Here is a 71692-nt window from a genome sequence, read left to right on the forward strand (position 1 = left end):
CTAGAACCAAGCATAATAGAGTTCAAAGCATCCGGCTTAGCCGCCAACAAGCGGTCCTCTTCCGGCTCAAGATGACGCATTGCATCCTCAAGGGTTTTGATATTTTCATTATGAGTCAGGTGCACCTTCATATGCTCCCAACTCTGAGGCAAGGAACGAATCACTGCTTGCACTTGCTGCTCATCTGTGAGGACATGGCCAGCATCTCTCAGCTCAGTTATCATGTTTGACATCTTTCTAAGATGTTGCTTCATGGTCTCGACCATGAGGCTTCTTATAAGAGTCAAACCTGATAGTGAGCTGCCTCAATCTAGTCACCGAAGTATGACCAAATCTAGCTGCCAATGCTTCCCACATTTCCTTAGCATTGTCAAAACGCCGAAACTCTCGCATGACGTCATTTTCCATGCTGCTCAGCAACGTGATGCGAGCTAGAGAGTTCATTCTTTTCCACGCAGAAAAAGCTTCTTTGTTTCTTTTGTCTTTGTGCGGTAGTTCCCTCTTCGGGTTCTACCATGGTCATGACAAGAGCCTCAAGTGCTTCTTGCTCTTCCAGCACATACTGGATTTTCATTTGCCAAATTTCATAGTTGTCTCCATTGAGCTTTTCACCTTTGTTCAGCTCGGCAACTATGCTCTTTGGGTCGGGCCATTGATCGAACAAATCGGACAAATATGCACGAATTATTAATGCCTATCATTTATGCATCCCTATTTACATAGACCCATCATATTAATAAATAATTTCAAGTAAGGTTTCAGAATCAAAAGGTCACTATGTTTCCAATCATCCTCCAAAATCCTAACTTAAAACTATCATCAATATAATTGTCTTATGCAAAGTCAATTCTATGAAGCTACATAAACTTCTAAAACTACCCACAACTAATTACCCACAAAGAACCAACAAAAGAATGAAAGCAATATATAATAGAACATCCAATAAAAACAATAATGCTTTCAATTAACACAATTATGTAGTAATCATTACATAATATGTCCACAAATCACACTTAACATATATCAAGAAATACAACTAACACCAAGTCGGCACACGAACCGAAAGATCCTCTTTTGTTCAATTTCTTGATCTTTTCCCTTGAAACAATACAATAATATTCATTTAACAAAATCCATCACAATTTTCTTATAGGAAGCGGACCGTTGACATCCCATATGCGATTCAACACATCTTGCCATTCGGGTAGAAGAGTATTTATGAAAAATCGCACCATCTCGATTGTGACATAGGACTGACCATTCCATATGACCTGTTGAATTTTCCCGTTGACTTCAAGGACGTGATCAATTAAGTCACCACTCTCCCATCGATGATCAGTCGACTCCTATCAACTTAGACAGCCTTTCCTTTTGTTCATCGCCACACGCGCGAATAGGTGTGCGCAACCTCGGAGGGAGGCATTGTTCCTGCAACAAATGCAGAACAAATAAGGGATTACATATAATCCACATAGACTTAATTGAAAAAGAAACACATTCTTTTCCTTTTTTTTTTTTTTGGTCAACGGTCAACGGTCAAAGTCAACGGTCGGTCAACGGTCAAGTCAACGGTCAACGGTCGTCGCCGGTCAACGGTCGTCGCCGGTCAACGGTCGTCGATCGTCGGACCGACGGACCGATCGGACCAGGATCGACCCAGACGGACCGGTCGGACCGTTGAGGCGAACCGCCGCACGTGCAGCGCGCGCGCGCTGGATGACGTCACGCAGACGTCAGCGGCACCTGCCACGCGCGTGCCATCGTCAGCCGGTCGGGTCGGGTCGGTTCGCGGGTCGGGTCGCCGCCCGGCCAACCGACGTCATCGATGACGTCAGCACGCGTCGGTCCGTGGACCGCGCGTGCGGCCGCCACGGCGGCGGCGCGCCGCGCCGATTCCGCGGCGACCGGGCGTGTGAGGCACGCGCCGGGCGATCGAGCGCCCGGCGCGTCGCGCCCACGCGCAGCGCCTTCCGCGCGCGTGTGGGTGCGTGCGGCGTCGCCCGGCCGCGCTCGAGACATCTCCAGACTCGTCTCGACGTCGCCTTTATCCCAGTGCTTTCAGAATTTGTTTTTGACATTCGAAAACTCATGAAAATGGCCGAAGAAGTCTCGGGTGTCGGGATTTTCGCCCGGTTCCGTACGGCCGAAAGTTTCTTCGCGAAAACTCAATCAAAAACATCAGAATTGATCGGGAAAAACGTGAAACAGGGCTCTGATACCAATGTTGGGAATGACTGATCCCCGAAAACCGGATTCGACACCGAATCGAATCACTAAATCAATGCGGAAGCGAAGCCCAAGAAAACGACACGCATCACCGATCGTAAAGCACACCACGGATTCGAGCATACCTTTTAGCCACAGATTAAACACCAACGTTGATGGAGGAAGAGAAACTGAGCAATTCGATCCGATGAAGCCTTGAAGGGAGGAACAACAAGCCGTATGCGTTCGTTTCTTGAGAATACGCGGGAGAAAGAAGACGTGAATTCCGATTTCAACCATCGTCTTCTCTCTCTCTCTCCTCCCTTTTATACCCCCTTCTTTCCACGGGCCCTATTCCCGTGGGCCGAGCTTTCTGGGCCCAACTTTGGCGGATGGGCCTTAAGCCCAAATCAAATAAAGCCTTCACAACCAAACATGTACACATGTACTTTTAAGCAATGACAATGAGTACATGAGCGGCTGCTCAAACATAGAAGCTGATGGAAGGCCTAATCACTCGCCATCTAAATCAACGCTGAGACCTCTATGCATTAGCTCGAGTCATCAGCGGTGAGTAACCTTACCAAACTCTTAGGCAATACAAATGAAAGGATCACACTAAAGAATTGTAAAATTACTTACTTGATAATGATCGGGTTTGAACTCAATTGACCGGAGCAGTTTTTCTCTGCAGCACTAGGTCATCTGTCTAATAAATTATTTGCTCTTAGCCGATATATATATATATATGATGGATTGTGTTCCCCTCTGGAAACATTTAAAAAAAAACGAAATAAAATTCAAAAGATAATATCACTAGATATTAATTTAGTGTATCCGTTCTGAAGATTATATGAAATCTCGAAGATTCCAAGTCAATTGTAAATCTGTCAAAGAGATGAGAAGTTTGAAGACTTTGTATTATCCACTATAGCTTTTGTCATAATTGCCATAACCTTCCACGTAATGCAACCGTAACTAAATTCATTTTCAAACTAGCATTTACATATAAGAAACAATGCTGACGAGATAGGCTTATGAGAGATGCGTATCTGTGAAATTCTAGTGAAGGCCCATGATCGATTTTGCTATGCGATTTGAATAATTTATAATTTTGGGCAAATATAAAAAAACGAAGTCAGTTTTCCGTCTTTCGTAAATCATAAAACGAACAATTCAACTCAAAATTTAACTCGTCGTCGTTTCTGGAAAAAAAAATTGAAGAGGAAAAAGCATCACATTCTATCTTCCAACGTCGTCCTCGTCGTTGTCTCCTTCCTCTTCCAAAGCAAGATGGCGGTTCGACGTCTTCCTCCGCTTCAGAGGCGAGGATGTCCGCACCGGCTTCCTCCCTTCACGGTGGCATTGACGCCTGCAGCGATGAGGGCTCGAGGCGCGAGATCCCGCCGGGCGGTCACGAAGGCTGTCGAGGAGTCGCGGATCGCCGTGCTCATCTTGTCTGAGGACCATGCTTCGTCTCGGTGGTGATTGAGTGAGCTCGGTGAAGGAAGGTGATGGAGTGGAAGAGGCTCAAGGGGACAGCTGGTGTTGCCCCTGTTCTACGGAGTGGAGCCGGGGGAGATTTGATGGCAGAGAGAGAGGGGGTTATGGCAAGGCATTGGCCAGTCACTGATTTGTCCGATTGGCATTATTATGACCATGGCTAATCACGGTATTCCTGTTCGACCTTATAAAAGAATATTGAATTCACTAATCTGTTGATACTTGATGAGATCGATTAGTGCGTTAAGAGTCATGTTTCGGAATGTTATAGAGTGATTGTTTTCTTCGTGCCATTTTTTATTTAGTTCAATGGATCGTATATTGCCATTTATTCCCACTCCCTTTGCTACTTTGTTTTGGTGTAGGTTGCTGGGTAGAGAATCTAAGATCGTTGTTAAGACAGGCTTGGATGAGGTTCGGATGATGGGAATATGGGGAGCGGGAGGTACAGGGAAGAGCGCTATCGCTAAAGTTGTCTATTAACAGTATCACTAGTCAGTTTGGTGGGTGTGGCTTTCCAGCAAACGTTAGAGAAACTTGCAGTAAACCTGACGACCTGGTTCATTTGTAGAAAGCACTCTTATATGAGATATTGTGGAAAGAAAATTTAGTGGTCTTCAGTGTGGATGGAGGCTTTAACCTGATACGAGATAGACTTTGCTGCAAGAAGATTCTGCTTGTGCCTGATGATGTGGATCATGGGGACCAGTTGAATGTATTAGCCAGAGAATGTGAATGGTTTGGAAAGGGGAGCACGATCATTATTATGACGAGATAAACATGTAGTGACTTCTCACGGGATAGATTGGGTATATGAAGTTAAAGCATTGATCAAGGTGAAGCTTTTGAAAGTTTTAGTTCATATGCTTTTCCAAGATTGAAGGGAAAAAAAAAAGAATAAGCAACCTTATCCAAAAAAAAAAAAAAAAAAAAAGAATAAGCAAGGAGATACCATAGATAATATACTGGGCTATGCTAATGGCCTTCCTTTAGCAATTGTGTTGTCGGGTCCATTTTTATGTGGTAGGAGCAAAAGGGAATGGGACACTATGTTGGGTTAACTTGCTGAAATTCCTAATAAAGATACAGACAGTGTTCTGAAGATAAGTTTTGATGCATTGGAGGACAATAACAAGGACATTTTTCTTGAGATTGCTTGCTTCTTTAAGGGGAGGAATAGTGATTATGTAACCAGAGTTTTTGATAGTTGTGGTTTAAAGACATTGATTTGGATTCAAAGTTTAATAGATAGATCTTTACCAACCGTTGAGAATCAGAGAACAATGCAAAAGCATGACTTGATTCAGCTGATGTAGGATATTGTGAAACAAGGGTGTCCAGATGACCCTGGCAAATAGAGTAGATTATGGTGCTACGATGATGTTTCTGAAGTGTTGTCGGAGGATACAGAGAATGTTTCTCATGAAACCATTGATAATCTTATCTTCTTTAATTTACACACTATTACCTAATTCGGTTTGGGTAATGATGATTATTTTCTTTTCCTTGATAGATAACCAATGTTGTTAAAGGCATAGTGCTGGACTTGCCAACACAGGAAGAGCTAGACATTAATCCCAGTGCTTTCACACATATGAGGAGACTCATATTGCTCCTAGTTCTGAATGCACAGTTCCGTGGAGGTCCCATATGTCTTCCCAACGACTTAAGGTGGCTTGAATGGAATATCCTTTATCAACTCTGAAGTTTAGTTCTGGTCCAAAGATACTTGTTAGGTTCGATGTGCATAACAGCTGGATTAAATAATTAGGAGACAACTTAAAGGTATGTCTTACATGCTCATAGTAATTATGACACGAGCATTCTCTTCGTTTAATTTGATAAAAGCATGGTATTTTTAATTGGCTGCTGCTGTATAGAAATTTGAAGTTCCTGAATTTCAACTGCTGTAAGTTGTTGATTAAAGTTCGAAACTTCTCAGAGGTGCCAAATTTGGAGACATTGAACTTAAGTAGGTGCTTGAAAATCAAGGAGCTTTCAAGCAAACTGAAGCTGGACAAAACAGTCAATGTAATTGGCTGCTCTTAGCTGATGAGTTTCCTGATATTAAGGATATGGAGAGCTTAACAAAACTTTATTTATCTCAGACCTCTATAAAATAACTTCCTGCATTAATTGAAAACCTAATCTCTATTAAGTTTTTGCTTTTGATTTCATGCAAAAGTCTTATCAGTCCTCCTATTAGCATTTACGAGATGCAATGTCTAGAGCACCTTTCTCTTGATGGTTGTTCATTATTTGGCTTGTTTCAAAGAGCAGTGAGAAATCAATCTCCCTAATGGTAGACTTGGATTTCCAAATCTGGTCTCCTTATGGGTGCAATCTGTCAAAGGCAGAATTCGTTCAGAGTCTCACCTGCTTCTCTTCCGTAAATATTTTGCATCTCTTAGGAAATAACTTTGTAAGACTTCCTGCATGCATTTGCAAGTTTGAGGAGTTGATGGTTCTCAAAAAATTAGATGATTGCAAGCAGCTATAGGAGATCCTAGAGCTCCCACCAAAACATTTGCAGCCTAGAAGCAAATGGCTGCAATGAACTGTCCAGATTTCCAAAGTTGCCTATTCAGTGCATTCAATACTCCATGTCAGTGTATGTTCACTTATATTCATGTCATGGATTGGTTCGCCGAAGGCATTAACCTGGCTAATATTACACGTGTGCATGAGCTGGTGGGATTCTGATTTAATAGATTTGCTATAGCAAGATGTTCGTGAGATGGTTCACTGCACGGATACTATACTTCCTGGAAGAGAGATAGCATGTTGGTTTATCTAAAGTCTTAAGAATGTTCTGTCTCTTTCTTGGTATCCCAAGATATGCATGGGAGTATCCTTGGATTAGATTTATGTGTTGCCTTGCGATTGGAGGAAGGAATTGGGGCTAGCATTTCGTGTTCATGTATTGGTGAATCATGTTCATAGTAATAATGATACAAGAACATTCTCTTCATTACAGTTTCATCACTTATGGTTTAACTATATTACATGCTGTTCATTTGATGAGCTGGATGAGATGCTAGAGATTGAGTAGAGTCTCTTTGATGTTTCATTCGAGGTATCAAAAGCAACACTAAGAAGGTGTAGGTTTCGCCTTATATGCATGCAAGCGGAGAATGATGTAAGGGTTCTATACCAACATGAATTGCCCTTGGGAAGCACCTCAAGTTGTTACAGATAATCTCAGTTATTGGAGATATTCCTGATCCATGGTAGAAAGGTCCACCTCTGGATTGCATTTAATTCGAGATATTTGATATAATGTGTAATGTAACCTGTCGCATTTGGTAAATGATTTTTGTACTTCGCTTTCAGCAACTTTAGTAGTTGTGCTGTTTCCTGGTGAGATCATTATGACCCTCTTGTCCATTTTCTAATGTGTTTCTATGGATATGTGACGATTACATTGGCTGTCACATGAAGCAACTTCATCTAGGTTAGTGACAAAAGATGGATGGGTGGGATATTTGTTGATTTGGCCAGTGCTAATTCTAAATTTTGAAATTGAACTGTAAGGGACTGATTTGCAAATGTCCCAAATTATACATGTGCCATTTCTATTATTTAGAAGCCGCAAATTCGAAAATTTGCAGCCAAATTTAGCTTTAGGCAATTGGGAGTTATCCAAATGCTGAAATATAAATGGATATTGAAAGAAGTTATGTAGATCTTGTTTTTGGCCTCAATGTAAGTATTGTTTGAGTCACTATGATCTTGTGCTCTAAAATTTGCTACATTTGTATTGCTTTTTTGTGCTTCACTCCTGTGGATCCTATTTTTTTTTTCCATATTGCTTATTGCATCACAATACGAAGTATCAGTGTCAATACACAAAGAGACTGAAGTTCTGGCTCTTTGCTCTCTCTCTTTCATGTTTATGTGTATATTAATCTCTTTAAGTTTCCCCCTTTTATGCTAGTTGGAATGCTTATCACACAAGATTGTAGTAGCAATACAATTTGATGTGAAGGTTAGCTTTTCAAAGTTCTCAGATGTAGCTCTGTTTCTGCCTTTAACCAAATTAAGCTGGCTGGTGTTAATTTTACTCTTCTGCAGAGCTTTTGGGCGTTACGTCTTTGTGGAAGTTTGAACAAGCAAGCAAGCAGCTCCATATGTTTTATGCCACAGGCATCAATTGGTTAAAATTTCTCTGGTTTTTAGCAAATTCATGGTGTATACCTTCATACGCTCAAAAATAAATTCAAATTCCTTCCTATTTTCAGAATGGTATTTCGCTGTGCATCCAAGCAATTACCCTTCTATGTGCCATTTTCTTGCCTTCGTGTCTGTTTCTGTGACAGAGTATGGCTATACTTATGTAAGAGGATATTCTATGGTTGAGTCACATTATCACAAAACTCCATTACTGCCACTTTCTTTAACCAACAATTTACTTTATATAGTTTTCGCTGTGAAGTGTACTCCCTTGTCTGTGCTAATTCTCAAGTTTCTAACAACAATTTTAAGCAACTAAAATATTCTACATTGAAAACTTCTATTCTTGACCCTTTAGCTGAAGCAGCAATGTTGCACACCAATCTCTCTAGTGAAATAGCTATTCTGTCTTATCTAACTGTAACTATGAGGATCTTCATTGTAGTTTACATCTAATCTCTCCTATATTTTTCTCTCTTCAACAATGCCATGGATCCAATCATATTCATTCCTATCGAAACAAAAGAGGGAGAGTTTTATGGATAATTACGAAGTATAGCCATTATCTAGCATGAAGTGAACAGCATAATCTAGGAAGAGGAGTTTTAAACGGGCCAAAAATTTCTGATCAAGTTTAGTCTTTTCTAGTCAATAATGGCTTTGGTAGCGATGAAATTTATGGTGGACACGCACAAAGCATATACTCTTATTGTGTAGAGCGAAGAATGCCAAGTTTCGATGTTTACTCTTCAATTCATATTAGACTTTACCATGTAACTTTACTATTTGCTGGATAATTTTACATATTGGTGCCGTTGAATTCAGATCATTTTATTCGATCAATATATCTTATGGATGGAATGCAAAAATTTCTGAAAGGCTGCGTTGGACTTGACTTTAGAGCATAGCTTTTTCATTTCAAGTTCTCTTTCCCACTTGAAGCATAGTCAGAAATGAGAATAGAACTTCCATACTTTAATATAGCTTCCATTTATTTGTACCTGACAAAAGCAAGGCAGAAATCGATGTCATAGGTTAGGTCGACTCGGTCGATTGGTGTAGGTGTTAAGCTAGTCAAGTCTCGACACTTCCTCTCCCAGGCAGTTAAAATTATTTTTGATAGCAGAAGATAAATGAGTTCGAAATTGGGGATTAACCATCATACAAATGCGTTCCCATCACATTGGTGGATTTAGAGAGAGCCTCCTTCCATTTAATGACCCCCTCTGAGCCTGTCCCATACTTGAGTTTGAAATTAGTTTTCTTTTTATTCTTTTTTTTCCTAATATATAGTAGTTTATTCGACACTAGATTGACCTTGAATTTGTTCTATATTGCCCAAGTAGATGTATAAGGATATTCCATGTTTACACAATTTTGTGTATAAATTTTTGGGAGGATCGGTGCTAACACTCCGTGTGATGCTGAATGTCTTGGAACTGTCATCCAAACCCATCCCTAGAAAAAACTATCATTTCTACTTTGCATCCAACAAAATAGTTATGACTTCGCCATCTCTAGTTTCAAGTCTGAGCTTTCTTGCATTTTCAATGAAATTTTGACGTTCTCTCTCACCAAATTTAAGATTTGCATAGTCTCCTGCCTCAACAACAGGCGATAAAAGAAATTCCTGTTGATTCTTATAGCAGCTCTGTCATTTCAATTCAAACCTTCTTCTCACATGAGCATGTAACTTCTTGGAGCATTTTGATCACGACCTTTCCCAGGATTCAAGTTACGGTTGTGGTCAAGTTGGGAAGATGGCATTATGTACTTTCCATCTAGACATAAAACAAGCACTAATCTTTGCTTTCACATTGCTCCTGACACAGGCCTTGGCTTAACAACATTAGCCAATCTACACATACTCTTTCCACAACGAGAACATGCAAAAGTCAAGCATTAGATCTTACCGTCATCTCCATTTTGCGAGCTCCTCCTTGGGACACCAAGTCCCACTTGTTTAGCCTATCTTTTGCAGTACCCTTAAGAGTTCCTCTACGGAATCGAGTACCATTCCTTGCCTCGGTTTTATTACAATATCTTCGTCAATTTGATTTCCTTTTGGCTCATCTATGGCAGCTTCTCTTTGACATTCTTCATCGTCATATAGCGTGACACCATTTTACACTTGTGGTGTTGACAGGAGTTCTTCTTGTGTTTGCTAAAATAACAAAAAACAAAAATTTTATTATGACAATTAACTAGTGATATTGGTACAATAAAGATTATGACCGGTTATTTTTCTAACTAAGAAAATGACACAATAGTTTGCTTATTTGTCTAACCATAAACAAACACCATAGCTAATCTATTAAAAACAATTTGTACCTTTTTTTCTTGAAACTAGGAAGCTACGGTCTCAATTGGGTAAGAAAGTTGTAATATTGACACAGAAGTTTAAGTTAATACAAAATCATGAAAGAAATAGACAAAGAATAATAAAGGACCTACAAAAATTTACCTAGCTTGATCAAATATTAGCACCTTTATTAGGGAGAGTAAAAAAATAATTTATTATAATAAGAGAATTATAATTTATAATTGCTAACGTATTTTCATACGAAGTGTTTATAAATAAAACTACTCAATTGCACGTAAAGTGTTCTTTGTTCTGCCGCCGACGAATAGGAGCTCTCTTTGCACGGCTTCTCGATTTCCTTTCTTCACGGCGCGGTTCTCTAGGTAGTCACTGTGCGGCTAAAACCACTCGAACCTTGCCGTGCGGTTATTCCTGACACTTCTGCTTTATTGCTCCTTCGTGCGGCTGGCTAAAATAGGCTAGAGAGGGGAAAGAAACAAAACCTTTCACAATGACCCTTTTACCCCCGCAATAAAAAAATATAATAATAAAATATGGGAGTCCCTCATTTTGTCTTCTAGTGCACGAGTTTTCTCCCTCTCGTTCTCACCGTAGCACAACGCTCTCCTTTTAGACCCCTTTTTGTCTTTTTGTGCAAAATGTTGTTCCCTCTCTTGACTTTTTTTTATCAATATGTCAGGGGGAGAGAGAGAGAGAGAGTCCAAGCTCTTCACTTTTTCTGTGAACACACTTCCTTTCTCTTCTCTCTTTTAATGCGGCCGAGCTCCTTTTCTTTTCTCAATTCTCCCGTAGAAAGCGACCAACCCCCACGAAGTCCCCAGGCCCTCTATTTATAGAGGTAGCTCCACCCTTATTGATAAGAATTTTTAGAGATAAAATCTTATTTTATTTGATCTCCAATCCATCACACGATCAGATTTTTCATTTGAAGCTCAAAAGATGAGGCATTGTTCGGCAATTATTTCTGAAATAACTGATTTTATTTTTTTGTTCCCTAGAACAAATAAAAAATAAAAAAACCGTTTGATGAGATTTTTGCTCTTGAAATAGATTTGGAATAAAATCAAAAAGTAGAAAAAAAGTTACTTATTGTTCTTGAGAATAATTTCAAGAATCAAACCTAACTTTTTTTTTTCTTTTCTTTATTTTCTTCTTCCCTCTTCTTCTTATTGTTCTTCTTCCTTCTAGTCCCAGCTAGTCATTTGGCCATTCTTGGACTTCGCCAGGTTAGGGTGATTTTCGACAAGCTCGTTAGAGGCTCACCTGGCCACAACAAGCCTTGACCTCACCGGTGGCCAAGCGATTCGACGATGCTCGGCTTCACCTGGCCATCGACAAGACTCGACCTTGCCCTAGCCTAGCTAGGCCGAGTCATGAGGTTGAGCGTTGCCTAACCACTAGCAAGGCTCAGCCTCCCCCAGATTTGATGAGGCCGAGGTTTGCAATGGCCGGTGAGCATCCGATAAGTTGATAAATGCCAATAATCACTAGAATTGAATTTCATCAATCATGAGTTGAGTGCAAATTTTAAACTTGCCACACGGACTATACCTTTGAGAAATTCCTTCTATTGCACATATGATGTGCTTATGGAACAGCAAAGAAATTCCTTCTATTGCACATATAATGTGCTTATGGAACAACAAGTATACCACCGCTTATGGAAACATTCCAAATGAATGTGCTTTTCTTTATCAATGTAGGTACCTTCAATCACCTTTCTAGGTGTTTTAAGGGCCCGTTTGGTTCGGCTTTTGGAGAATGTCTTTGGCCAAATGCAAATATCTTTAGGATAAAGGGATTTTCGGGAATGCTCGGCTGTTTGGCAAATTATGCATTGAAAAGTTGCTTGTGCGAAAATACCGTTTGGCAAATTTTATTCCAAATGGGCTTTTGCTTTTAATTTTCTTTTTTAAAAAATCTGAAAGAAAATGCGCGGCCGGCGTGCGGACGGCCAGGATCTGGCCGTCCGGCCGCTGAGGTCGCGGCGACGCCGTCGCCGCGACCTCGGCGCCTGGAGGCGAGAGCCAGATCTGCGGCCCGAGGTCGCGCGGACCCGAGCGGCGCGCGGCGCGCCTCAAGCGACATCGTCGGCTGCACAGGCGCGACCTCGGGCGCTGAGGTCGTAGAGCCGGAGATCTGGCCGCGGACCGCCGAGATCACGGCCTCCGGACCGCCCAGATCTGGCGGTGCGAGTCGCGCGGAACCGGCGACGCCGCCCGAGGTCCGCGCGACCTCGGGCGACCTCGGCAAGCGACGCGGACCTCGGGCGGCGTCGCCTGGTTCGCTCGAAACCGGGCGACGCTGCCGAGGTCCGCGCGACCTCCCGAGGCGACCTCGGGCGACGCGGACCTCGGGCGCGCCGCCCGAGGTCACGCCGCCCCAGGTCACGCGTCGCGGCACCCCCAGACGGTGGTCACTGGCGACGCGCGACCCTCAGGCGGCAGCTGCGGTGGCTACCGGAGAAGCTCGGTGGCCGGAAAGAAGAAGAAGAAGACACAGGAAAAAAAAAAAATGATGAACATAGGCATGGCATTTCCCAAATGCCGAATGCCCAATGCCCCCTCCCCAGCATTGAGCATTGAGCATTCCGAATGCTCATACTTGGGCAAAGGAGCTTCCAAAAAATTTGCCAAACACTCAAATTTTCCCCTAAGGGGCTTTGGGGTCCAAGGGGCTTTGGGAATGCCCAACCAAACGGGCCCTAAATCTTCTTTTCCCCCTTGCATTTCACACATTGTTGGATGAAAACTCATAAGATATTTTCCAATTTATTGATGGTGGTTGAGTTGCTGATCTTACCAAACCAAAGCTCGAGCTTGAGTTTTTGAAGGCGACAACAATAGTGAGCGCACCTTATTACTGGACTGAATTTGATAATCTACTCCGTATATCCAGCATTTCTCAAGAAGTCAACAAGAAATGTCCCTCCCCTTCTTTACAGCAGAGAAACGAAAAATGCATAATATTCTTAATATTGGGGGCATGTCATATTCCACGTCATCAACAAAACACTCAATTGTTTAGTCGATATGTGGCCCTTCCCTCTCACTCTCTCTCCTCCCCTTCGTTGTTACCGACCGTGGCACTCTCTCTGTCTTCCTCTCCATACGTCTCTTTTTTCCCTTCCTCTTCTGTCCGCCATGGCTCGAGCTCGAGTGCAAGGCTCATGCCCACTTCAGGTCGAGGAGGGGTGACGATTAGGGGGAGGCGATTTGGCACGAGGTCTCGAGGTTTAGGAGCGTGGAGACTTGATCGAGCTTAATTTGCAGTAAGACGGCGATCTTAGGGGATTCGCAGCGATTTTGCATAGACATCACGCCGTGGTTGGTCACCTTGTGCGTTTACCGTTGACTTTGCCAAGCTTGATAGCACCTGCATTTGTGCTCCACCGTCCCCGCTCAACAAGGGTGCACATGATAAAATTTCTGGAACAAAAATTAATTTCTAGCCAGAAATTGATTTTTCGATTTCTATTTCAGAAATTGAGAAGTTAACAATTTTTTAGCTTATGATTTCTTCTTCAAATCTATTTATGGAATAGAAATCTGTTCCAGAAATAGAAAAATCAAATTTCGTTACTAAACGGATTTCTGTTCCAGATCTATTTCGAGAAACAGAGAAATAGAGAAGTATAAATTTTATCATGCGCACCTTAAGACTTCAGCAAGAAGTTCCTCCATTCCTCCCTCTCTAATCTAGCGGCTATGGATGAGAGTTTAAAGCTCGGGCCACCATGGCCACGAGCTCGAAGCTCAAGTGGCCATTGCTATGAGCTTGAGGCCGAGCTCGAAACTCGAGCCGCCAAAGCTACCCCAAGCCCTAGGTTCAAGGTCGAGCTCCATGGCCAAAGCGGCTATGAGCTCAAAACTCGAGCCACGGCGGACACAGAGGAAAGAAAAGAAAAGTAGAGAGGAAGAGAGAGCGAGTCACGGGTCAGTAACGGAGGGGAGGAGAGTAACAGTGAGAGAGAAGGGAGGCAGTAATTGACAAGTGGGATCCATGTGCCACGTGTCAATCAATTAATTGAGTGTTTTGCCGATGACGTGGAATAGGAGATACGCCTAAGAGAAAATATTTTCTCATTCGACAAGCCCATCAAAGAGAGACCTCAAAAGAAACGAAGCCATACTTATTGATGCTCAATGAACAAAACAAAACTGTCTCGTACATGCTAAAAGAATCGAATCAATGATAAAAAATGGTATTCGCAAAATAAGTAAAATGTACATACCATGAATGAGATTATAGAGGCTGCCATTGGATTGATAATCGAAGACCACAGGCCTCTCCCCTTTGGCCTGAAAGAAAGCCCTCATGGGCACCAAATTCGGGTGCCTCGACCAGCCCACGGAGTCCATGTGCCCTTCGAATACCCCCTCGCTCGTGCCTGCCGTCTTACCGGCATCGAGCCGCTTCACGGTCACGATCAGCTGGTTGTTGAGCACGGCCTTGTACGTCATCCCGATCATGCCTCTGCCGAGCAACTCGGCGGACACTCTCATGAGCTGCTCCAACGTGTACAGTTGCGACTCTCCTGCGCAGAACACCAAGCACCCGCTCCTCTGAACTCTGTGCTAAGCCTCTTGAATCTTGCTGTTGTACTTCTCTCGCAGCTCCGTCATCAAGTTCGGAGCCGCAGAATTCACGGCCCTAGCTTGCACAACGGGCTCGTCGGGCTCCGCGGGCCCTTTCGGTCTCGCGTGGGTCTGGTGTTTCCGGGCCTTGCACAGGATGAAGACGATCAGCAATGCCGAAACCAGCAGTATGATCCCGAGCGCGAAACCCAGGATCACGCCGGTTCTCTTGGGCTTCCTCGGCGATGAAGACGCGGGCGACACGACGACGCCGTTCTGAGACTGCGCGCTCTGCGCCAGCAGAGCCGGCACGGAGCTGCTCCTGTTGCCACCGGAGGAGGTGGGCCCGAAGAACGGGGCGCCCGACGCGCACGCCTTGTTGATCACCTCGCCGCAGAGCCCGGGTTCCCGGCGAACGCCGACGGGTCGAACAGGGACAGGGTCGGCGTGGCGGGGATCGGGCCGGTGAGGTTGTTCTCGGAGACGTTGAAAGCTTTGAGCAGGGTTTGGTTGAGGGGCGGCAGCGCCCCGCCGAACCGGTTCCCGTCGAGGAGGAGGGTGTCGAGCCGGTCCAGGGCGGTGATCTGGGCCGGGATCAGGCCGGCGAAGGCGTTGAGGCCGAGGTCGATGACGCGGAGGCGGCGGAGGGAGAGGAGGGAGGAGGGGAAGGGGCCGGAGAAGGAGTTGATGCCGAGGGAGAGGGCGGAGGTTGGCGAGGTGGCCGGAGAGGGAGTTGTTGCGGAGGGAGAGGACGCGGAGCTGGTTGAGGCGGGAGAGAATGGCGGCGGCGAGGGAGCCGCGGAGGCCGGAGGACGGGAGGGCGAGGCGGACGACGCGGCCCTGGGCGCACTTCACGCCCCGCCACTGGCAGAAGTCGAAGCGCTCGTTGAGGGCGAAGAGGAGGCGGTTGTCGAGGTCGGCGCGGGACTTGAAGGAGAGGAGGGCGACGGCGTCGGACGGGAGGAGGGAGTCGAGGGCGGGTCGGCGGCGGCGGCGGCGGCGGCGGCGGCGGGGGGCGGCGGGAGGAGGAGGAGGAGGAGGAGGAGGAAAGGGCGGCGGTGCTGAGTGTCATTGCTTGGTTGGAGTGGAGTGGGAGTTCGGGGTCATGGGGGACTGAGAAAAGGTCACGTGAAAGTGGGGAATATGGTGGAAAATGTGAGTGCCTTTTTTTGAATTCGAACGTCACTGCTGGGAATGACTGTATTATGGAGTATTTTTGCAGGTGTTTAAAGACTATTTTTTTTTAATGCCACGAGAAAAAAAATCTCCAATTATTAAACTTATGACAAATTTCGCCCTATCAATTTTTACTAAATATTATTGTCAAATTGTTAAGTTGGATATCACATGTCAATCGATGGGTGAACCAATTGAGATTTTATTCTCCGTTTGTCATATATTTACTAATTTATGATTTTCTATAATATTAATATTAATTTAATATAAACTTATATAGAGAAAATTTATCACAAACATTTTTTGGTGGAAATTGAAATTTAGGATTTTTCATGATATCAATCCATTTTTTCTTTTTAGATAATGACATATGTTTACTCGATTTTCAATATGAGCGCATGGACTTTTATTAAGTCAAGTAACTTAATTTTTTAAAAACGTTATTAAAAAATATGGTTTGCTTTTACTAAAAATATACCAAAAGTGTTCTTTTGGTGTTTGCTTTCTTGAAAATAATTCATATAGCAGTAATAATGAGAAAAAAAAAAAATCTATTAATTGTTCCGTCCTCCAACTTAAAATTATTAACATACTATGACGTTGTGCAAGGAATAAAATAATCGCTCACATAAGTAGAATGTGCATGAGATTTAGTAATTAATATGAAAAAAATGTGCACATGAAAAGTGTATCTCATAAGTGTACATACTCAACTTTTCCGTAAGGAGGAGGCTTTCCCCCCGGAGAGGAGGGTCCCGGTTGACCCACGGTCAGCGGTGGTCGCCCCCCATCTCTGGTGCCGTCGATGATTTCACCACCCCATAACGACAGCGTTCTCGCAAACGTACCTGGGTACATATATATATATATATATATATATATATATATATATATATATATATATATATATAGTATGTATCTTTTTGTATCTATATATCTACCAACCCATGACATAGCTCAAAAAAGAAAAAAAAAACTTTTCCGTAAATGTTACATACGAGAAATACATACAGTGTACTTATAATGAACCGAATGCGATTCCATTTAAAGAAAGAGGGATGGAAAAAAGAAAGGGAAAAGGTCTGCAGACAACAACGCAATTGCACTCCTTTTTCGGGCTACTACTGTCTTTGCAGTATTGACACTGCTCCCCAGCAAGAGTTTTGATGTTGTCGATCGCTATGTGAGCATCGAGGTCGTTAAGAACAGTGGCTCGGCATTCTCGAACAATTGACCCGGTCGGTCCATAACTCGATGCTAATGAATTCAATTTTTGTCGAAGAAGTGAAGCAACCACCCGATTTTAGAGCCCGAATCTGACTGAAACTAGAATCAAATCTAGGCCCGATTGGCCAAATGGTTGATTTGAGTGGTATATGTGATTTGATGACATCGAGGTCATAAAAAAAAGCAAGTGACATCATTGGACATTTGATCCGATCTATCCAAAATTCAACACAAATTGAGTTCCATTTGTGAAAGAAGCAAAGCAACAACCAGATTTGAGCGCCCAATTCCGAGTGAAATCTGAAGCAAATGAATGCTTGATTGACTCAATGGTTAGTTCAAGAGGCATGCATGACACAATTACATTGAGTAATAGATTTTTTCACATCGAATTATGATTCATGTGAAATGATAAATATGAGGTTGTATAATCGTGATCATGAAAGGTTGAAGTGCACAATTATTTGCTATTATTATCACCTAACTTCTCTACTTGGTGATTAAGCTTTCATCTAATTTAGTTGGTACCGAAATACCAAAAGTAGTTATAGCAACTTTTCTTATCCTTACTAGTTACTTCTTATACTGAAAAAGCATATGTGCTTCCATTAGTAATAAGTAACATCTCATTTTATCAGTAATTTTTCAAGACATTGAGCAACTTTTGACAACCCGATAATCATAAACTCCTCATTCCGCTAGTAACTTATAATATTGAAATAGTAAGTGTCAATATACAATGTAATTTTACACTCAGTAACTTCTTTGCGCAATAAGAGTAAATCTCTATATCGGAAAAGTAAGTGAGCATGCTTTTTGCTAGTGCTGGCCAGAGAAAGATTGGATCGCTCTCTCCTCGGTCAGAATCTAGTCGGGGAGATAGGTGCGACAATAATGAAAAAAAAGGTATCTGAAGATGAAGAGGAGGAGAATAAACAGAGATATACGCAAGCGGAGGAAGATTATTGCTAATGAAAAAAATGGTAGGATCAGCGGTGGTCAGCAACAATATCCTTTTTGGCTACTTGGAATGAAAGAAGATTAGTTAGATGCGGCAAAAATGGCCCTTTTAAGATTCAACCAACACAGGAAGATTATCATACACAGGCCCATAAAAGGTTAGCTCTCCTCTTTTATCTTTGAAAGCAGTGTTTTTCTACAAGTATGGTAACTTTTTAGCCGAATAAGTAGTTTCCAAAATATTAGTAAGTGGTATATTTTCATCTAATTGGTAATTAGTAATCTTCAATGGGAAAATGTATAATAATGTGAATTGCAGTTTTTGCTCTTCTCGACCTGATTTGGTCGACCACTTATTTTTTGGTTGCTCTATTCCTACTGCCTCAATCATTTTTTGGGCTGCTAGATTTAATTTTGCTTGGCGGAATAAATCTTGGGTGGATAATCTGCTCTGGGCGATAACGTACTTATCCGGTGCTTCTTTTCGCTCCTCTCTTGCTCGGTTCGGGTTTGCCGCTACTTGCAATATCATATGGATGGAGCAGAATAACATACTTTTCGAGGTAGACCTCCTTCCCTCTCAGCCATGAAAGGACATCTTGAAAGAGTTTTAAAGGACAAAGCCTTATCCTTCCATCATGTTCCTCCCATTGCTGCAAATAGAAGACTACTACAAAACTGGGCGCTCAGTCCTTCCATTTTAGCCGACTAATCTTCTACTTTGGACATCCGGCTTTTGAGGAGGGGGTTTCTCCTCTAACCTTTATTGTTCGGAGGTTCTTTCGAATTCCTAGATGTTGCATTGGAAGCTTGGAATGGAGGTCTTTGCTACTCACTATGGCAACCATCGCTTTCTTACCTTCTTGTCCTAGAGCGGGCTTTTGGGTTCCTCTTTTGTTTTGTTGTTCCCTCTCTGGGTTTCGGGGAAGGCTAGCTGGTTCTCTTTGGCTGCTGTTTGGCCCTCTCATTTCGCCGCTTGGCTTGTTTCCTTTTACCTTGGCCCCTTTCCACTCGCTCTGACTTCTATCTCTGTAAGTGCAAGTTTTTGGGTTCGAGTTCTCGTTGTATAGCTCTATATAGCTTTCTGGTTTCTAGTCAATATATTTCTTACCTTTACCAAAAAAAAAAAAAAAAAAAAAAAAAAGATAAAGTTTATATAGAAAAAACAAGTATGTACCTTTCACAATAGCTAGTAATTTCTTGGTTTGATTTTTAATTTCTCTTTAGAGAAATAAAAACTTTTAATCCATTGAGATTTAGTAAATTTGAAGAGTCAATATCTACTTTCCACGTTCAAAAGTAAGCTTAAACCTTTCAATAACTAATAATTTCTCCAAGTAGTTAGTAATTATTAATTTACAAAAGTCGTAACTTTGATTGAATTAGTAATTAGTGGGTATGGCTAATTATTGTAATATTATAAAATACCTACTAGTATAGTAAGATTTGGTAACATTCACAAGTAGTAATTATTCTAAAATGTTGGATAATTAAATATATTTTTGTAGTTAGCAACTATACAACTATAATAATTTCTTCAATGATCCAGCAATAGCCAGTAAAAAGGGCATGAATTTCATCTGGTTTAAGCTAATGACATCATAGCATCACCCATAATGGGAATCTAACAGCTCAAGAAGGACATGACTTTGGCTCCGAGGTTGTTCTTTAATGTTTTTTTTTTTTTTTTTGCCAAAACATAATACAAGAAAATATATTTTGTGCACATAAGTAGTTCACATAACGTTCAATCATATTTTTGTTCCTATGTCAGACGTGTAGTTTCATCGGCACCGGCACTTATTACAACGTTGCGGGAAGATTGTTGCTGAGGAAAAGGCTCTGTATTTTTTCCTGAAGGAGAAATGCCAAAGGGGTTGCTTATGACTTCACATCGCTTGGATGACAAGTTCCTAGGATAAGCTTTCTGTATTCCCACCAGAAGGAGGAAAAGAGGTTGCCACAGTCTAGATCCTACTACACATTAATGGCAAGAAGGGGAGGGATTGCTCCCTAGACACCATATGATCAAGCGAATTCTAATCATATGTGGCTTGCATATTCCAAATTAAGATCGCCATGAAAAAGTCGATTTTGGTCAAGATGATTTGAATCATTTTCAGCTTATAGACTTAGAGTAATGGGAGAAGTCTTGACAAAGTAGGGATTCTAAATAATGTGCGAACAATTAGAGGACAACCTAAAGGCTGTGATTCCAAGTAACCAGCGACTCAACTCGATCCTGTTTTCCTCTATGAGGTTGGTCAGTAACGTTTGCTCTTCGAGGTTTGTCATGTTCAGGTATCAGACAAATTCAAAGGAAGAGTTCAACAGAAGCCACGAGAACCAGCCTTAGTCCTTGAAAAACAGTCTTGTATCAAGAGCTATGGAGGGTGTTGCACTTTGGGAAAATGGCCCAAATCGAACGGATCAGGAGGAAAGTGGCCCAACCAGTGCAGAGGAAAGCATGATAGGGCTACAAAATACTGAAGCTGGAGTTGACGATTTATATCAATTGAATATGCGTGGCGATTTAGCGCAAACTCTAGTGACATCTATAATTATTAGGAAAGAAAAATAAAATTCTTTGAGGGATTGCTGATAATGGATTTTTAACCTTAGAATTATTGCTTTTATATTTCTTACATTTCCTATATCAAGTATACTATTTTGAAAGAAAGATCGAATATAAAGAATATAATTGTGCTGGTACCCATCTTACATGTTATGACCTTGTAATGTGGAATAATGAAGCTGAGTTATAGCTTACAGAGAAAGTTCAACCTAGTAGAGAAGCAACGGACATGAAAATTCCGTCTGTTTCACGGAAAATGATTGATTTAGAAAATCTTTTACTAAAAATGATCGATTTTGTTACTTAAAATTGTCACTATCAATAAAATCTATGTCTAGATATTTTCTTAAAGGATAAAAAATATTTTTCACTCATTTATTTTTATAACGATACAAGTGATTATTTTTAAGAAAATATTATTTAAATTATTCATTTTGGAAACAAATGGAGTTGAAAAATAAAATATTAAAAATAAAATTGGTTTCAAATGATGACAAGTGGAAAACATGCAATGCAAGAAGTTTTTGCAAGTAAGTTGGTGAGTAGTTTAAATAATGTGGAGGGAATCGAGTCAAAACATCATGGATCGAGAAAGGGTTTACGGGCCAACGTTGGCGTCAATACTTGTTGTCCACAGATTAGGAGAACTACAAGCAAAGTGGACAGACATCGGGCATCTTCTTTTGTAGAACACTAAAGAGGCTGGAGCTCTTGATCGTCTCCAATTATTTGAATTTCGACCATCTTGGCGCACTTCGATTTGGGTCAGCGTCTTTCTGCCTCATATCATATTTCTCCAATATTATTTTTTCACCCCTATCCAGGCGATGAGAATATCATAATCGAGTATGTGAAAGATCATACGAAAATGTATGCTCAATGCCTTAAAAATGGCTCAACAAGTAAGTCGCGTGATTCATTTGATGAATTTTTTGACGAAGCTAATGATTTAGAAAGATATAGAGTTGTTGGAAATGAGAATATCATTGATGGGATGTATTAACTTTTGGCCCAGCTGCGTAGGATATGCAATACAATATATAGTATTTTACACAAAAATATAAGTTTGGCAAGATATATTGTGATTTGGCCCAAACCAATGCGTACGCCACTCTCCAAGACCATTTGAAAGCTAGGCCCAATCTACTACACTTAATAAGCTTTATACAAAAGTTGATTAACCATGGAGCCAATACTCCTTTGTATATAGGGCGCACTCTTTTCATTCTTTTCTAAAGAAACACAACATTCATCTCTTACGAATTTGACTGCAAAGTGTATAGAGGGATATTGCAAGTATTGGTAGCGTACACAATTACTGAAGACAATGAACTACCCATTTTTAGGGGAATAAAAAAGGAAACAAAGTGGTTATTATTTACACATCAAATGACCAGAAATTCTTCCATCGAAACTTCTGGGAGTCCAACTGTCAGGCTACCTAGACACTTGTTGGATTGGGTAGACAAATCCATATTCGAAACTATAGGGCTGCGTTTGGTAGTCGGAATAAAATTCGAGATAGAATATGATTTATTCTATCCTACGTTTGATACTTGCTCATGACATGATAAATTCGGATATAAATGGGATATAGATATGATAAAATTATCCCATGGGGGAGGTAGGATAAATGTGGATAAGATTTATAATGTCTATAATAGGAAAGTTATTTTTCTCGAATAACAAACTTATTAAATTAATAAAATTGAAATTATATTTCAATATAAATAATATTTGAATTCTAATTTAAGAAATTAAAAATAAAAAATAAAAAATACAAATTTATTTTTAATTAATCTATCTTAATTTATATATTCAACTTTAATTTTATCTTATAATAAACATTCAATCTATAAATTAAATATTTATATTTATTATATATTTTAGGTATTTTTATATTTAGGTATGTTAGTATAGTTTACTATTTGATAAAATTTTATTAAAGAATGATGAAAGGGGAAAAAAGAAATAATAAAGAAAATAATATAAAAAGAGGAAAAATAAAATAAAGATAAATTAAGGAATAGTGTTACGAAATCCGGACGATCAAATGTAGCCTAGGAGTACGGAGTGCGGGGGTAACCTGGCTAGGCATCCGGCTGATTGGGTACTCAGCCCCATTTTTCAAATTAGGGACGGTCTCTTTTAGCCCTTTAAAATTATTCAAAAAATACTCAAATACAACGAATATAATTTCAAATAATCATAACATATTTGAGTGAGTGTTGTAATCATCAAAACTATATTAGGGTAAAAGTATTCTCTTTTTTTTTTTTTTTTTTAAATGATGTCTAAAGTCTTAATCAAACAGAATCTCCCAATGAAGAAAGTCCCCTTAAACATTTTAACGAGGAAAATAAAAGTAAAAAAGGCTTTCTTGAGAAATTTAAGTCCTTGATGCAATTTAAATCATAAGTTCCTCCTCTGAGCATGCTCATTAATCAAATTAAATATCCCATTTTTGTCATAACATCAAAATAGACTTAAGTGGCAAATGAGTAGATCAAATGATTTCAACAATCCAATGTACTCAAGGTCAAGTGTTAAAATAAGCTCACACGGAAAAGAATTTTGAGCACATCTTCAAACAGGAAACAAGCCCAAATGATCTTGAAAAAATACGATGAGACGTGTCTAATAAGGTGGTGGTGGAGGAGGATGATATTGGGAAAAGAGATGAATTTTGGAGGAAAATTTCAGCAAACGGGTTGAACAATCGAAGTTCCTCTTGTATTTCTTCCAAATCCTTGTTGCGTCTCATTGCAGACCGCGTGTATCTTCCCACCAAAAGCGAAGTAAGCTCGGTAGTGGAAGCCTCATCTTCATTTTTCGTCCTCAGCTAGCCTAATACGACAATGGTGGCGATACCTCTTGCGTTACGGTTGGCCATCCCGGACATTCTTCCTTATGCAAACTTCTAATCTCTTCTTGATGTCCAAACTTTCTAGTGTAGATTCTCCACCAAATTGGCGGTCGGTTAGAACTCTAGGAATCCCAACATTAAAAGTTATAAAAATTACGAGTTAGGGCCATTCCATACTTTTTACCACCAAGTCTTGAAGATTTTGACGGACCAAACCTATCCATATGAAGCAATTCCGAAAGTCTAAAGGTGCTAACACGCTCCTTAGATTCAAATGATACTTTTGTTTATTTTGCTTTAACACAAGCATCACAGACTTGATCTTTTGAAAAAGGTAAGCCACGAACTAAACTAAACCTAGGAAGCTTTGAGATATTATCCATACTAATATGTGCTGATTTTCGATCATTTGAGTTTAAGCACTCTGGCTAAATCACATACACATTTTCATGCCTTCTTGGAATAACCTGAGAATGCCGTTAGGAGTATCAGTAATAGAGCTAGTAGATGATTAAATAGTTACTCGGAAGCCTTTATCACATAATTGACCAATACTGCGCAACTTATGTATCAAACATTCAACAAGTAAAACATTTTAATAAGAGTTTCTTCTTTATCAACATAACCAATACCGATGATGACTCTTCCTCTTGAGTTGTCAACATAATTCACACCTCCTCCATCCATTTCTTCAAAGATTTAAATAAACTTGCAGTTTCGGTCATTTTTCTTGAGCAACCACTATCAAGGTACAATTTGCGCATATTAGAATTGGTACCAAGACACAGTCATATCTATAAGAGCACATTTAAGGATTTTTTTCTTGGTATGCAACCCGCATTGGGTCGTTGAGAGTTAGTAGACAATGTAACTTTAGGTATCCCATTCCCTTTCTACTCTTCTAACAACACCGTTTCCCAAGTACTAATTGCGTACAATGTCCATATTTACCACAAAAGTTACCGGCGAGCCATACGTGAGAAGCTCTCACAAAAACGGCATGAAGACTTCTCCTATTTTGAAAAGGCTGGTGTCTAAGAACATTCTACAATGAGGAAATTTTTGTCTTTCAAACATTGTTTTCAAACTCTTAGTACCCTCAGTATAAAGTTTTGTAAATTTGGCATTCAATTCATCCGTTTTCTTTTTCAAATACTTCAATTCCTTTTGCAACTTCTTGACATTTTTGTAGTCTCATTTTTGCCATGCTTCAAAGCCATGTTTTCTTTTTCAAGACCATCACTCTTTTTGTTAAAAGATTCAAATTTGCCCTTCAATCTCTTGTTTCTATCTATCAATATGGGAATCATTTGATTTTTTCAACAGAGAATTTTCTTACTAACTTCTCAAAATCTACTGCAGGATCATCCAAGGCCCCTTGAAGCTCTTCAAAAGTAAAAACAAATGTAGGATCATTTACCTCATTTTCTCAATCGCTTAGAGCCACAAGACATAGATTGGCAACATCTTGGTCACTAGAGGCATCATCGACCGCGCTTTCGCTTCTTGTAGATGTCAATGCCTTCTTTTTCCACTTCAGAACATTTTCTAATTTCTCTGTACATTCTTATCCCTTCTATCCGTCTTGTCAAATCGCTCCTTCTTGTCCCTCTTGTCCTTGGAGGTGACATTTCTTGGACATTTGTACCGGAGATGGCCTGACTTGTTGCACTCGTGACATTTGACGTTGTTTCTCCAATTAAGAAATCCTTCTGTGCGCCTTTCATCATTTTTGAAGTTATCGTTCTTGAGAAAATGCTTGAACTTCGACGTGATCATAGTCATGTCCTCGTCACTACATTGTTTTGGCTTCGCATCCGAGTTAGTGGATCCAAGAGCAAATGACTTCTTCCTCTTTAAATCTTCCTCAAATCAAGCCTTTAACTTGATTTTATGTGTGATAACCTCTCCGAGAAGCTAAGCAAAAGAAGCCATGGAGAGGTCATGAACTTCTCTAATGGCTGACACTCTAGGCTCTCAGACTTCCGGCAAAGCTTTTCAAATCTTTCGGTTTAGCTCTTCTTGAGGATAAACCTTGCCAAGAGATTTCTATACTATAATTATGTTGGTGAATCGAATAAACATATCAAATGATCGGCTCCCTCTCATTCATAGTAGAAAGCTCATCCAAATGAGTAAGCATACTAATTTTAAACTTTTAACTTGATTGGTTCCTTCAAAAGCGACTTCAAGTTTTTCTCATATCTCTTAGCACTAAAACACGATTTGATGAATTAGCATCCAAAGCACAACACCACATGTTCATTGCCCTAGCATTTAATTGAACTAGTTTAATATCATTAGCACTCCATTCATTTTCATGCACAAATGAGCTTTGAACTATGGTCCAATATGTTTGAACTTTGGTTCAATATGCAACGTTGTCCCTAAATTTTTAATTTGTACAATGTGGTCTCTAAACTTTAGCCTGATGTGCAATGTTGTCCCTAGACATTTTACTTGTTCGATACGATCCTTAAACTATTGATAATGTTCAATATAGTCCCTATACTACATAAAAATGTTTAAAATTTTAATTTAAGAACCATATTAAACATAAGCCCAAAGTTCGCAGACCATATTGAACAGATTAAAAGTTCAAATTCCTCATTGCACATTGTACCAAAGTTTGAGGACCACATTAGACAAAAATTTAGGGACAAAATTACATAGTAGACCAAAGTTCAATGACCATTTGTATCATTTTCCTTTTTCATTTTAATGCATGATATTATCACCTTGGTTCTATTGGGCACGTAAGCCCATTAGTAATGCATCGCCACCACAATTCATAGTCTTATTGATTGAACAAAAATTCTCATATGAGCCTTCAAATAATTATAGTTTGTTCAGAAATTAAAGGTGCTCAACAATAGATTGACCTTCAGCTTAGAAAACTACTAACAACATAAGATGCCATGATATTTAGCTCAAAAAATTCAAATAAACACAAGAAATGCTAAGGAAGAATTGATTGAGAACCCGCGGCCATACTCCTTTTTGGCCCAAATGTAGAATATACACTACAGTATCAAGTATTTATGCACAAATATAAGTTAAGGAATTTATTAAACAAGTAATCACTATATAATAAAAGGAGTAAGATAGATGAATGCTCTACCTGATTTCTAGTTTCCCCGAGACTGTTCAAGAGTATGTCCAATCCACTATATCCGTATAGAGGTTGGTTTATGATGGAGCCAACATTCTCTAACAAATATGGTGCATTCTTTTACAAAGAAACGGTCACAAGACTTATCTCTCAATTTTTTATTATTATTGAAAAGTGGATACAAGAGGATTCTACGAGTACCGGTAGTGTACATAATTACCCAATACAATGAGTTATCCTATTTACAGAAAAAAAAAACTCAAAATAGACGTTACTAACACTTCAACCAGCTAAAAATTCGACCATTAAGACTTCTGAATGTTCGGCTAAAAATGACTCGGACACCCGCTGGATGGGATGGACAAACCCAAATTCAAAACTACGGGAGCTATCCGGATGTTAACCGTTGGATATCTAGCTGGCAGCATGTCTGGACATTACTTTGGCCAGGCACCCGGCCTTGTGTTTTTCGGTAGGGCCAGTCATTTCTACACTTTCCAAAATCCTGCAAAATATACCTGAATACAGCAAACATAAGTCCAAATAACAAATAAAATATTTGAGTGAGTTTCATAATAATCAAAATAAAATTAGGGTTAACATAGATCTAGTTCATAACTCTTGAGGATAGCTGTGAAAATGATTTGAAGTGCAAGGACCATCACCGTCCCAAATGGTTTGTTTTAACACTCAGGGGCAGGTGCCACTTGACTCTTGCACAGAATATTTCTTTAATTATATGGCAAATTTTTAATTAAGTCCTGAAAATGAAATAGGACGAGTTGATTTTTTTTGTGCCGAAGAAGCGACACTAGCATTGGGGCTCGTTTTGAGAAAGCTCCCCAAAGGTCTTCGATAGAGATCACTGCTTATTGCAGCTTTTAAAGTCGTCTTAATTGAAATCACGGAGCATCTTTAAAAGATAATTGACAAAATCTCCAAATAAAGACCTAAAGTGAGGTTTCTTTTTTTTTAAAGATGGTCTAGAGTGGAAATTATTTTAGTAAGGGTCTGAAGTGATTAAATTAATTTCAAATAAAGACTTGAGCTCATTGGCCGGTCAAATATTAGCCGGTTGACGAGCATGTGATATTTTTTACAGTCGGAACAGGCATTTTGGTAACGGAAATGCAATGGAAATGAGCTAGTGGACTCGAGCAATGGATTCGCTCTAGATACGAGCATGTGGAAGGAACAAGGTGGCAGGGGCCACCTGCCCATCAAAATCAACTTTATCATTTTTCTTCCCAGAGTGAAGTTGCGTGGAGGCATGGAGTGAAGTTGCGTGGAAGTGATGAGGTATTTCTTGCGCTTTTGACTAAGCGAAAAAGACGAAGGAAAAAAAAGTAGAGATTTCGTCTAATCACATGGAATTCATAGTTGGTGAAGTTAGTGCGCTCGATTAATATTAATGATGTTCATTTGCCACATCAATTTAGATAATAACAAAATAAGCTAAACTCTAGACGCAATGCTTATCACATCAGCCAATGTTAATGGACACATTAGGCTGTCAAAGTGTCATTTTTCATTAAAGTCCAAACGGTTTTGGACTAAATAATCTGAATGCAACGTGTTCTTTCGTACCTAGACAAACTCTTTCTTACGAACTCTCGTCTGAAGTATCAAGTATTTTTGAAAATGACTTGCACTTTGATTTGAGGGGGAATAACATCACTAAGCAAATGAATTCCAAAAAAAAAAAAAAAAAAAAAAAAATCCAATGAAATACCCTATTTGAGGGAAATATCCTTCACTCTGAAGTAAAAGAAATTAAGCTATTGACATACCGATTAATCATTTAAAGGTGTTCTTCTAGAAAAATTTCTCATTTCTTTGAATTTATACGTTAGAAACAATCGCTTTACATTCAACTAAGCAAAAAGCTTGATATTTTTTCATGCCCAATCTATGAAAGAAAACTAATCACACAAGTGACTATATATCGTCTTCCTCTTCATTTGATTCATATATTTATTGGATGTTATACAAAAAGTGAGCATTATGGACTTAAAATGCATTATGTGCTAGTTGTTTGGTAATCTGCATTCAGATTCCTGTGTGGACACAAAAGTGCGCTTGCTATGGAGAGGGACCTTATCGTTGGTGTGGTCAATAAGCTCAATCATTATGTTTATGAGGCCACCTGTGCAAGAACATCATCAAAAACCAATATTGCTGCTAAGGTGATGGATCTTATCCTTTGCGTGGTCAATGTCCTACAATTCAAAAAAAAAATTAAAAAAAAAAACCAACTCTTAAATTCTATGCCGTGCTCACGAGTTTTGGTCATTAATGGCAAAACATACGCTCCAAAAAAAAAACAAATTAAAGCATCAACAAATTTGCAAATAGGGACCACTACCAACATGTATGACCATGACGACGGCCAATCCAATTTAAAAATATGCAGTGGATGCAACTGATATGCATTAATTTGAACGAAAGGAGACATAATGCATCAACAAATCTAGCAAAATGAGCATAAACAATACTTTAAAAACAAAAAATATCTCCTACTATTGTCGTTGCTCCTATCGGTGTGATATTCCACTACATGTCCACTCCTTGTCAGACATATTGCTTCAACAAAATGTAATTGCTTTCTCTTGGATGAATGAAGGATCAATTGCACCACTTTGAATAAAAGTGACCTCAGTTAAGCATAAGTGGAGATCGAAGTAAATCGCAAACTTGGGAAAATATGATGAAAGATCAAGACCCTTGTGTCATATGTGAGCATTTGATGAACGAGAGGTGGGTCTTGCCTGAGCTTTGTTTTCTTCTCTCAAAAGAAACGAAGACCGAAAAAGAGGAAGAACATGTGAAGAAATGAAGGAAGAAGTGTTTGGAATTTTTAAGGGCTTGTAATTTTTAGTGTTTGGATTTTTTTTAGCGCTTGTAATTTTTACTCAAATTTTTCTTGGACAAAAGTACCCATATTCTGGTCAGTGGAAAAATCACTTGCTTGATGGCCAACAAAAGTTTAGCTAATCAGTGAGTTCGGGCCTGAGATTGATTTAGCCACTTTAGGTCATTATTAAAAATAATGTCATTTTTAGGCCCCCTTTTTTTTAATTTTTAAAATAGCCCTATTCCGTGTCCTATTTAGAATTTTCCAAATAATAACCATCAAGCCATTTCTGTTAATAGCAAAAAGAAAAAAAGAAAAAATATGTAATGGAAATGAACCATTGGATTCAAGCCTTGGATTCGCTTTACATATGAGCATGTAGAAGGAACGAGGTGGTGGGGCCACCTGCCCATCAAAATCAATTTGATCATTTTTCTTTCCAAAACGAAGTTGAGTGGAGTGAAGCTAGCACGAAAGCGATGAGCAAATACTCCCTTGCGCCTTTGATTAAGCAAAAAAGACAAAAAAAAAAAAAAGGGAGAGATATCATCAAAACACATAGAATATTCAACGTTGGTGAAAGCTTTCCACTTTTGAGGTGCCATTCTTCCTTAAAGTCCAAACACAGAAATTCTCTTTTGGACTAAAGAATCTGAATGAAATGTATTCTTCCACGCCTAGACGGGGTCTTTGTTATGAACTTACGCATGAAGTATCTAATTCTTTTGAAAATGACTTGCACTTTGATTTTATTGGGAATAACACAACTAAGCAAGTGAATTCCAAAATAAGCATCTGTTGAAAAAGGGTCCACCTGAGCAAAACATCCTTCACTCCAAAGTAATAGAAGATAAGCTATTGATGCACCAATTAATCATTTAAAGGTGTTCTTCTAGAAATTTCTCATTTCTTTGAATTGATACATTACAACCTATTGCTTCATTTTCAGCTGAATGAAAAGCTTGATCTATTTCCATTACTAAATGTTTTAAAATTGTCATACGATTGTTGCTTTATGAAATGCGGGGAAAAAGGGCAAAAGGATACACGTGCCTCTTTGCATTTAATGAGTGAATGTATCAAATTCCTCCTCTGACACTTGTTGATCATACTATTATTTAACTATGTATTGTGGTGAAAATGTATCACCAACTCTTTTAATTTATGAATATGTGATGCCATCATATTTAGCTTTAGAAATTCAAGAAAACACAAGCAATTTTTGCCCCAAATATAGAATATGCTTCATAGTATCAAGTATTTACACATAGATACAAGTTAACCAATTTATTAAACATGTTACATGCATATAAATAAAAAGGAGTAGCGAGAGAGGAATGCCTAATTAATTTATAGTGTTTTGGTCCAAATGGGTCCCAACTCCATTTCTAGAGATTGTCTGAGAGTTATGCCTAATCAACTATACTTGAAGCCTCGTACAAAGATTAGTTTGTGATAGAGCCAACATTCATTTATAAACACGACGCACTCTTTCACAAAGAAATGCTTACATTTGATTGCAAGGTGTATGCAAGAGGGATTTTGTATAATTCCCCAAGGTAATGAGTTATTCTATATATAGGGGAAATAAACAAAGTCAACTAGCTGTTAATAGCACTTCAAACATTTAGCTGATCCGTGAGTTTAGACTTTTATGTGAGATTAATTTAGCCACTTTAGGTCATTAGTTAAAATAATGTCAATTTAGATCCATTTTTATATATAAAAAAGCCCTATTTCATGCCCTTATTTAGAATTTTTCCAAATAATAACTATCAGGCCATTTTTATTAATAGCAAAAAAAAAAAAAAAAAAAAAAATAGAAAATGTAACCAAGATGAACCACTGACTCAAGCCTTGGATTCGCTCTAGATACGAGCATGAAGAAGGAGCAAGATGGTGGGGCCACCTGCCCATCAAAATCAACTTACATAATTTTTCTTTCCCGGAAGCGAAGTTGCATGGAGTGAAGCCAGCATGGGGTGAGTAAAAACTCCCTTGCACTTTTGACTAAGCAAAAATGACAGAAATAAAATGGAGAGATATCATCAAAACACATGAGACATTGAACGTCAGTGGAAGCTTTAAACTTTTGAAGTGCTAATCTTTGTTAAAGTCCAACCGTGGAAATCCTCTTTGGACTAAATGATTTGAGTGAAATGTATCCTTTCACACCTAGATGAAGTCTTTCTTATTAAATTCTGCATGAAGCATCCAATTCTTTTGAATATAACTTGCACTTCAATTTGATTAGGAATAACACAACTAAGCAAGTGAATTCCAAAAAAAACATTCAATGAAAAGGCCCTACCCGAGCGAAAGATCATTTGCTCAAGTACTTGAAAATAGGTATTAATGTACCAATTAATCATTTAAAGGTGGTTTTCTTGGAAATTTCTCGTTTTTTCAATTTATACTCTAAAACCAATTGCATTATTTGCAACTGAACATAAAGCTTGATCTATTTTTCATGCTCGAGCTATGAAAGGAATGGGTATTCCTTAGCCATTACAAAAGCTAATAAGATTGCTTGATGACTATTGCTTTATGAAATGTGTGGAAAAGTGTAAAAGGATGCATGTGCCTTTCTGTATTTGGTGCGCGAATGTATTGGATTCCTCCTCACACTTGGTGACCATACTATTGTTTAATTGTGTATTGTGATGAAAATGCATCACCAACTCTTTTAATTCATCAACATGTGATGCCATGATATTTAGCTGAAAAAATTCAAGTAAACACAAGCAATTTTTTGCTCAAATATAGAATATGCTCCATAGTATTAAGTATTTACACACAAATATAAGTTAAGCAATTTATTACACATATTATATGCATATAAATAAAAAGGAATAGCAAGAGAGGAATGCTGAACCGTTTTATAGTGGTTTGGTCCAAATGGGTCACAACTCCATTTCCAGAGATTGTTTGAGAGTTTTGTCTAATCAACTATACTTGAAGCCTCGTACATAGATTGATTCACAATGGAGCCGACATTCATTTATGAACAAGACACACTCTTTTACAAAGAAATGTTCTCACATTGATCTCTGAAGAATTTGATTGCAAAGTGTATGCAAGAGGGATTTTGGATAATTACCAAGGCAATGAGTTATTCTATTTATAGGGAAAAGAACAAAGTCTACTAGCTGTTAATAGCACTTTAAATGGTTAGCTAAATCGGGCGGACAAATCTAAATCTAAAACTGCGGGAGCTGGATGTTTGGAGGTAAACTGGCCTGGTGTGCGTTCATTACTTAGTTGAAAGTGCCCAAATTTTATTCAAGTCTTGCAAAAGAAATAGATTGTGTTAATTATTTCACGACCAAAGAAGTGACATTGGCATTGAGGCTTGTTTTTAGAAAGCTAGCCAAAGGAATTAACAAAAAATATTCGATTGAGATCACGGCTTGTTACCGCGCTCAAAGTGGGTTGTAGTCAAAATAAATGGAAAAGGTGAAGCCTTGTTTTCAAACAAGACTACTTGTATTTTACCAAGCTGGGATCTTCCATACGTATCTTGGCTAAATAACAAACAAAGCGCATAGGTTAACCCCGGTGCATACTTCATTTGTTCAGAAAAGTAATAAAATAAAATAGAAAAGAGAATTTTCTGGGGACACGATGAGTTGAATAATGTAAACATGCACACGACTCCCTCATTCCATTCTTAAACAAAAGATTGCTACTTAGAAATAAGAAAATCAATTAATGGGGAAAAACAAAATTATATCTGATAGGCGTTAAAAAATCTATTTTATGACTTATTTTTTGGGGACACAATGAGTTGAATAAGCAAAAAATCTAAACAATTTGCTACCTAATAATGTGAAAGATATGTTGCCATTCATAGAAGAAGAAATATCGGAATAGAATATATCGGATTTGGGTTGAGAATGATAATTTTTTTTATTGCATACATAAATTCATAGCTAATTTTTTTATATGCTTTGAATAATACTGAACTTTGGCAAATAGAAAAAACTAGGGACGATGGATTCTTGATCCGATCCAATAAAATCGATCATTTTTATTTATTTAAAAATCACTAAAGAGTGTTCGTGTACAATGAGAGTGATAAATCTTAAGATATTGACATAAGTGGTGATAAATGAAAAGTCATTGTGCCGTAATTTATGTTGTTACTGGACAAGATAGTATTTAGTTCATACTTGACAAATTTTTTTGAAGAAATAAAAACTATATATAGTAGGTCAAGTCCGACCCGGTTTTCACTTTTAAGAATTAGGAACAAGACGGACACTCTTGAGAATCATATCCAATCGACTGATTCGGTTCGGTCCGGGTTGTTCTCAATTTGGACGGTTGATAGTGAACACCCATAAAATAAAGTCGCTTTCCGGTTTTTTTTTTTTTTTTTTTTTTTTTTTTTGGGTAAATGGTAAGAACATATTAAGCTTGGACAAATATACAAGAATTCGGAGCCAAAACTCACACTGGCTGCGGGAAAACAAGGAGAGTGAGAGGGAACCGAATCAAAAGATACAAAGGAAAAAAAAAGAACAAGCTAAACAACCGACGACACTACAAACTACCGCAAAACAGACTACCGACCCTCAATCAACAATCCGAAGAAAGGCGAAGAACGGAGAGGGTGAATGAAAGAAAACTTTTCGGTTTCTGGCTTCTTTTTTTTTTTTTTTGGTAACGTTAAATTAATTTTTTTTTGGTAACGATCGGTTTCCGGTTTTTTGTAAGACACAAAACAAACAATTTTATCCTCACAAAAACAAAAAACAAACAATTTTAAAATAAAAATGAACGAAAGAAAACTTTTCGTCCATTTGTGAAAAATGAAAAAGACGCTTTTCCTGACACGGTGCGACGTTCGATGTTTCTCAGTCCACATCGATTTCTTGATCAACTCCACGATAAAGCCATCACTCATTGCTCGACACGAATCTAAACGAAGCTCAGATTCTATCTTCCAATGGCGTCGTCTTCTTCTTCTTGTTCTTCCTCTTCCGAAGTAAAATGTCGGTTCGACGTTTTCATTAACTTCAGAGGCGAGGACGTACGCTACGGCTTCGTCGATGACCTCCACAAGTGTCTGCTTTATCGCGGCATTAACGCCTACATCGACAGCGAGGACTTGAGGCGCGGGGACAAGATCTCGCCCGCCCTCATGAAGGCCATCGAGGAGTCGCGGATCGCCGTGCTCGTCTTCTCCGAGAACTACGCTTCGTCTAGCTGGTGCTTGAACGAGCTGGTGAAGGTAATGGAGTGTAGGAGGCTCAAGGAAGAGCCGGTGCTGCCCGTGTTCTACAAAGTGGAGCCCGGAGAGATTCGAGGGCTGAGAGGGCGTTACGGCGATGAATTGGCCAGGCACGAGAAATGGGACAGGATCCTGAGAGGGTGGATAAATGGAGGGAAGCCCTAATTGAAGCCGCCAATTTGGCCGGTTGGCATTATACCGATGAAAAATCACAGTAATACTCTTCGACCCTGTAGAAGAATTTGGAATTCTCTAATTTTATTGATACATGATGGCATCGATTGTGCGTTAGACTAGAGTAATATTTTGGACTGTCGAGTGATTCTTTCCTTCTGTTAGTTTTAGTTAGTTCAATCGATTGTATGTTTCTGTTTATTCGTGTTCTTTTTGCTGCTTTGTTTTGGCAGAGATGAGACCGAGTTCATCAAGAAGATCGTCAAAGAGATCTCGCATATAGTAGAACGAGCACCCTTGAGTGTTGCCAAATATCCCGTCGGTGTAGGTTCCCGGGTAGAAAATGTAATGTCGTTGTTGAGTATGGGCGCGGGTGATATTCGGATGATAGGAATATGGGGAGCTGGAGGTGTAGGGAAGACCACTATTGCTAAAGCTGTCTATAACAGTATTGCTGATCAGTTTGATGGGTGCAGCTTTCTTGCAAATGTTAGAGAAAATTCCGGTAGACCTGATGGCCTAGTTCATTTGCAGAAAAAAATGTTGTCCGAGATATTATGGAAAGAAGATGTAGCAGTCTCAAATGTGGATCAAGGCGCTAATCTAATACCAAATAGACTTTGCTGCAGGAAGATTCTACTTGTGCTTGATGATGTGGATCATGGGGACCAGTTAAATGCATTAGCTAGAGAATGTGGATGGTTCGGAAAAGGGAGCAGGATAATCATTACGACAAGAGATAAACATGTACTACCTTCTCGTGCAAAAGATCGGGTATATGAAGTTGATCTATTAGATCAAAGTGAAGCTTTTAAACTTCTCAGTTCACATGCTTTTCAAGGAAACCAGATGAAAGACATAAGCAGGGATCTCATAGATAATATTTTGGGCTATGCTAAAGGTCTTCCCTTAGCGATTGTGGTCTTGGGTGCCTTTTTATTTGATAGAAGCAGAGTACTATGGCAGAGTACATTGGAAAAACTTGCTGAAAGTCCTACTAAAGATATATACAGTGTTCTCAAGATAAGTTTTGATGCGTTGGAGGAGAATGAGAAGGACATTTTCTTGACATCACTTGCTTCTTTAAGGGGTGGGGTAGAGATTATGTAACTAGAGTTCTTGATGGTTGTGGTTTGAAGACATTAACTGGGATTCAGATTCTAATAGACAGATCCTTAGTAACAATTGAGTATGGGATGGTTGAAATGCATGACTTGATTCAGCAAATGGGCCAGGATATTGTTAAACATGAGTCTCACGAGTCTCTAGATGATCCTGGGAAACGGAGTAGATTATGGTGCTATGATGATGTTTTTGAAGTACTGTCGGAGGATACGGTGAGAGATTCTCATGAAACTATAGATAATCTCATCTTCTTTAATTTAAATGCTATTACCTAATTGCAGTTGGTTATAAATGATTGATTATTTTCTTTTCCTTGACAGAGAACCCAAGCTGTTAAAGGCATAGTGTTGCGGTTGCCGAGAGAAGAAGTGCTACACATCAATCCCAGTGCTTTCACGCGCATGAGGAAACTAAAATTGCTAATACTTTCGAGTGCACGAATCAGTGGAGGTCTCGTACGTCTTCCTAATAATTTAAGGTGGCTTGAATGGCATGGATGTCATTTATCCACTCTGGAGTTTAGTGCTGGTCGAAAGAAACTTGTTTGCTTTGATGTGCGTGGCAGCCAAATTGAGAAATTTGAAGGGAACTTAAAGGTATGTCATAAATGCTTTAGTCAATGGTTTTCTTTTCGGTGCATACAAATTGAATTTATCAAATCTTGTTCAGCTCTTCTTTTTAATTTGTGGTGTTTTAGGAATTTGAAGTTTTTGAATTTTAGCCACTGTGAGTTGCTGATTTGTGTGCCTGACTTTTCAGAGGTGCCAAATTTAGAGATATTGAACTTAAGTAGGTGGCTGAGCCTCAAGGAGCTTCCATGTTACTTATATAAATTTGAGTGATTTACCAACTCTTCACAGGCTAGGTTACCATCTAGTGTTAGTTTTTCTAAGTCTTATTTGATTCGGTTAATGACGTTTTTGAAATCTCCTTCTGAATTATAATTTACTAACATTTAATTTGCAGATGTTATTAACATGTTGAAGTTACCAACTCTTACAAAATTCACCGATTTTTATTTGAGTCCATTCACCATTGTTTATTTGATTGTAACTTAAAAAAGTTGGAACGTTCCCCAAGCGAAAGTGGTATATTATGTGAATAGTTTATACTTTTGAAACAATCAAATAGAAGTTAGTTGGTGACTCAAATAGGAGTGTGTAACTTAATCACCATAAATGATGGTAATTGTAATGATGTTAGTAATATAATAATATTCAGCAGAATTGTTAATTTCATAGAAGAGTGGTAATGTTAACATGCTAGTAGGCTTTCCAAATTAACCAAATTAACCATGGTAAACTATTGAAACAGTGGGTACTTCTTAAACAATGTTAATTAACTCAAATAACAGTTGATAATTTTGGATATGAGTTATTAGACCTTTTTGGTAAGTTGCCACAAATGTTGGTAAATTATCGGAATGGTTAATACCTTTGAAGCAATCGAATAAATATTGATAACTAACTCAAATATCTATTGGTATTTTAATGTAAGAGTTCTTAAATTAGTTCTGCATATAATTGTTGGTAAATTATTGGAATAGTTGGTAATTTAGGAAATAGTAGGTAATTTAGTATAGGAGTTAGTTCAACTGGTCGATAACTTCAACAAATTAATATTGATAAATTATAGAAACAAATTTAATTTTTGTAAACAACCTAATAAACGTTGGTAAAGTGGACTCAATTAGCGGTTGATAATTTTCTAGAAGAGATAGTAACTTAAACTTGTTGGTAAGCTGGCATATAAGCATTCGTAGATTATTAAAACAGTTGATAATTTCAAAACACTAGAAAAAAAAAATTAGTGGCGATTCAAATCAAAATTGGTTATTTTCTAAAAAGAGTTGTAAATTTAACACATTGGTAACTCAAACAAAAAAATGCAGTACAGAAAAAACGATTGGTAATTCCAAAAATGGAATAAACGTCGGGAAAAGGATTTAAACGAGGGTTGGTAGTTTTATAAAAAAATAGTAAAAATAACATTTTAGAAAGCTCCGCAGATAAATGTTTCTAAATCATTATAAACTTTAATAATTTCGAAATAATAAAATGAATATTCGTAACTCACTTAGATAAGATCTCGTTTTATCAAACGTGGAATCGATTAGGAGAACAAATTCAAACATTAATCAGCAAGGAGCAATAAACTGCAGAATATTAAACACGTTCACAATTACTTACATAATGTCCCGTGTCCGGTCAATTGTGCATACATCCTCGAAGAGAAATTAAGTTTTCAAAAGATTAAGTTCCTAAGAAGGTCTCATCAAATTTCCAAAAATGCAAAATGAATTTGATAGAGGTATGCTTGTGCGTGTTGTTGCTTCTAATAGAACTATAATATCTTACCTTTTGGTTGCTCGGGGCTCATTCACCGGTCTTACTCGGCACCTAACCTCCAGTTCACCAAGCATGCTTTCTCAAATATTGATGTTAAATACATCATGTTAGCAATTTAGTTTTGATGTTCCATTCAACACATGAGTATTCTCTTGGGACCACTCCATAAATTATTTGGTCTGTTTGAAACAATTGATACCACCACTCGACCAAATTAATTGATTACTAAGGCTTTGTTCGTTTCATGAAAAATAATTTCTAGGAAATGTTTTCCGGATTTTCTGATGTCCGTTTCATGGAAAATGAATTCCTTAGGAAAAATGTTTTCCATGAAAGGAAAAAGTCTTCTAAATTAGGGGAAAATGTTTTCCACTTTTGAAAAGTAAAAAATATTTTCCTCTCTTGGTCTCTCTTATCTCACATCTCTACAAATCCTCACATCCTCCTCCCTTTTCTTCTTCTTGTTTTCTTTTTTTTTTTATTCGAATTATTTTTTAATTTTCTTTTTCTTTTTTAATTCAATTATTTTAATTTCCTTTTTCTTTTTTTTTTTTTATTTTTATTTTCTTTGTTTTCCATCTTCTTTTTTTCTTGGCTAGTTGTCGGCCGTTGCCAAGCAAACCTCGAGTTTGTCGATCTCAAGCTCACGCTCTAACTCTTGCTTATCCTTTTCTTTATTTACTCAACATTATAGTTGTACATTGCTCAAGCATATGGCTCTACATGCTTTGCTTCTTTTTCTTAAGACATAGGGAGACAAGGCCACTTAAACTGAAAGATTTATATTAGAGCTGTACATGCTTTGCTTCTTTTTAAAATCCATACAAACATTTTTTAGAGTAGATGAGCGTTTGGTGACAATGAGGGAACAAAGACATGAGGCAAGTTTGCCCGGATTTAAAGGTAAGTTTATATTTGATGGATTTATAGGTCGGTAAATGATGCATGTCTAAGTGGTGAAGTCTTAGAAAATATTTTCCTTACGAACACTGGAAAATATTGTCATTTTCTTGAAAAATGACTTATGGGAAAATATTTTCTAAAAATGGCCCATTTTCTGCAAAACGAACGGACCCTAAAAGTGTCTCAAGCCTCCCAATTATATGTACGAGAAATCTCCAAATTATTATCTTGAAATATCTTTTTTTGTCCATATATATTTATATGTTTCTATGTATTGTGTATTTTATCAACAATTTCTTTCCATTAAATATGTCTAAATTGGTGATTTTCCTCAATTTTACAACTATCAATTCCGTGGATCCATCTTTACCAAAAATAAATAAATTTGTGCATCCACAATACACTTAACCCGTCTTTACGTAGTACTATATGTATAAAAAGTTCCTCATATTTCTCTTCCCATGCTTCATATGAGATAAACAAACACCTTTGTTCGTTTCACGGAAATATTTTCTTGAAAAACATTTTCTCATTTTCCTGTGTTTGGTTTACTTAGAAAAATGAGTCTATGGAAAATATTTTCCTAGTAAATAGAAAACCTATATTTAAATTTAGGAAAATGATTTCCTTTTTTGAAAAAATGAAAAACATTTTCCAAATATATGACCATGTATCGGTAGGGGTGAGCATCGATCCAAGGTCAACCTTGGACTGACCTTGGATCGGCCCAACCATGCCGGTCCCGGTCCGTTTCCCAGGGAGATTAGGTCGATCCTTAGTCATAGAATTCCTGGACTAGCACTATGCAGGTTTGTCCTTGGTCCTGAGAGTTCTGAGTCGGTCGAACCCGGATCAACCCTAACTAAAGATATATAATATTATTTATAATTTTTTTATATAGAGAAAATCTTAAAATAAACGGCGTCAATACTATTAAACATCTCTCTAGTGAGGAGTTCAAATAATTTTACGTTGTTCTTTAATAACTTAGGTTTTTAATGTTTTTTACGGTGTCAATAGTAATAATTTACGAAGGAGGAAAATATTTTTGTGAGGAATCTTCATGGTGTCCAAAAAGGCACCTTATGGCATCCTCATTTAGTATTCACTCTTTTATGTCTTATTTATTCTCTTAGTCTTCATTTTGGTAAAATCGAAAAAAAAAAACTTATCCGCTCACCAGTTGACACTCACCTCGCTCACTTTGGGTCACTTGTGCTACTCGCCCCTCGATGCTCATTTGGCTTGTTGCTCCTCGCTCAACATTCAATACTCATTATGTCCGATGCTCACCCCACTTGACTCTCACCGCTTGCTTTTCTTAGCTGACCTTGCTCATCATCGAACTCATTGGGTCGGTACGGTCCTCACTTGCCCTTTCAAGGAGTACAAAAAATGAAATAAAAAATTATTAGTTAGTCCTAAATTGACTTTGAAACCGGACCGAACCCATTGGGTCAGTTCAGTCTTCAATTGTTTTTTCAAAGAGTATAAAAAATGAAATAACAAATTATCAATTAGTCTCAGGTTGACCTTGGAATCAGACCGAACCCATTGGATGGGTTTAGTCCTCGGTCCCAAGCTTAATAAGGTCGGTTATCGATCCCAAAAATTGAGGACCAACGCTGTGCGGGTTGGTCTTAAAGTTAGGGGGTGGACCGACCCAACTCGGACTATGCTTACTCCTATGTATTGGTGGTTGGACTCAAAACTCTATGCTTAGGCACAAAAACTCTAACGTTCATTCCCGAGTCATGGCATTTAGGTTAAGGTCTCCAGCGGCCGCGCTTGGGCCCCCAACACCCATATCCAAGTTCATTGAGGTAGAGCTTGAATCCGTGATGCCTGTGCCCGATTCCCTTGTACCCAAGCTTGGGTCTATAAAGGCAGTGCTCGGATCCCCAATACTCAAGTTTTGGTCCACAAATGTCATGCATGGGTCCTCAATGCTTGGGCTCGGGACCTTGATTAATGAAATGTTTGTTCTTCTAAAAATATTTTTGAAAATTTGAATTTTTAATTATTTTTAATTTTCTTTTCTTTCTTTTTCTCTTTCCTTCTTCCTCAGCCCATGGCCAGTCATGACGATAGTTGTCGACTAGCCATAGGCAAGGGACAAGCTCACCAGCTACTCGTGGTTTTAGCCATGACCAACCATTGGTTGATGAAGAAGGATAAATGGAAATATATATATATATATATATATATATATATATATATCCAATTCATTTTTAGATTTCAATCAAATATAAAAAAATATATATATTATCATTTTTCTAGACAATGACATCTTGGAAAATATTTTCCAAAAATATCACATTTTTGCAAAACGAATAGAGATTTATTGTCTTCTAAATACAAAACTTCAAATTGGCATTTTTCGATACTTGGACTCACCAAAGTATTATCTGCAAATTCATTTGAACCAATAACAAATCCCATTGTTTAAGATGTTTTCCAATAAAACTCCTTATTATATTGCCCAAAATTCTATTGACAGCCTCAGCTTGTCAATCGATTTGTGGATGGCTAATAGAACTAAACTATGGTTGAGTCCCCATTATCCACCATAATGAACACCAAAAGTGACTCATAGACTTGACAACACCATCAGAAGGTTGTCTTTGGAATACCACCTGGGCGCCCGTTTCACCAACATAACACTACATAACACGTAAACCATCAAGGCTCCATCACAATCATTTACAAATTTTTTACCATTTAAAAACCATCCTACAATCCTCTTCCTATTAATAGCAATATTTCCATTCATAAAGCACATAGGCGAGTGATTAGGTTTGTCTGCATTTAAAAAGTTTAATTGACGGTCTTCATTTGTCCCTATGAAAAACTCACCACATTTATCTTTAGAGAGATATGTCTTCAAATATAAATTCAAATATAACATTTCAAATCTTATTCCTCAAACTCAATTTCGTTTAATATTCTTTTCGTCCTTCAGAACAATAGTGCTATAATTTTAGAGAGGTCATTGAGAATTTACTATATCAAGAATACTTAAATCATTATGGAATTACAACTTGTTGATAAAGGGTCTCAAGAAGAAAGTAGTTAAAAATTAATTGAAAGAAGATGCTAAGAGACTCATCATATATTCAATGGATGTGCACCATAGGGATTTAATAAATTGCACATGAGATCCATGAGATCAAGATGGCAAAGTCTATCGAATCATGGACTATATATATACACACACAAAAATGCAAGGTGTAATTATAGTGATTGTATTTATGATGATACAGACTTTGAGAGCTTACGCCACACCAACTTATATGTAGCTAAAAAGAAAAAATACTTAGCAAGACAACTTGGACTAGAAGAGATGATAAAGAACTTTTTTTTTTGGTTATATTTATGACCATCTAGGCATACAAAATATGCCATTTATTTAAAAACGATCAACCAACCATCGCTTTATGATAAGTAGATATATACGCAGGTTGTTCGAATCTCTACATAAGATTCTAGATGTTTAGCTTATGTGCGTGTGATGAATTAGTTGACAAAGGATTGACCATGGTTCGTGTGCTTCCACTTGAGGCTACACAAACGCACTCCTTATCTCTTTGAATTACAAGTATTGTTTCTAGCAGAAGTAGCCATGCCATTCAAGTGCGTGGTGAAATTACAAGCATTGGCGAATTTACAAGGATTACTTACAAAACTCATCTTTATAAAGTGAGAGGGTGTGCTCTTTATGCACCACATAATCAAGTGAATTCTAATCACTGGTGGCTTGAATTATGATCAGAGCCAAATTTTGAAATGAATATGTATCTCACTTTTTTTCTTTGATCATCCGGAATGTCTATATATGTTGGTTTTCTTGTTCTTGCAGGACTTTGAAAATTTGAAGTTCATTAACTTGGGTGGATGCCATTCACTGGTTTGTATGCCGGACTTCTCTTTTACTCCAAATCTTGAGGAATTATATCTCGATAATTGCAAAAACTTGGAGCATGCTCACAATTCAGTTGCATATCTCCGTAAGTTATGGTTGTTGAATTTAGAAGGGTGCTCTAACTTGCAACAATTCATTGATATTCGAATAAGAACAACAGCTTGCGGAAATTTATCTAAATGGGACTTCAATTGAAGAACTTCCTACATCCATTGAAAATCTTCTCTCTCTCAAAAAGATGTATTTATTTGATTGCAAGGAACTGGCAATCCTTCCGTCTAGCATTTACAGGTTGCAAAATCTTGAAGTCTTACAACTTCATGGCTGCTCAAAACTAATCGAGTTTCCAAAAGAAGAGGTGGATTTGAGTGAACCCCATACAGAGACGGATTTCCCAAGTTATTGGAGTTGAATCTTGCGTTTTGCCTTCTATCAAAAGAAGGATTCTTGGAAAACCTTTCCAGTTTTCCCTGCTTACAATATTTAAATTTGGAGGGAAACAATTTTACTAACCTTCCTACGTGCGAAAACGATATGACTTAAAAGGTTTGAATGCTTCGAATTGCCAACAACTACGAGAGGTTCCTGAGATTCCAAGGAAGTTGAGAAGACTAGAGGCATACAATTGCAAATCTCTTCAAGATAATAATTTGTTCAAGCTTGAGGTTACTCTCTCTCTCTCTCTCTATTAATATGGAGTCATGTACATGTTGGCTGCATTGAGTGTTTGTGCATTGCAAAAGGCTAAAAATCTCGGAATGGTGGACTAATTAAAAAAAAAAAAAAAAAAAAAAAGCAAACGTGTAGAAAGTGATTATGCATGTATTTGTGATGGAGGTTGCTATAAGACAATCCAAAGGATATTCTCTTTATTTATAGAGCTCTAATTCGCTGTTGAATTACAAGGATCACCCAATGAAACACTTCAACAATACATGTTCATCCAATGACAAAATCTTCGACAATACCTATCCTATTTCCACCAATTAAATACAATAAAATATTTGTATTGCTATTGCTTACTACGTCTAAAAGTCTAGGACTACCAATTAACTCATTGAAGCTCCTGCTTTTAGGTGCCAATTTCAAAAAACTATCTAACAGTCTACATCTATGACAGAAATTTCATCGCCAAATAAATCGCCAAGTTATTCTACCTGGAGGAGAGATGCCAAAGTGGTTGCTCCCCAATGAAGATGGTTATATATCTTTTGTGGCTTCAAAGGATATGTATAAAAAGATCCTAGGAGTAGCATTCTGTGTTGTATTTCGAGTAGAAGGAACTAAAAAAACTGGACATTTGAGGTTATGGGAGTTGTTGATGGCAAAGTCACAAAACACATGAGGTTTGTGAGGTCATTCAATTCGGATCATGTGTGGCTCGAGTATATGGAATCAAAGAAGGTGTGGACAGTAGACCCTTTCAGTCCAAATGACTCGAGTCATTTCCACTTTAGCATTAGAACATTGGGTTATTGTTATTCTGGGACTATACGTATGACTGATGAATTAATTGTGAAAAAGTGTGGATTCCGACTAATATGCAAGCCACTAGAGAATGATGCTGAGGTTTTGCTTGAAGATGATCAGTTGCTAGATCCAGCTTTACTTTACGAGGTTTTGCATGAAGATAACCCCGCGAGCACAGAGAAAGAAAGTTCAAGTGAAACAGAAAATTTACAAGATAGTGAACCGTTCACAAAGAAAAAAAGAATTGAACATGGTCGACTTCTCAATTGAGGTTCTCTCTCTCTCTCTCTCTCTCTCTCTCTCTCTCTATGCTTGTGCATCTGCATGTGTGGATACGGAGTGTAAGGTGTATGTTCGGCGCACGTAATGCAAAAGCTGAAACATCTAGGCAGACAAACAAACTAAATATAAAGTGATTTTGCACATTTATATAAAGCTTAACGAAATCTCAAATTGGTGCGATGACAGAGACCTGATGTTCGTAATTTCTGTCTTGAAAAATAATGTTGAAATCTTAGAAAATCTAATGAACAATGGACACATAGTTCTTGACGTTACAATTGATCATAACAACCCACACAATTAATAGTACTAGATCAACTCTACGGACCCAAATAAAAACTACACGATGATAATAATTCAATAATTCACATGAGACCTTTTTCACTCTTTGCTGCATTAGATTAAGATGGTTGTTTTTGCAAGTGAGATACAATATGAACCAATTCTATTTGTCTATATCCCTGGGAAGAGAATATCTTCAATCCTTGTTGTGGCAAAAGTCTCGTGATTGTAGTCATGAAAGGGCAAATTCAAACAATAGCTGTATGATAATATTGTAGAGTAATGGTAATTGGGTTAAAGAAAGCGATAGATTATGAGCATACCATTAAATAAATGGGTTATATTATATCATTATATAAAAATATCATAAATTACTGAATATGCAATTTTTGTGAGTTAATTTTGATTAGTCTAACATCATTTTATAGTATAACGGGTAAAAGTTCGAAGCGAATAATACATCCCTTGATTACCATTTTGAGAGAGAGTTTCAAAGCGACAAAACGAAATGGCATAAAAACCCAAGCGGATTACTTGGACATTGTGATTTAATTTAATTTAATTTATAGAGAGTATCGGATTTGAGATTCTCCTTTTATATGAAGTTAGGGTAGACATAAAAGGTGAAAGTGGTTGGGATGAGGCTGGTCTGTGGAGTGGGCATGCATTGGTTTTTCCTTTTGATTTTTCATTAATTTAAGTGCAAGTAGAAGTTTTTTCTTTTATTTATTTTAATAATGTTAAGTTTGTTGCAAGTAAGTTGGAGTGTAATTAGGACAGTTTATACTGAAGAATCGGTGATGTCTAAAGTAAACTCATTACAATGAACATTAGACAAGGGGATCTAATAAGGATAATTAGAGCGCGTATGATAACTATTTTATTTTTATTTCAAAACTATTTTTATGTTCCAGACTTGTTTCTGGAATAAAAATCCATTTGATATAACTATTTCATTTTTTATTTCAGGAATAGATTTTTACTTCATAAATATATTTGGAATATAATTGAGAAGTAACTTTTTTTTTTTTAACAAAAATGAGAAATAAAAGCTCTTCTTATCATTTGTTCTTGCTATTAGCCAACCACCCATATGCTACCGTCAGTTGTCGTCAACCATCTATTGCCACTAGTTGCCAACCACCATCTTTGCTCCCCGGCCACTAGTTGTCATTTGCTTCAAAGGAAGAAATTTTATGTCGTCATCAAACTTATATTTTTGCTTAAAAACTCATCTAATAATATAAATAGAAAAATTTATTTCTCTTCTAAAAATTAATTTATGACCAAAATGGTTATTATTCATGCTCTTAATTTCTTGGATATGTTGTTCTATTTTCCATCAAATTTTCACTTCCTATATAGTACACTTGTATCGTATGAGCTACATTTAGGGTGATTCAATCTAATATTAGGGCAGCTAGCACTTGCAAGGGAGTCATTGCCAACATAAGTAAGGATCAATGTCTAATTATTGTAAAACTCTAGCTTCAGGAGTTACTAGGAATATGCTCAAATCAAACTCTTCTTCTTGAACTAATTACAAACTTGGATACTTCTAACAATTTACTCATATAACAGAAGTATCGCTATTCCGGAATTAATGGTTGGTCTAGTTGGTCTGAATACCGGATTGTTTGTCCTGGAACAGAGATGCCAGAGGTGTTTGTCCTTGTTGAAGACAGTACTATGTCTTTCATGGCTTCACAAGACTTGTTTAACAAGTTCAAAGCATTGTATCTGTGTGTTGTCGTTGGTGTAGAAGATGGAAAAAGGGAAGTATCTTTTGACATCATACCGTATGTTAACGACCGAAGGCGGAATGTGCTATCAGGAACTCTTGGTTCATTTGATACGGATCATGTGTGGTTTCAACTTTTGTTTCCAAATTTATTGTGGGGATTTTTAGAGGGGGCAGTCGACTTTGGTCAATCTAATGAGAGTTTTCTACGATTTAGCCTTAAGATTAGAGTAGCGGGTGCAACAGTGAAAAAGTTGGGATATGTGATGCAATGCTATCAACTAGAGGATGATTTTCTGGTTGAGCTCGAGAAGAATCGATTTATGGACCCAGCTTCACTCTATGAGGATGATGAGACTACATTTTACCTTGGGAGCCACGTAGGATATCCTTCCAGGGATGCACGGAGAGAGAGAGTTACGTGAAGACGAGGAAGAGGCTAGGCGGCGGCTATTCGAATCATGCGGCACACATATTCAATAGAAGAGGTGCATCATGCCTGGCTAATGTGCCTTCAGCATGGCGTGGGGCGCTGCGGCAGGTAAAGCCAGAGGTTTTGCGAAAAGATTCCAAGTCATTTCCAAGTAATCTGTATTAGGGTAAAATGTGTGAATGTGTGCGAGTGATTGATAGTATCTGTGTGTATAAGGATTGCGAGTGTGTCTTCTTCTTTTTGTTTTTTGAGTGTGTCTTCTTTTTGTTTTTTAATTTCTATTTTTTCCGTTTGTGGCCCGATGGCCGCGCCGGGGAGGGGGGTGTTGGGTGCTGGTTGTAAAATCCCTCCCTTTCTATATGTGGGCCAGTTTCTTGCCTTAGTTCTTCATTACTTTTGTAAAAAAAAATCATTCAATTAAAGATCCATTCCAAAAAGAAATTGTTATTTGTATTAATAATTGAGCAAATCCAATGAGCATTTCCATTTCAAGCCTTTACCAAAAAAAAAAAAATTATTATATAGACACTCCATGTATATATGAAGAATACACTATGCTTGTACAAAACTATAGAAGAACGAACCCATGACTTGAGATAATAAAGATGATTCGCAAGTTACTGATTAACATCTTATCTTCTAAATTCTCTAGTATTTATTGTCTTACCTTAAAATCTTTACATACTAGCAAATATTACAATGTTGTGTATACACAAGAAATTGATATTTGAAAGTCTAAGAATGTTTAATAAAGTAAAGATATTATTTGCTTGTAGAAAACATGACAGTAGCATTTTGCTATACTTCTGGTCTTGTTTCATTGTACTTTACCTTTGGAACCTAAATTTTGTAGCAGTTAATATTAAATGCTACAAATTTTAAGAAATTTCTATGAAGTTTTAAAAGTAATTTGAAATGCTTTTACATGCTTGCTTAGATATTGTGATCTCGAACAAGCGAAAGATTTATATAATCAAATATACTATAATAGTTATATGTGATGTCACATGATTGATTTGAATAATATTGTTACATAATAGTCAAGACTATCTTATTTCGTAATATTTAACTTATCAAATCATGGAAAGAAATAATTGGCAAAATACACAACATGAGGAATGTGATTGAGGATGTACCGACGAGCGTGATTCATTATCGCGACAAAATATAACCTATTTAGCTAACTGAAAAATGTATGAAGCTCATATATAACTAACTCTCAAATGATATATTTTTTAAAAACTCCATGTACTCGCTCATCTATCAATTAATTTCACAAAATTGCCAACCTTATAATTCACTTATGTAGTGTTTATTTAGCTAAAAAGACGATCGCTTGTAGAATATCATCGCTAAACTCTCATTACAAATTTATGGAATTAGCTACTTTAAAATGTCACTCATTGTTGACATTTGGAATTTCGCCGACAAATCGACCAAGCAATTTTTGTGATACATATAAAATAAATAAATAAGTGGGCAATAAAAAAATGATGAATGAATAAAAAATAACCACCGTAAAAAAAGGCCTCAATCTGATTTGGTAGCGTTTCGAAGAGTCAGTCTAACCCATTCCATTCCTCTGGATGTCTAGGAGTTATTTGGTAACCATCCAAACAGTATCCAATTCTGATTTTTTGTTCCTGGGAATAGTTTTGGAACAGAATCGCATTTGGTAAAATTTTTGTTCCCGAAAACAGATTTAGAATAGAATCTATCACACCCCGATCCTCGAGTACGCACCCATCTCTTACCTCTGGTTGATTAATAGCGACATCCCAAGACATATCACTGACCCATTCATTTAATATACGCATGCGAAAGCATATAAAATCCCCAGACAATAAAGCAATGGGATAGAAAAGTAGGATTTCAAATTTCCACTTTAAAACATTCACACTTATATATATATTGCCGAACATAGTGCAAATATATACAAGTCGAATTGTTAAGCCAGGTTTAAACCACAAGTTTCAAAAACAGAGTCTGCAAAATGGAATTGACTTCTATCAACAGAGAATTGCCCTATGACTAGCTAGTCCATTATAATCGTCGATTCTTCAAGCTTCCCCTTCCACACTTCGAGTCTCCAATCCTTCACCAATGCCATCTAAGGACCTGAAAATGGTTATTCAATAACAAGTGAGACAACGTCTCAGCAAGATTTACCCCCTAAGACCTAATTAGTAAACCAATATGCCATACGAGCTGCCTATGCACGCACAGGTCAGAAGACTTACCTTGGTCAGAAGACTTATCTTGGCCTCAAATTCTATCTGCAAATCAGTACAGTTCAATAGGCACTCAAACAATCATAACAGATCCAAATATCGATCAATCGATCTAGTCGATTACATGTTAAACAGACAATTCTTGGTCATTTCAATCAATACTGTTCATTCTCCAAAATAACCCATCGGGTTACTTAATATTTTAAACGATTCATTCTCTGAAATGACATTATAAGTCACCACATATATTCATCATAACGTCCATTCTACAAAATGACATATTGAGTCACCGAGCCGTTATAGCATGTCATCCATTATACAAAATGACCTATAGGGTCACCGAGCCGACATTTCATACCGTCAATTATACAAAATGACCTATAGGGTCACCGAGTCAATATTGCATACCGTCCATTCTATAAAATGACCTATAGGGTCATCGAGCTGATATTATATAAATATCATCATTTCTTCAAAATGACATATAGAGTCACTAAGCCGATATTGCATACTGTTCATTCTACAAAATAGCCTATAGGGTCACCGAGCCAACATTTCATACCGTTCATTCTACAAAATGACTTATAGGGTCACTGAGCCGGTATTATATAAATATTATCCTTTTTCAAAATGACATATAAAGTCACCGAGCCGATATTGCATACCGTCCATTCTACAAAATGACATATAGGGTCATCGAGCTGACATTTCATACTATCCATTTTACAAAATAACTTATAGGGTCACCGAGCTGGTATTATATAAATATTGTCCTTTCTTAAAAATGACATATAGAGTCACTGAGCCGATATTGCATACCGTCCATTCTACAAACTGACCTATAGGGTCACCGAGCCAGTATTGTGTAACATTTAAATCGTACAATCAATTTGTCCTTTATATCATTTCCAATAAAAGTATACGTGCGTGGGCACATGGTCGGCCTTAGCCAAAATATTATAATTTCATTTCCACAAATCTCACCCTTATCTATAGTCCACCAAAACATTTTTGGTGCTGTCAACCGACACCCGGTTATTTTCCAATTAATTATCCAAATTAATTAATTCAGGAAAATAATCTTATAATCACAATTAATTCATTTCAGTACAAAATAACACTCAATTAAATAAACAGTATGCACCATGATGATTAGCATAAAATTCTGGTCGTCAACTATCCTGCCTAATATCTGAAAATAAATAATTAAATAATTATTTTTGAAAATTAATAAATAAATACTCAAAATCCAATTTATGTCTGTAATGCCTAATTGGAGCCCGAGACGGGTTGAGAAAAATCCCAAGATGCATTCAATAAATAATATAGGCTATCACCTAGCTAATTACCCTAGTCAAATGCCTAACATGCATCATAACTAATTAATAATCACTAATCTACTCTAACACTAATAAACCCTTAAGCATCATTAGCAAACTAAGCAAAGATTAGTGAGTAAAACTCACCCGTTTAACAATTCGCTCGGATTGAAACGCTAGGAACGTCGTGGGGGACGTTTTTTTTCCAAAGTAGGCCTCGAGTTCGAGGCCCGGAAACACCTCAAATCAAGCCTCAAAGGTGCTGGAATACCCACTTTTCTTCTTGCTGTTCTTGGGTGGAAATGAGTGGAAAATAGCTCGGTTTAGGCGGGACTTGCTCAGGAAGATAGAATAGGCTAAACCGGGTATAAAGGATGACTCACTAAGGTCGAACGGGCTCGGGACAACCCTGGGTAAGCTACAAAAAACTTGAAACAACAACTTGGGGGCGTGAGGGAGGCGGCCAAGGGTGAACGACGTTCATAGGTGGTGCGGCTAGGTGGACGATGCGACTCTAGCGGCATGTGGCTCCAGCGTGCGACAACAAGCTGCTTCGATCTTCTTCCTTGGTTTGCTAGTTGCACAAGATGGAGGAAAGAGAGAGAGAGAGAGAGAGTTTGGCCGGTTGGGGGTGAGAGAGAGAGTGGATAGAGATGAGGGAGAGATGGGGGGCCACATGCCAAACTTTTCCACCAAGTTGTCTCCCCTAGAACTTGCTCTCCAAGCCAAGATCCATGGCTACAATTGAGCACCATCACACTCCTCACAACATCTCAAAAGGTCAAAAATAGCTAGGAGAAAGGGGGCTAAGAATTTTGCACCAATTGGCTTCAATTGGTCACTTGATTCAATTCGAATTGACCTCAATTGATCCTAAAAAATTCAATTAACTCATCCTTGATCATCTTGGCAATATCCCTCACTCCAGATCCATCTTGCTTTCCAATTTTGCAATCAAAAACAATTCTCGGCCTTTTCTGCACAAAACGGTCATAAACTGACTTTTTCTCAAAAAGTCTCGGTTGGGAGGAAAATCTTTTGAGACTTGGGTTGTGGGTCTTAGAATTTTTTATGACATGATAGAATTTTTAATTTCTGAAATCGGACTTAAATTGGTGGTTAATTTTCATTCGACACGTTTTCAACGTGACCTAGGCTACCGGGTAGTTTTCATAACTTTTTACAGAAAATGACTTGTGGCCGATTTTCTTCGAGTCACAATGAACTCACTCGACTCAATGGCTACTCTTGATTGTCGTGAAAATCTCGAGGATTCAAATATGGACACAAGGTACCAAAACGACAATAAAATCAAATTAGTGTCGGTCGATAAGAATTTTTTAATTTAGTGGTGTCACCCACGATTAGCCACACATCTCAGTCGAACAGACATATCTCTAATTTTAAATCGATTTTTAACTGTGCCGTAATGACTCCTAGAGATGAGAACAATCGAGAAGCCAATTCCTAGTTGAATTCTCAAGTCTATTGTCTTAAAATTTCTTAATGGCTTACCCAACTAGTCTAGTTATCTCGAGAGTGATCAGCTCTGAGAACAGTCCTATAGGTGCGTCAATGAAATGCCCGATTAATTCGGTAGAAAGCAAGATTGAAAATTCAGGATGTCATAGAATCAAGAATAAAAAAAAAAAAAAAAATTGATTCTTTATTCCCGGGAACAATTCTAGAATCAAATCTACCTAATTTTTCATTTTCCTTCTCTTTCTTCTTCTATTCTTTTTCCCTCTCTTGTTCTTGAAGTGTTGCCGCCGCCGCCCCGTCGAACGCCACCGTCGCCGGTCGGCGGAGGCTCGTCCAATCTGCCGGCAAGGCTCGGCCCAGCCATGGCTGGGCGAGGCTCGTCCTTGCCGAAATATGGCAGGCCGAGCCTCGCCGACGGTTGAGCGAGCTCGGTCAAGCCTTGCCCAACGGCCGGCGAGGCTCGACCGATGAGGCACAACCTCGCCGAGGGCCGGTGGCGATTTTTGTGAGGTCGCCGGCCCTCATCTAGCTGGTTGCCGGTCATCCCAAGGCCGATGACTGACCACTTTGAAGAAGAAGAAGAAGGAGGAGGAGGAAGATCAAGAAGAAGGGGAGGAAGAAAGGAAAAAATGAAAAAATAAAAAAGGAAAAAAAATAAATAAAATTATCTAAAAAATAAAAATAATAATTTGAAGTATGAATGGAAATTTCACTATATATAGAATACATATTTATTATTTAGTATTTATATTTATATTTTATACTATAGTTTATTATTTACTATTTAATAAAAATTTGATTAGTTAATATGTTTATTACTTAGTATAAATATAATCAATTAATAGAATTTCTATGATTTGATAAAATTTTAGAATTGAAATAGAAATTTTATATAGTTACCAAATACATTTCTATTCTTTTTCTATTTCGAGAATCAGAAATTTTGTGTAGCTATCAAAAGCATTATTTTGTTAGTGAACAGAATAAAAAGAATCATTTCGATCGAAATCATTTCCGAGAACGTAATGTTTACCAAAGCGCTCCTAATCGGAGCTGTTGCCCCTTCCTTTCAACTCCATCACCATCAATTGGATCATTAGCATACAGCCGCCATCAAATCTCCCTCGCTGGTCAGTGAAACCGCGTCCGTGACGGAGCAGAGTAGGGATGATCAATACCATCGATTGGAACTCCTCTCATGCTCTTTCTCCCTCGCTTGGTGCGTGCGGGAGAGCTGAGGAACCGAGAGAAGCCAGTTGCAGCTGAATTTCTTCGTCAAGCAATTTCGTCACTGAATCAATTCGTCGCCTTAGCTTCATCTTTGTGAGATTCTCCAAGTCTTTCAATGTCTTCATTTATTAGTAGGTAATCATTCGTATCGGACCTCCCCAAGGTAGGATGTGGTCGATTCATCGAGACTCGATCATACGATTGTTCTATGTTGGCCTTCTACCGAAAGCTTTAAATTGTTATCTCAAATTGCTCATGTTATATTGCTCGCCCATTGATAGGAATTCCTATTTGTAGAACACCTCACCATTCATGATCACCACCCATTTGACGTTTTGCCTTAGAGATGATAATGATGAATTTGTTTGCATCATTGATCAATCTGAGATGGCATAAAGTGATCTGGATGTTCTTGTTCGACATGCTGATCATATATTGTGAATTTTGGTGCTTCATCCTTTGATGGCAGACAGTTCTCTTTCCCATGGTGCTTCAGTTTACTTTGTCTCCTTTGGTTGTGTGACTAAATTATCGTCTGGTATAATAGTAAGTCACTACACGTTGGTGGTGAATAAATCACAACCAAGCTATATCAAGTTCAATCTCGTTTTGATGCTCATAAAAGATCATTCCACCAAAGTTTGATGAAGAGAGTCTTAAACCTAATTTAAATTCAAAATAAGCAGAAACGGTAGGAGAAATGCTCAGGGATCGGAAGTTTAGTTAAGTTGAGAAATTATGGATATATGAAAGCAATTAAGTTAAGAAATCATCGATATATAAAAGAAGTCGAGTTAAGAAATGGACATCGACCCGGTAATAATCAGAGGGAATTTAAGACTTATGAATAGAGGATATGCAGAGGAAAAGAAATGTTGAAATGCCGGAACCTTGCCAAAATTACTGCCAAATTCCCTTTGAGTATTGTTTCAATGTCGATGTCAATGTGTCATGCCCCAACCCTCGGGCACGCACCCATCCCTTAACTTGGTTGATTACATAAAGTGCGATATCCCAGGACTAAATATCGTCGACCCTTTCTTTTGATTACACATGTGGAAGTAGTTATGAATCCCCAGACAATTAAACAATGGATAGAAAAGTATGCCATATTTTTCTTGTTGAAATTCACAACCACACTTTTATTAACAACATAACTCATAGTATATTTACAATACTATTCACAGCATACTTGTCTCACACCTATCTACATTAAGACAGGGTTTACAAAAGGGATGGGATCTCAATCCACATCCGAGTTGTACTCAAGATCCCTCTCTAGATCATCTTCTGCTTCAAAAATCTTTCTCCTCCTCAAGTTTCACATCAGTGTTCTCCTTCTTAGGTTCCTCCTCCTTGGCTCCCCTCAGGGTCCTGAAATGGTTATTCAATAACCAATGAGACCACGTCTCAGCGAGTTCTACCCCCTAAGACTCGATTAGTAAACCAATACACTACTCGGTTGCCTAAGCATAGCACGAGTTAGAGGACTTACCTTGGCCTCAGATTCCATCTGCATATTAGTACAGTTCAATAGGTACTCAAACAATCATATCACCGATCAAAGAATCGATCAAATTGACCTAGTCGATTACAATTCAGTCGAACCATTTCTAGGTCATTCATCCCACACCAAGCAACTTTCTTAAATTTAATGGCTTTACGGTCCCACCCGACCCTTTCCAGATTCAATGGCTTTACGGTCCCACTCGACCCTTTCCAGATTTAGTGGCTTTATGGTCCCACCCGACCCTTTCAAGATCTAGTGGCTTTACGGTCCCACCCGACCCTTTCAAGATCTAGTGGCTTTACGGTCCCACTTGACCCTTTCAAGATCTAGTGGCTTTACGGTCCCACTCGACCCTTCTATATTCAATTTAGGAATAAATCTTAAATCCACTCCTAAATTACTTTAGCACCAAATAAAGCTTAAATAAAGAAAAGGACTCCACCATGACAATCAACACGAAATTCTGGTCACCAACCATCCTGGTTGAATTTCCGGAAAAATAAATAATTAAATAATTAATTTCAAAAATTAAATAAATAATTATAAAAAAAATCCAATTTAGGCTCGTAATGCCGAATTGGACGCCGAGACGAGCCCGGAAAATTACCGAGACTCGTTCCATAAATAACAGCACCTTTCTATTTGCTAATGACTAAATCTAACCACCTAACATGCATCGGTAAGTCACTAATTAAATTATTCTAAGCTAATCTAACCACCTAATTGCACTTAATTAAATCTAACCAACCCTTAAGAATAATTAGCAAACTAAGAAAGCATTAGTGAGTAAAACTCATTTGATTAAAAGCGGGAACTGAATCACCGCGATGGCGGCCGAAATCGGACTTTCGATTACACCGGTGAGCTTGGACCGGGCCTTGACCTTGGCCCAACAAATCTCAGCTCAACTGAGATTTGTTCTTGATTTTTGGTTGGACCCAAGTTGGGTTGGGCCTGCTGAATTTCTGGACTGAATTCACTTGGGCTTCAAATTGCTTTGCTGGAAATTGGGCCTCAAATTTTAGTTGATGGGCTGCTGGACTTGAACTTCGCTGGCTTCACGGTTGAAGAAGAAGGCCCAAAGAAGCTGCTAGTTCTGTTGAAATCAATTCGTGGGCTTCAATGGCCCAACTGCTGGGCTGTTGGACCGAAGACAGAAGCAGCTTCGGTGGCTGAGCTGGGGAAGACGCGGCCATGGATCTGCTTCGTGGAAGACCTCACGGACGGAGGTAGCTGGCAGGCGGTCTTCTTCGCTGAACGCTGACCAAGCTGGGAGACTTGGACCAAATGATGAAGAGAGCCCATGCAGAAGCAGCTTGGACACGTGGACGGCGAAGCAGCTGCAGTAGTTTTGCTGGTCTTCGATGGATTGCGGTGTTGACCGAAGAAGTAGCTACTGGCGAAGATGTTCGTGGAGGTATAACTAGCGTCGTTACCGAAGGATGGATCGGACGCCAATGAAGGCTTGCTGTAGTCTTCGACGGTTGACCGGGGAAGCAGAATCGCGGACAGCTGACCGCGGATGGAGAGAAGATGGCGTTCGGTGGCTTCGCTTGTTGACCGAAGCAGATGGAGAAGCAAGCAAGTGGCAGCGGTAGTGAGGAGAGACCACGATCCTGGTCTTCGGTTTAGGAGAACTTTGACCGAACTGCTTGAAGATTCGGCAGCTTGGAGGAAAAATCGTTGGGCTTTAAGTAGCTTCGACCGTGGGCGTGAGAGAGAGCACAAATGGAGAGAGAGACGAGCAGATGGCATGAGGCTCTTGCTCGAGAAAAGGGGCAGACAGAGAGAGAGGATTGTGATGAGAGGTGAGGGCCCTTAAGCGATATTTTGCAAATATCTTCCAAAAATCATTATAGGCCATATAATTACTTGGTGTTCATGATCCAACATGACCTCCTCTTAGAAGCCAAAATGGTCCAAAGGTTGTGGCTTAGTGGGGGTACACTGTGGCATCCCAAAATTCAAAGCCAAGCCATAAGGTGTGTTAAAGTCTTTAATTAGGTAATAAAATTTCCTAAGGTTTATACCTTAGCCATTGGTCTTTTAAGATTTGATGATTTGTGCATATGTTTGTGAGAATTTAAATTTGATAGATTATGATAATAATCTATGCTTGGCCATGCACTTTATAAATTAAATTTCAATAGACAAGATGTCACAAGACTTTGGCCATGTTTAAAATTAAAATTTAAAAATATTTATAGAAGAAATTCAAAAAAAAAAGAAGAAGAGGGAAAAGTCAATTTTTTTGGGTTGGGCCTTAGGCCCATTGGCCTAAGCTTTTAATGGGCCAAGTTGGCCGGCCCAATGGAGGCCCAAGAGGGAGTGGTCAACCGGCCACAAAGGAGCCCAAGCCCAAGCCCAAGCCCAAATTCAAGGCCCATGATGCATGCAATAGGACAAGTGGCACAAAGGAGAATGCCATGCATTGGCTAGTTTGAAGGCATGTGATGATTGCTAATGATGGGAATTAGGGGGGATAAAAAGGAAGAGAGAGAGAAGGGTGGCCGTTTACCCCATTCGGCCGAGAGAGAGAGTGAGAGAGAGAGAGATCATGCGAGAGAGAGGGAGAGTGAGAGAGAGAGAGATCATGTGAGAGAGAGGAGAAGCCGAGGAGGGAGTCGCTGTTGCTCGCCGTCCGTCCGCCGTGCTCACCGCCTTACGCCGTCGACCGACCAGTCTAGAGACAAGTGGGAGTCCTCTAGCTGCTCTTGCATGTGTGTATGTTGCTTGCATGTTGAATTTTTGGGTGTTTAGGTGAGAAAAACCGAAGTATGGTTGGTTTATTCTTGAATGGCATGGCTGTTCTTGCTCGAACAGTGTGAGTCAGAATGTTGTGTGAGCTTGCATGCATGTTTAGAGTCAGATTTTGGCTTAGATTTCTTCATGAGAGTTGTAGATAACATCTTGAACTACAACATACTGAAATTTCGTGGAAAATGATGGAGATTTGACGGGTTACACTCTTATCCTACGGAGACCTCAGATCTGGAAAGATTTTACTGACTTCTTGTTGGATTTGTGATTGAATGTTGGTTTGTGCTAAGAATATCTCTTCAATTTCTTCATGAAAGTTGTAGGGGATATCTTAAAATACAACATACTCAAATTTTAAGTGAAATGAACAAGTATAGCCTAGTAAATCGACTAGATCTTGAAGACGGTAATTCTGGAGATGTATTTTGGGACACCCGAGACTTCATGGACTTAAATGACGACTATAATATGGTTATTTGACTTGGATCTCTTCATAAAAATTGTAGAGGACATCTTGATGTATAACATATCCAAATTTCAGAGGAAACGAAAGAGAATAGGTAGGTGAAATCTCAGTATTTCGGAGAAGCATGCACTGGACGATGCAGTAATGGATCCAGAGGTTTCGTGAGACTGTATAAAATAATCAAAAAAAAATCTGGCTTGGAATTCTTCATGAAAGATGTACGAAAATTTCTTGTCTATAACTCGGTAAAATTTCGTAATTTTTAGAGGCCTTATGGATATTTTAATCGAATTTCTTCGAAAACCGTGCATTCTGGTTTCATCCGAAAATTATATGATATTTTGTGAGAATCGTGAAATTGTGTGAAATTCTAGTTGGCCATGTATTTTGCATGAAATTACTATTCTATTGTCTTGTTTATCACTTGCCTTAATTTTTATAATTTATAGATATTAAATTTAATATTTTTGAAAATAACAAAAGCTGGAATTTAAATAAATGAAAAAGGGCATGAAAAATCGATTATTTTATTGGCCATAAATTCCATTAATTTTATTTCATAAATAATTATACCATGTTGCATGTATGATGAGGTCTTGATGTATGCATGACATTGAATTGAGATGCATGTGTAAATTCCATGCCAAGTATGACTTGTTTGATGTTACGTCATATGCCATGCTAAATTAAGACCGAAATTGGTAAACATGGATAATGATAAGTGAGGAGGTGGTTGTGGTGGAGGATGATACCCGAAATTTATAGAGATGCATTGCCGGATGGCCCTGGGAGATTCAGGATGCTCGGAACGTGGGGGTGCCGAAAGTCCTGTTGGAGGTTTCTGCCCGAAGGGAATACCTCGCGATGCCACGATTTGGGGTGCGGGATGCCCGGCCAGGGAGTGTAAATGCCGGAAGCCCTGTCGGAGGTTTCTACCCGAAGGGAATGCCTCATGATGCCAGTTGGGATGCGAGATGCCCGGAATGTGGGGGCCGGATGCCGGTGGCACAGGATGGCCGAATGCGGGAAGCCTCGGAGGTCTTTGCCCGAGGAGATGATGAAATTGATGATTTGAGGAATGGGTGATGTGGTGATCAAATTGAAAACTAAAAGTGGAAATTAAACCATGGCATGATATGCATGATGATATGCATGATGATGATGATGATGATGATGATGATGATGATGATGATGATATGTGATGTGGAATAATGATGATCACCCATGGCATGATATGCATGATGATATGCATGATGATGATGATGATGATGATGATATGTGATGTGGAATAATGATGATCACCCATGGCATGATATGCATGATGACATGCATGATGATGATATATGATATGGCATGAGGACATGTGTGATGTGATGATGTCATGATGATGATGACATATATGATATAATGATGCCATGATGATGATGACATGTGTGATGTGATGAATGCCATGATGATGATGACATGTATGATATGATGATGCATGATAGTATGCGCATGGCTTCAAGGTAAGTAATGCCTGCAATGCATGTATAATTTACATAATGCATTGAGTTGTTATTGGATTTCTTTACCTGCTGAGTGGTTGTATTCACCCATTCTGAGGACCAACATTTCAGATTAGCAGCATGCTGCTTCTTGCCGTTACGCGAGGCGTATTTTACGGCATACCTTCGGACATAGAGGTCGAGTGCGAGGAGTTTGATTGTCCTTTAGTTCTTGGTCTTGTGTATATTCGAGTGTGCTGTCTAGTTATGTATGACGTGGGTCTGGCTAGGGGCCCTGTTGTCCAAGAGTTTATATCTGTCCATGTTCGACGCGACGGGGTGATGCGTGGGATGCTGCCGCCGCCACTGCCTGATGCACTAGGATGGGTGTGAGGGCCGTGCGTGACGAGTAGGAGCTGGATCTTTTTGGGGATCGTTAGCCAACACTAATTATGGGGATTGTGCACTCAAGTTGTAGAGGGTCGAGGGTTCTTTTTGGAGTTTTAGGCCGGACGTGGCTGAGTCCTAGCTTTTCCTTTTGATGTACCGACCCAAAAGAAGTCCCATCTTGGAAATATATGTAAATAAGTGTCGTGGCTTTTCTTTTAATCATGATGATTAATGGTGTATATATGTATCATGATTTGGTAGGGGGAGAGATGGTGATGCTTTATTTTGCTTCCGCTGATGAGTCGCGCTAGGACCGCTTTAAAAAAAAATGTGTCTACTAATAACGACACCTCTTTTAAAGAAGAAAGGTAATAAGGTGTAACATTGGCGCTGGTGGTGACCTACGAAGGGTTCGGGGTGCCACATACACGAATTTTGGCACAACCCCTCTCAATTGGACACCGATCTTTGCTTGATTTAATCTCATTTGACCCCTACAAAATCAATTGGCACTTCAATGCCTCAATTGAAAATTTTCCTCATCCAATAATCCATCATGCTTCTCAATTTCGCAATCAAAAACCATCTTTGACATTTTCTGCACAAAAATAATCCGGCGACGACTTTTCCCAAAACGTGTCCGTTGTCAGAAAAATCTTCTGAGACTGAGTCGATACTCTTAGAATTTATTGTGACATGTCGGAAACTTCAATTTCTGAAATCGGACTCGAATTGGCAGTTAATTTCCACTCGGCGCGTTTTTAGTGTGACCTAGACTATCGGGTAACTTTAAGATATTTTTAAGTGCAAATGCCCATGGTCAATTTTCTTCGAACCACTATGAACCCACTGGACTCATTGGCGACTCTCGATTGTCGTGAAATCTCGAGGATCTAAATACAGACAGAGGGTACCAAAATAATAAGAAAATTAGTCTAGTGCTGGTCGACGGAATTTTGCAATTTAGTGGTGTCACCTACGATTAGCCACACATCTCTGTTGAGCCGCCTATCTCGATTTCTAATCGATTTTTAATTGTGCCGTAATGACCTCCAAAGATGGACACAGTCGAGAAGCCGATTCTTGATCAAGTTTTCAAGTCTATTGCCTTAAAATTTATTAACAATTTCCCTAGATAGTCTAGTTATCTTGAGAGTGATCAGCTCTGAAAATAACCCTATAGGCGCGTCAATGAAATGCCCGATTTATTCAGTAGAAGACAGGGTTGAAAAATCTGAATGTCACAACTCTTCCCCTCTTATAAAAATTTCGTCCTCGAAATTGAAACCTTATAAGACTTGAGCAAAAAAGGTGGGGGGGGGTTCTCTTATTGACTCATCGATCTCCCATGTCGCTCCTTCTGTACCGTGGTGTTGCCAGACCACTTTGACCAATGGGATGGTCTTTGTACGCAGAACTTGCTCTTTACGATCGACAATCTAGATCGGTCTTTCGACGTATGACACATGATTATCTACATCCAATTCCTCGAAATTGAGCATGTTGGTCGGGTCAGGCTCGTACTTCCTTAACATCGACACGTGAAAGACGTCATGTACTTGCGCCAATCTTGGCAGCAACGTAAGACGATACGCTAAAGTCCCGATTCTCTCAAGAATCTCAAACGGACCTACATACCTCGGACTCAATTTGCCTTTCTTACCAAAGCGCGAAGTTCCCCTTATTGGTGATACTTTCAGAAAAACGTGATCACTAACTTGGAATTTCAAAGACCTCTGGCGCTTATTTCCATAACTTTTCTATCTGCTCTGAGCGGTCTTTAATCTGTTTCTGATTACTGTCACGGCATCCACTGACTGCTAAACCAACTCTAGGCCTGTTATCTTTCTTTCCTCAACTTCATCCCAACACACTAGTGTTCTGCATGCTCTGTCATACAATACTTTGAATGGGGCTATCTGAATATTCTGCTGATAACTATTGTTGTAGGCGAATTCTACCAGATGAAGCTGATCTTCCCAACTTCCCTTGAAGTCTATTACACAAGCTTTCAGCATGTCTTCAAGGGTCTGGATTGTCCTCTCAGACTGGCCATCCGTTTGAGGATGATATACCATACTGTACTGAAGCTTTGTACCAAGGGCACTCTGCAAGCTTTTCCAAAAGGCTGCAGTAAATCTCAGGTCTCTGTCTGAGGTTATCGTAGCTAGCACTCCATGCATTCGAACTACCTAACGCACGTATAGGTCTGCGTGTCTATCTAGACTGAGGTCTTTTCGAACTGTAATGAAGTGAGCCGACTTTGTCAGTCTGTCGACTACTACCAAGATTGAATCATTTCTTCTCCGACTTCTTAGTAGTCTAGTCATGAAGTCCATCGTGATATGCTCCCATTTCCATTCTGGGATCGCAAGAGGTTGCAGAAGTCCTCCCGGCTTGCAATGTTGAGCTTTTACTTGTTGACACGTCAAACACTTGGCGGTATGCTTGGCGATGTGCGCCTTCATACCCAACCACCAGTAGTGTTGACGCAGGTTCTGGTATATTTTAGTGCTTCCAAGATGAACGTTGTAACTGCTACGATGTGCTTCAGATAAAATGTCTTCTCTAAACTCTACATTGTCAGGTACAACTAAACGTCCTTGGAACCTTAAAATTTCGTCATCAAAAATCTGAAAAATTAGCAATTATTTTCTCTGTGTCCTCCTAAAGAATTTTCTGTACATCTGGATCTGTTGGTTGGAGTTGTTTAATTCTGACCTGGACATCCGGTTCAATTCGAGGGTGGCCATAAAACTCGAGAGGTGGCCTACCTTAAATTTGAATACCGAATCCTGAGCTCTCTCAATTAAATTCCACTCCTTAATCAGTATATGAGCCACTGAAAACTTTCGACTTAAAGCATCGGCGACCTTGTTCGCCTTTCCTAGGTGATATAAAATATCACAGTCGTAGTCTTTCAGCAATTCCATCCATCTGCGATGTCTCATGTTCAATTCCTTCTGAGAGAACAAATACTTGAGATTTTGATGGTCTGTGAAGATTTGAAACTTTTCCCCGCACAAGTATTACCTCCAAATCTTCAGGGCAAAGATAATCACTGCGAGCTCTAAGTCATGCGTTGGATAGTTCTGTTTATGAGGTCTCAACTGACGGGAGGCGTACGCAATAACCCTATCATGTTGCATCAGCATGCAACCCAACCCTCTAAAAGACGCATCACTATAGATCTCGAATCCTCCAGGACCAGATGGAATCGTCAGTACTGGTGCGGTAGTCAGCTTTTCCTTCAGCTCTTGAAAACTACGCTGGCATTTGTCTGTCCATATGAACTTCTCATTTTTCTTCGTGAGCTTAGTTAGAGGTGATGCTAATGCTGAGAAACCTTCTATAAACCGTCTGTAATAACCTACCAATCCCAGAAAACTTCTGATTTCTGTCACTGATGTCAATCTCGACCACTTGATTACGACTTCTATCTTGCTTGGGTCGACGGAGATTCCTTCTCCGGAAATCACATGACTTAAGAACGCAACACGAGTCAACCAAAACTCGCATTTGCTAAACTTAGCATACAATTGATGCGTCCTTAAAGTCTAGAGCACTAATCTCAGGTGATTCTCATGTTCTTCATCACTTCTCGAATAGACCGAGATATCATCAATGATCATGATCACAAACTGATCTAAATATTCCTTGAACACTAGAATTGTCAAATCCCTGACAGCAGTTGGAACGTTCGTCAAGTTAAATGGCTTTACATTATTCTCACAATGGCCAATCAAGTACGAAAAGCTATCTTCAGTATAACCTCCTTCCTGGTTCTCAACTGATGATAACCTGACTTCAGGTCGATCCTTGAAGACATCAACACTCTTTATAACCAGTCACCCAATTTGTCAATCTTTGACAATGAACACTTGTTCTTGATCGCCACTTGATTGAGTCAACTATAGTCGATGCATAATTGCAACGAACCATCTTTCTTTCTTTCTTATCACAAAATTGATGTTCCTTAAAGTGATGCATTGATATGCACGAATTCCTCATTCATCAATCCTCACATCTGCATCTTTGGTTCTATCAAATTAGGCAACAACAACTGGTAAGAAGCCTTAGAAAGTGGCTCCGCCCCAATTGTGAACTTGATCACAAGTTCTATCTTTTTTTCCTAACGACAAGCTTGACAATTCCTTTTTAACCACAGATCTAGAAATGCTGGGACTACTTATATGTCCTTAACCTTCAGTTCTCCAATCTATCCTACCTATAACAATCACTAAACAACCTTGGCAATCTCCGTCTAACAAACAAGTTGTCTTCAGCCAACGAGGTTAATGAAAGCAAGATTCCTTTCGACTTCTAATAACATCGACACTTTCACATGCCACTGGACTAAGTTGGATTACTTCATAACCATAATTCAGTATCACAAGATGCTCCATGAGCCCACACTATTCATATGGCGTCAAACTCACACCTCAGCAACTAGTCAAGCACAACTATTGCTAGTGATTCTCCTCTCTTTCACTTTTACTTCAACAATTGAAGTTCTACCAACTTAGCACAAAACTCTACTACGCTACCCTGATAAAATCACCTCTAACACATTCTTTCTCTAATCGGTGCAGTGTCGGTTCCGTTCCTGTCCCTTTCGCCATTCTAGCGACATCCTAGCCGCAGTAGCGATGTTTATGCTACCTTAGACTTCCACTGACAGTCCTTCACCTGATGGCCATGTTGGTCATCATCACAACATGTTCTAGCCATACCTAAACACTAGATTTATCTACGCTTCCTTCCACACTTTTGGCACCCATCTGGTGAGTCTTCTAGCTCCTGTCAAGTGATGGCACACACTCTTTTTGGTTGTCCCATCGGTTTGCTAGGACCACTCATGACCAGATATCCCTGTTGGCTATACTCCAAACAATTTCTTGTCTTAGGAAAGACATAAGACTGATCTCCATCATCACGTCTAGAAACAATATGATATATTTGACTCGATGGTGACCTCCCTTCCTATTGGGTGGAATATAATACTTTTCCCTCGACCTCGGTCTTTTCCGTGACCAATTTCCATTTCTGCCTGAATTGGATCTATACCTCGACTTGAATGCAACGGCTCCTCCCAGATCATATCTCCACTTTGGATCTCAGCAGGTGTAGCAACAACAGCGATTGTGGCACTGACGGCGGTAATGACAGCGACAACAGCGGCGGCTCAGTCTTGAGCTTACTGGCTCAATCAAATCCAAGGACACTAGCGCCTAAACGATCCCGTCGAACCTAGGATCACTCGGTGCTGCTACAATAGTACCGACCTACAACAGTACTCTTATATTCATGCTGGCCTAAGCCGACGCTCAAGCTCAAACACCTCGGGCACCAATCCTCGTCGGTGTTCTACCCCGAGTCACAGAGGTTACCACCCTCTTTCCAGGAGTCCTCATCTCATTCTCGCTCATGATTCAGCCTTTACACTAAAACTTGTCTTCCAAATCCACATTGGATTAGAAGATGAGTGATTCACACACAACAAACAATACTAGCATCCAGCTAACATAGACATGTACTGGCATGAATTTAAAGGCCTTTCCTACCAACTATCCCATGGTCAACGCTCCTTATCACTCCAATCTTGAACTTCGCTCCGATACCACAAAAAGGGGATGTCACGCCCCGACCCTCAGGCACGCACCCATCCCTTAACTTGGTCGATTACATAAAGTGCGATATCCCAGGACTAAGTATCGCCGACCCTTTCTTTTGATTACGCATGCGGAAGCAGTTATGAATCCCTAGACAATAAAATAATGTGATAGAAAAGCATGCCATATTTTTCTTATTGAAATTCACAACCACACTTTTATTAACAGCGCAACTCATAGTATATTTACAATACTATTCACAGCATACTTGTCTCACACCTATCTACACTAAGACAGGGTTTCCAAAAGGGATGGGATCTCAATCCACATTCGGGTTGTACTCAAGATCCCTCTCTAGATCATCTTCTGCTTCAAAAATCTTTCTCCTCCTCAGGTTTCACATCAGTGCTCTCTTTCTTAGGTTCCTCCTCCTTGGCTCCCCCTCAAGGTCCTGAAATGGTTATTCAATAACCAATGAGATCACGTCTCAACGAGTTCTACCTCCTAAGACACGATTAGTAAACCAATACACTACTCGGTTGCCTAAGCACAGCACGAGTCAGAGGACTTATCTTGGTTTCATATTCCATCTACATATTAGTACAATTCAATAGGTACTCAAACAATCACATTACCGATCGAAGAATCGATCAAATCGACCTAGTCGATTACAATTCAGTCGAACCATTTCTAGGTCATTCATCCCACACCAAGCAACTTTTTTAGATTTAGTGGCTTTACGGTCCCACCCGACCCTTTCTATATTTAATTTAGGAATAAATCTTAAATTCACTCCTAAATTACTTTAGCACCAAATAAAGCTCAAATAAATAAACGGACTGCACCACGACAATCAGCACAAAATTCCGATCACCAGCCATCCTGGTTGAATTTCTGAAAAATAAATAATTAAATAATTAATTTCAAAAATTAAATAAATAATTATAAAAAAATCCAATTTAGGCCCGTTATGCCGAATTGGACGCCAAGACGAGCGCGGAAAATTACCGAGACTCGTTCCATAAATAACAGCACCTTTCTATTTGCTAATGACTAAATCCAACCACCTAACATGCATCGGTAAGTCACTAATTAAATTATTCTAAGCTAATATAACCACCTAATTGCACTTAATTAAATCTAACCAACCCTTAAGCATAATTAGCAAACTAAGAAAGCATTAGTGACTAAAACTCACTTGATTAAAAGCGGGAACCGAATCACCACGACGGCGGCCGAAATCGGACTTTCGATGACACCGGCGGGCTTGGACCGGGCCTTGACCTTGGCCCAACAAATCTCAGCCCAACTGAGATTTGTTCTTGATTTTTGGTTGGACCCAAGTTGGGTTAGGCCTGCTGAATTTCTGGACTAGATTTACTTGGGCTTCAAATTGCTTTGCTGGAAATTGGGCCTCAAATTTCAGTTGATGGGCTGTTGGACTTGAACTTTGCTGGCTTCACAGCTGAAGAAGAAGGACCAAAGAAGCTGATGGTTCTGTTGAAATCAATTCGTGGGCTTCAATGGCCCAACTGCTAGGTTGTTGGACCGAAGACAGAAGCAGCTTCGGTGGCTGAGCTGGGGAAGATGCGGCCACAGATCTGCTACGTGGAAGACCTCGCGGATGGAGGCAGCTGGCAGGCGGTCTTCTTCGCTGAACGCTGACCAAGCTTGGAGACTTGGACCGAATGATGAAGAGAGCCCACACAGAAGCAGCTTGGACGCGTGGACGGTGAAGCAACTGCAGCAGTTTTGCTGGTCTTCGATGGATTGCGGTGTTGACCGGAGAAGCAGCTGCTAGCGAAGATGTCCGTGGAGGTATAACTGGCGTCGTTATCGAAGGATGGAGCGGACGTCAACGAAGGCTTGCTGCGGTCTTCGACGGTTGACCGGGGAAGCAAAATCCCAGACAGCTGGCTGCCGATGGAGAGAAGATGGCGTTAGGTGGCTTCGCTTGTTGACTGAAGCAGATGGAGAAGCAGGTAAGTGGCAGCGGCAGTGAGGAGAGACCACGATCCTGGTCTTCGGTTTAGGAGAACTTTGACCGAACAGCTTGAAGATTCGGCAGCTTGGAGGAAAAATCGTTGGGCTTCGAGTAGCTTCGATCGTGAGCGTGAGAGAGAGCAGAAATGGAGAGAGAGACGAGCAGATAGCGTGAGGGTCTCGCTCGAGAAAAGGGGCAGAGAGAGAGAGAGATTGTGATGAGAGGTGAGGGGCTAAAAAAGCTAAGCTTGATATTTTGCAAATATCTTCCAAAATCATTATAGTACGTATAATTACTTGGTCTTCAATGACCCCTCTTCTAGAAGCCAAAATGGTCCGAAGGTTGTGGCTTAGTGGGGGTACACGAATTTTGGCACAACCCCTCTCAATTGGACACCGATCTTTGCTCGATTTAATCTCATTTGACCCCTACAAAATCAATTGGCACTTCAATGCCTCAATTGACAATTTTCCTCATCCAATAATCCATCATGCTTCTCAATTTTGCAATTGAAAACCATCTTCGACATTTTCTGCACAAAAAAAAATCCGACGACGACTTTTTCCCAAAACATGTCGGTTGTCAAAAAAATCTTCTGAGACTAGGTCGATACTCCTAGAATTTATTGTGATATGATAGAAACTTCAATTTCTGAAATCGGACTTAAATTGGCGGTTAATTTCCATTCGGCACGTTTTTAGCGTGAGCTAGACTATCGGGTAATTTTCAGATATTTTTAAGTGCAAATGACCCGTGGTCAATTTTCTTCAAACTACTATGAACCCACTCGACCTATTGGCGACTCTCGATTGTCGTGAAAATCTCGAGGATCCAAATACGGACATAGGATACCAAAACAATAAGAAAATCAATCTAGTGCCGGTCGACGGGAATTTTCCAAGTTAGTGGTTTCACCCACGATTAGCCACACATCTCGTCGAACCAGTCAATCTCTAATTTCTAATCGATTTTTAATCGTGCCGTAATAACCTTCAAAGATGGACACATTCGAGAAGCCGATTCCTGATCGAGTTTTCAAGTCTATTGCTTTAAAATTTCTTAATAATTTCCCCCACATAGTTTAGTTATCTCGAGAGTGATCGGCTCTGAGAATAACCCTATAGGCGCGTCAATAAAATGCCCGATTTATTTAGTAGAAGACCAGGTTGAAAAATCTGGATGTCACACAATGTCTCCATTTGAGTGTCATTTGTACAAACCATGATTAATTTAAATTTCAGCAATGTCAATGTCCTAGTAATCTCGTTTTCGGTTAATTTTGTTTGGCTCATTCCTTTGAGTTAGTGTTCTTTGCTTTGGATTATTCCCTGTGTTGCACCTTTAAATAATTCACGGTACTTCCACTTTAATTTCCGAGCAATTTGCTATTCCTCTCATTTAGATTTATTTTCATCAAACAATTTCATCCGTTGCTTCCAAGAGCTTGCATGCATACATGCACACCATCAAAGCCACTTTTGGAAAAATTGTTTGTGGACAATTTAATCACTTTAGAGCCAAGCTAGAATCAAAAAGTAAGCTTGTAATTTGTTTTCCCAATCACTTGATAGTTTGATCAACTTACATTTAGTGAATTTGCTACAACAATATGATATGGCTAAACATGCTGATGTACACAAGTGATTGCACTATAATAAGATTCTAAAGTTAGATGCCATCAGTTCAAGAGGTGGTTCCCACCATGTGAAAGTTTATCCTAACGAGGTTCAAGAGGTGGCTTCCACAGCATCACACTTTGTCATGTGTGGCATTTTGTTCGCATTGTACACAAATGTTGGTCCATATTCGAAGCACATGCATGACGTCATTTGTTCACATATCTCATGCTTGACATCTTACATAATGAATAATGGTTTTTCTAGCTGATTTGTGGTATATAAATAGGTACTTGCTTTCCGACCCCATATGGTATTCAAGAAGAGTAATGATTCCTGAGCTGAAGGAATGTGCTGAATATACATACCATATTGAGTTGGCTCTAGAAGAACTTGTTACATGTCTGCTTGCTATATTCCACTTCGGAATCCATATTGATGCAAGCTTTGCCATCAAACTACTGACATACCGATAGAATTATTGGGTGCAAACGTGTCTCAAAATTATCAATAAAAAAACATGATATACTTTCGACCTTTGCTTTTGATATTATGAAGAGCAGTGTACTAGACCTATATTTGGCGATAGCTCTTTGAATTTTCTCTGCGGGAGTTTGGTGCGTAGACTTAATTCTTACTCAGCTCATAAATCTGAAAATTCTCAATATGAATAGAAGTATCTTTTGGCCTCATCAACAAGAAAATATGAGAGAGCAAGTCTATTACTCAGCTCATGTCATAGGGTGTGTCTGACTGATACATTCCATGACTCTAATAATGCCATATTCTTGGAAAACCGATTCCATAGTTATTTTATGAGTGCCATAAATGGATGATATGTGAAGATTATTCATCTGCCAACTTTACCAAATGAGACTATATATTACGTTTTCTTGGATAAAAAAGGAAGGAGAAGTTAGACAAAAAGGTTTATAATGTACCATTATTTCTTGAACTTTCTATAGCCAATTGAGATATTAGACAACCTAATTTTATTTTTACTCTTTTTTTGTCCGTTGACTTCGAAGTAGCTTGATTGATCTCTTGTGCGTCGCAATTCTTATTTGCAGCCGTGGTATTCTATCCTCTTGTCTTCTTCAAAGCGTTTTTTTGCACATTGTGAGTTTTGTTTCGCACTCGAGCGAAGGCTGGGGCACAATTACAAGGGGATAATGGAGTGCTGCGATGGAAATGATGATTGATGAGGTGGAGAGCAAGGGTAATAGAGTCTCTTTGGAATGCTCTGTCTAAAATTCCACGAGGTAAGAATGGAACAAACTCATCCATGAATATGAATGATGGCTTGGGCGTAGAGGGAGAGTTTACAGCTTCCAAAGCCATCGAAAGCTGTGTGAACAAGATTATTTTCCACTGCCAGTGTGTGCCTTCTCTATTTCGTCTGAGAAACCCCAATGCTTGACGTCCACCAGGCGTTTGTGATTTTGCCTAACTGAATCCAGCTTTAACCACCCTCTACTCCCAAAAAAAAAAAAAAAAAAAAAAAGGCAAACCTGTTGTTTAATTTAGCGGTTTAAATGTTTTGACTACTAGTTTTGTGAAATTTGTTCTATTTGTTTTGTTTAGTATTTTTATGTAGCAGCTTGTTTCAAAGCAAAGTGACATTCAATCTACTATATCAATGCTCAGGGCAATTTAGATGGATCAGGATATTCTATTTAGACAAAATTTCGTGTAAAGTTTTTCTGGAGGACTGCTACTATCCCTCAGTGTAATGCTGGAATGAAATTGGCATAATGTGATCGTGTCTTGTAGACTTCTTGTCCTGGATGAGAATCGTTCTTCTTCTTCTTCTTCTTGTCCTAGATGAGAATCATTCTTCTTCTTCTTCTTCTTCTTCATTTTGTCTTGGATGAGAATCGTTTATAATGCATCAATTGTGTTAGCATATATTCTTGCATGCTAGAAATGCTTGGATAGATAGCATACGCGTAGATACAGCTGATAATTTTAAGAAACATATGTAAGAGTTTTCCTAATGTGAACTAAATTAATTGATATTGTAATTTACTGCTTTTACGATTACCGTAAAACAGGGTTGGTCTAAGGTGAGATAGAAGGTTTCTCAATTAGTCTAATATAGGCTGGCTAGTATGGGCCGAGTTGAGCCTGGCCTGTAA

General features: G+C 38.9%; 2 protein-coding genes, 2 long non-coding RNA genes and 1 pseudogene across 4 annotated transcripts; 4 read left to right on the top strand and 1 right to left on the bottom strand.

Moving 5' to 3' along the window:
* Nucleotides 1-3380: 3380 nt before the first annotated feature.
* On the top strand, nt 3381-7396 carry LOC108954832. The gene is made up of 4 exons (XR_005545472.1): nt 3381-3877; nt 4074-4544; nt 5222-5493; nt 6785-7396. It is a non-coding gene; the product is annotated as an uncharacterized LOC108954832 (long non-coding RNA).
* A 190-nt stretch (nt 7397-7586) lies between these two features.
* LOC120286759 lies at nt 7587-7951 on the top strand. Its single transcript, XR_005545471.1, has 2 exons — nt 7587-7696; nt 7783-7951. It is a non-coding gene; the product is annotated as an uncharacterized LOC120286759 (long non-coding RNA).
* Nucleotides 7952-13785: 5834 nt separating this feature from the next.
* LOC120287283 lies at nt 13786-15762 on the bottom strand (annotated as a pseudogene).
* An 18740-nt stretch (nt 15763-34502) lies between these two features.
* Nucleotides 34503-36023, top strand: LOC120287284 (disease resistance protein RPV1-like; the record flags this gene model as incomplete). The annotated part of the gene is made up of 3 exons (XM_039300032.1): nt 34503-34787; nt 34898-35001; nt 35195-36023. Coding segments are annotated over exons 1-3 (1218 nt in total), but the record flags the coding sequence as incomplete, so codon positions are not given.
* Nucleotides 36024-44551: 8528 nt separating this feature from the next.
* LOC120286466 lies at nt 44552-47721 on the top strand. Its single transcript, XM_039298680.1, has 2 exons — nt 44552-45000; nt 46875-47721. The coding sequence occupies exons 1-2, from the start codon at nt 44884-44886 to the stop codon at nt 47457-47459; spliced, it is 702 nt and encodes a 233-aa protein (XP_039154614.1). The 5' UTR covers nt 44552-44883; the 3' UTR covers nt 47460-47721.
* The last annotated feature ends 23971 nt before the right edge of the window (nt 47722-71692 follow it).

Source organism: Eucalyptus grandis, chromosome 8 (genome assembly GCF_016545825.1).
Source record: "Eucalyptus grandis isolate ANBG69807.140 chromosome 8, ASM1654582v1, whole genome shotgun sequence".
In the NCBI taxonomy this organism is placed as follows: domain Eukaryota; kingdom Viridiplantae; phylum Streptophyta; class Magnoliopsida; order Myrtales; family Myrtaceae; genus Eucalyptus; species Eucalyptus grandis.

Bases quoted from the DNA above. Each gene is read 5' to 3' on its own strand.
- LOC120286466 (XM_039298680.1), top strand. From the start codon at position 44,884: ATGAAGATAACCCCGCGAGCACAGAGAAAGAAAGTTCAAGTGAAACAG. The intron at 45,001-46,874 runs GTTCTCTCTCTC...CTCATATAACAG, and splicing joins TGGTCGACTTCTCAATTGAG to AAGTATCGCTATTCCGGAAT.